The 65489-nt window shown below is 43.8% G+C and overlaps 2 protein-coding genes across 2 annotated transcripts; both read right to left on the bottom strand.

Annotated features, from left to right (window-relative positions):
- Nucleotides 1–24838: 24838 nt before the first annotated feature.
- Nucleotides 24839–57819, bottom strand: ADHFE1 (alcohol dehydrogenase iron containing 1). Its single transcript, NM_001101887.1, has 14 exons — nucleotides 57756–57819; nucleotides 55039–55076; nucleotides 53117–53163; nucleotides 51321–51374; nucleotides 50920–51074; nucleotides 50411–50607; nucleotides 48444–48521; nucleotides 47071–47176; nucleotides 43038–43190; nucleotides 40801–40899; nucleotides 37708–37786; nucleotides 37440–37536; nucleotides 34858–35015; nucleotides 24839–25372 (listed from the first exon to the last, which is right to left on the bottom strand). Exons 1-14 carry the CDS (start codon nucleotides 57809–57811, stop codon nucleotides 25289–25291), a joined length of 1401 nt encoding a protein of 466 aa, NP_001095357.1. The 5' UTR covers nucleotides 57812–57819; the 3' UTR covers nucleotides 24839–25288.
- A 1793-nt stretch (nucleotides 57820–59612) lies between these two features.
- RRS1 (ribosome biogenesis regulator 1 homolog) lies at nucleotides 59613–61378 on the bottom strand. The gene is given in 1 exon segment (NM_001075481.2): nucleotides 59613–61378. A coding segment is annotated over 1 exon segment (1098 nt). The 5' UTR covers nucleotides 61301–61378; the 3' UTR covers nucleotides 59613–60202.
- Nucleotides 61379–65489: the final 4111 nt, after the last annotated feature.

The following is a 65489-nucleotide window of genomic DNA, read 5'->3' as shown; positions in this document are numbered from 1 at the left end:
CTTTCCAGAAGAACTGGCTATTCAGTAATTTGTCATGTGTTAATTTGGCTTCCTTCAAAGTTTCTATTTTAAACAAAAGGCTGTTCTTCCAGAGCGTTCTTGCCTCATGCCAGTACATGACAAGGCTGACATTTCTAGAGAGCTGTGTGTTTTTTGCATCTCCTTGTAGAAACCTGCAAGTGCTTGCAAGGATGTGGTAACAAGCAGCATCTGACACTAGAGATACCTGACTACAGGGAGGTTATATTTCATTATCCTAAATATCCTATTGTTCTCTATATATCCTGTATATCTCATATTTTATCCTACACACACACACACACACACACACACACACACACAGGTGTATTATGTCAAACCCATTGGCTTTCATTGCTCTGTTACAGATTTATTTCTTCATACCAATAATGATGATGATGTAAAATTTTTTAAATTTATTTTATTGAAGTATAGTTGATTTCTGCTGCACAGCAAAGCGATTCAGTTATACATATATTCTGCTTCACATTCTTTTCCCTTATAGCTTATCACGGGGTTATTGAATGTCGTTCCCTGTGCTATGCAGTAGGACCTTGTTATTTATCTGTTCTATATAGAATAGTTTGCATCTGCTAATCCCAATTAATCCATTCCTCCCCCACCTCCCCTTTCCATTGGCAACTGCAGTTTGTTCTCCATGTCTATGGGTCTGTTTCATAGATAAATTCACTTGTGTCGTATTTTAGATTACACATATAATTGATATTATGTGGTATTTGTCTTCTTCTTTCTGACTTACTTCACTTTGTATGGTAATCTCTAAGTCTGCCTGTGTTGCTGCAAATGACATTATTTCATGCTTTTTTGTGGCTGAGTCATGTTCCACTGTATGTGCACCACATCTTCTTTATCCACTCATCTGCTGATGGAAATTTAGCTTGTTTCTACTTCTTGGTTATTGTGAATAGTACTGCTATGAACATAGGGGTTGCATATATCCTTCTGAATTACAGTTTTCTCCAGATATGAACCCAGGAGTGGGATTGCTGGATCATATGGCAACTTTAATTTTAGTTTTTTGAGGAGCTTCCATATTATTTTCCATAGTGGCTACACCAATTTATATTCCCACCAATAGTGTCGGAAGGTTCTCTTTTCACTACATCCTCTCCAGCATTTGTTATTTGTAGAATTTTTAGCGGTAGCTATTATAACCAGTGTGAGGTGATATCTCATGGTCATTTTGCTTAGTGTTTCTCTAATAATTAGTGATGTTGAGCATCTTCCTGTGTGCCCATTGGCCAGATGATGATGTAATATTAACAATGATAGTTGGCATTTGTTAGATGCTTGCTAAGAGCTAGGAAGCCTGCTATATAATCTCATTTAATGTCTACAACTAGTCAATGAGACTAGCTGTTATTTTTGCCATTTTATAGGTGAGGAAACTGAGGCCAAAAGAGATTGAGTAGTTTGCCCAGGATTAAAATACCTAGTTCATGGCAGAATCAGAATATATTTTAATACTTAGTGAAAGTGAAAGTCACTCAGTCATGTCCAACTCTTTGTGACCCCATGGACTATAGTCCATGGAATTCTCCAGGCCAGAATACTGGAGTGGCTAGCCTTTCCCTTGTCAAGGGGATCTTCCCAACTTGGGTCTCCCGCATTGCAGGCAGATTCTTTACCATCTGAGCCACAACTTGATTCCAAAGCCAATGTACTGAACCACTAAAATTGTAGTCCATTCTTCACCTTTAAATCCATCCCCCTACTTTGAACCTGGGTGGGGATCTGAGCTTAGGCTTGGATTTGGTGACCATTGATATTTCTGTTAAACAAAGCTGGAGTGTTTACTCATCAGGTGGTTGTCAACATTACACCTCTGTCTCTGAGGACTGCACCTGGCCACGGAGGATGGCTCTAGGAAGCCATGTTTGTTCTACCTGAATCTGTTCCCTTTGATTGAAGCAGGATGAACATATAACCCAAACTACTGCCTCCTGGAAACAGAAGTTGGGCCTTAGTCTGGGCCCAGAGGGAAGGTGCTGACTTTTAAGATCTGCAGTGTCTTTCAGGGTCAGTGGGGGTGGACTTAAGGGGAAGCCAGAGGACATAAATGGAACCGTTACTCTAAAAGGGGCCTGAGGCCTGGATGCAAAGCCCGGGTAAAGAGTTTCAGGGACTTCTCTGGTGGTCCAGTGGCTAAGATGCCACACTCCCAACTCAGGGGACCTGGGTTTGATCTTTGGTAGAGGAACTAGATTCCACATGCCACAACTAAGAGTTTGCATGCCACAACTAAAGATTCCACATGCTGCAATGAAGATTGAAGATCCTGAGTGCTGCAGCTAAGACCTGGCACAGCCAAATAAATAAATTATTTTTTTTTTAAATGTAAAGGACTTTAACTGGCGGAGGGTAGCAGGTCCTTTCACCCTGGCCTACTCTCTGTGGGTCTGTGGTTCTGTTCTGGTCTGTTTGCACTCAGTAAGGGCCAGTGGGAAGGATGAGGGTAGAGGGTGAGGGGAGTGTGAGGAGAGTGAGGGAAGGGTGTGGGGAGATTGAAAAAGACAGAGGGGAGGGAGGGAGTGTTACTCTGGCTTGACAGTTTCTCATTTCTGCCTTGTGTCTCTTCCTGTCTCGTGGTCAATAAGACACCTCCATCTCCGTTTGATAGATTCCTTTGTGCTTGAGTTTACATAGGTTTTGGTCATTCTCAGCTAAAAAGAGTAGTCTCTAAAAGATATGTCTATAGATTTTGTAACCTCCATAGTGATTAAACTTTTAGATCATATAACATTTAGAGGAGTATCTAGTATAATAAAAAGCAAGATCCCAAATTATGTAACAGACTCTTACTAGGTAATAAAAATTACAGGGTGAAACTTAACAAAACTAAATGAAAACATCTGCCTTTACATTACAAAAAATTCAATACAGAATGGTTTAGCAGCAATTTATGAAAAAGATATTCTAGATTTTTGTGAACACATTCTTAATTAGAGGTAATATTGAAAGGCAGGGGCTAAAAGATTATGAATGTAGTTTCAAGGATCAGATACTAAATTGATTTAAAAAAAAAAAAAACCCTCTGGACACTAAGAAGCAAATCAAGATTACCTGGATTTAATCTTAAGGGGTTCCTGCTTTGTTGCTGTTCAGTTGCTCATTCGTATCTGACTCTTTGAGACCCCATGGACTGCAGCACACCAGGCTTCCCAGTCCTTTACTATCTCCCAGAGTTTGCTCAGACTCATGTTCATTGAGTCGGTGATGCCATCCAACATCTCATCCTCTGTCATCCCCTTCTCCTTCTGCCTTCAATCTTTCCCAGCATTAGGTCTTTTCTAATGAGTCAGCTCTTTGCATCAGGTGGCCAAAGTATTGGAGCTTCAGCTTTATCATCAGTCCTTCCAGTGAATATTCTGGGTTGATTTCCTTTAGGATTGACTGGTTTGATCTCCTTGCTGTCCAAGGGACTCTCAGGAGTCTTCTCCAGCACAGTTCAAAGGCATCAATTCTTCAGTGGTCAGCCTTTTTTATTGTCCAGCTCTCACTATTATCTAAGAAAGCCCAAATTTAATTCAAGCATATAGTACTGTGTCTAAGACTGAGATGTGTAATGAAATGGCAACCCACTCCAGTACTCTTGCCTGGAAAATCCCATGGATGGAGGAGCCTGATAAGCTACAGTCTGTGGGGTCAAGAAGGGTCAGACACGACTGAGTGACTTCACGTTCACTTTTCACTTTCATGCATTGGAGAAGGAAATGGCAACCCACTCCAGTGTTCTTACCTGGAGAATCCTGGGGAAATAGGAGCCTGGTGGGCTGCCGTCTATGGGGCTGCACAGAGTTGGACATGACTGGAGCAATTTAGTAGCAGCAGCAGCAGTGTAACTAAATGAGCTTATGTAAGGAAACACATCCAGAAAAAAACAATTCTTAAGAAATCATTTTTACCTGTTTGAGATGTATTTTATATAATAATACCTGCTTACTATAACAAATTTAAAATTGTAGATAGGTATACAGAAGAAGTGAAATCTACTTCCTCCATTTAACTCTCACTTCCTGAAAACAATCATTGTTTACAGACTGGTGGGTGTATTTGCATATTTTTTTCATGTCTATATATATATATATATATAATTAAAATATATATAAATAGAACTATACTACACATGCATGTATGTACAGACTCATTCATGTGGGGACATATATAGTTCCCCTCCGTTAAATGTGCAGGAGACTACTGCACTGTAAGAATTTATCCACTTTTTTCTTGATAAACCCATAGCTTCTTTCCATTTTTAAAAAATTAGAAACAATGCTGCAGAGGGCATCCCCATATTTGTGTCTTTACTTGTGTCTTCTAATATTTTTGCAGGCTATAATTCTAGTTTGGGGAGTACAGGTCATAGCATATGCATATTTAAACTTCTGAGGGATTTTTGCCTTGCAAAAATTCTGCATCCATTGACACTTTCACTAATAGGCTATGAGGGGCTTATATGCTACACCCTTGGCAAAACCTGATATTATTAAATTTTTTTTGCCAAAATGATCTTGTTCGGCTTTTGTGCTCTGAGTCCACAATATTGATTGTAATTAATAGAGCCCTTCTAGCTGAGGTGGAGGGGTGGATGGCTGAGTCCTCGTTTTGGAATACAGTCTATAATCTATGTGTGATAATAAGTATATCTCACACCTCTGAGTACTGGTCGCCACCCCATCCAGGACCACGCTAACCCTAGGTTAGGCAGAGTCTGTTCTGCCCTTGGGCTTCTCTTCTCCCAGGTAGAGGGAAGTCACTGGGGAGAGTTATACACTGTTTTTTCTTTTTAAATTTCCATTGGAATAGAGTTGTTCTACAGTGTTGTATTATTTCCTGCTGTACAGCAAAGTGGATCAGTCATATGTATATATATATATCCCATCCTTTTTGGATTTCCTTCCCAATTAGGTCACCACACAGCACTGAATACAGTTCCTTTTGCTATATAGTAGGTTCTCATTAGTTATCTATTTTATACATAATACCAATAGTGTATATTTTCAATCCTAATCTCCCAATTCATCCCACACCCCCTTTTCCCACCTTGGTATCCATGAGTTTGTTCTCTACATCTGTGCCTCTATTTCTGCCAAAAGATCCGTGCACCCCAGTGTTCACAGCAGCACTGTTTACAGTAGCCAGGACACGGAAGCAGCCTAAATGTCTATCAACAGAGGAGTGGATAAAGATGTGGCACATATATACAGTGAACTATTACTCAGCCATAACAAGGAATAAAATTGTGCCACTTGCGGAGATGTGGACGGACCTAGAGTCTGTCATACAGAGTGAAGTTAAGTCAGAAAGAGGAAAACAAATATTCTACACATATATGTAGAATCTAGAAAAACGGTACAGATGAACCCATTTGCAAAGCATAAATAGACACACAGACGTAGATGCTCACATCTGTTTTCACATGTTGCTTCTGCACTGACTCAGCTGGCAATCAGTCAATGTGAGTGACTTTCTTACTTGGCTACCCTCTTCACTGGCTAATGGAAGGAGCTGAGTGGTGTTACCTCTGTATTTCTCTCTCCATCATGAGAGCTCTGGAGACCTGCCCTGGCAGAGGTGCTAGAAGATGCCCTCTCTGAGATGTTCCATTTAGGCTGGAGCTTAAGCAGTGCTTCTCAGACTTTACTGTGATGGGTTTGCCAGGGATTCTTGTTAAAATGCAGATTCTGATTCCAATGTATTGAGGATGGGGCCTGAGTGACAGGCTTTCTGAGGAGCCTCACTGGTTTTAGGGCACCCTTTGGGATTTCAGCAGAGATTTCGCTCAAGGAGAATGGATGTTCCTGACCAGGAGGCATTAGAATTAAGAGGAGCTCAGGTTTCTCTCTCCTGCCCCACCTACAACCCACAGACTGTTTAAACACGATCCTCTAGGGCCCAGACATAGGTACAATAAACACCCCCTGCTGATGAAGCTATGCAGCTGGTGTTTGGATGGAGCGAGGTGGTTCTCAAGTTGTCCCCAGACTGCAGCATCGGCATCACCCTTGTTAGACATGCAAATTCTCATGTCCATCCTGCCTGCTAAGTCAGAAACTCTGGGCTGCAGCCCAGCAGTCTGTGTTGTACAAGCTCTTCCAGGGCTTCTGGTTGTGATAAAGTGAGAACCTTTGATGAAGAGAAAAAAGAAGAGGGTTCTTGACTGAGCACTCTTCCGAGACTTGGATCCATGGTTTTAAATCCTGGCTGTTCATAACCCAGACTTGCCTAAGCAGCTTGATAAACACCTGCATGCCCGAGCTACACATCCATTCTTTCTGCTTCCAAAGGTCTGGAGAGTTGCCCGCCAGTATGTGGCTTTAAAAACACCTGAGGCTTGCAGATTTAGTGGCTGAACAGGGCAGGGGCAGCCCCTCAACATGAATGGTGGCCTGTGGCCACCTGGCTCACTCCATACAAAGTTCATTCATTCACATTTACCAAACCCCAGCATGAGCAAGACACCATGCAAATGACATCACTGTTGATCACCTCTTGTGTACCAGGCACTTATATGTTAGTCTAGTTACAGCCCGGCAAGGTGGGCCTCCTACTGTTTTATAGAAGAGAGTCGTTAACTGGGGGTCAGTCAGGACTCCAAAACCTGGGCTGTCCACTACCATGCCCAGGTCAATCTTTGCAGACTTGGGTGGGGAAGGGTATGCCAGGCTGTGGGCCTCTGAGAAACCTCTGTTTCGTCTTCAGTGGCTTATTTTGTGAAATTGGGGATATATTTGTAATTTTAGCAGGTGTAGCAATTCTCCTTTCAGTTCCTCAGAGAGAAAGAGAGGTGATTTCAATCTCTAACTTATGCAAAGTGATGCCCTTCATGCGTGAAGACTCTCCTTATCGGAGGGCACGTGTTTGCGGGTATAGGTAGTCAGATAAAACACAGGTTATCTTGTTGTTTTAATTAAAGAGAAATAACAAATAGTTTTTCTAGTATAAGTATGTCCCAAATATTGCATGGGGCATACTTATACTATTTGTTTTTACTGAAATTAAAAACTACTTCAGGGACTTCCCTGGTGATCCAGTGACTAAGACTCCATGCTCCTAGTGCAGGGGCTTGGGTTCAATCCCTCGTCAGGGAACTAGGGCCCATGTGCCGTGAATAAAAATCCCACATGCTGCAGGGAAGATCAAAGATCCCTTGTGCTGCAGCTGAGACCTGGCACAGCCAAATAGATATTTTAAAAATTATTTGAATTACTGCCTTTGTAAAAGAGACCCCTCCAGAGCTCCTTAGCCCTTTCCACCAAGGGAGGACACAAGAGGAAGGCCCCAGCTACACAGCAGGAAGGGGGCTTTCGCCAGAACATGACCATGCTGGTGCCTTGATCTCAGCCTTTCCCATCTCCAGAACTGAGAGAAGTAAAATTCTATTGTTGACAAGCTGCCTGGTATGTGGTATGTAGCAGCCTGAATGGATTAAGACACCAGCATAAGTAAAATACATACATATTAGATAGTGATAAGATTAAAAAGGAGAAAAAAATTTAATAGGAAGAATGATAGGAAGGGTTGGGTTAGAGATTTGAAATTTTAAATGAGGTGGCCAGGGACTTCCCTGGTGGTTCAGTGGCCAAGACCCATGCTCCCAATCCAGTGGGCCTGGGGTTCAATCCCTGTTCAGAGAACTAGATCCCACATGCTGCAACTAAGACCCAGTGCAGGCAAATAAATAAAGTTAAAAAAAATCGTAGGCAAGGGAACAGCAAGTGGAAACACTCTGCAGTAGGAGTTTGTCTGCTTGTTTGTAGACTATTATAGAGTCCCAGAACAGAGTGAACAAGGGGTGGGTAGATGACCATTATATCTACTACTGCGGGCAGGAATCCCTTAGAAGAAATGGAGTAGCCATCATGGTCAACAAAAGAGTCCGAAATGCAGTACTTGGATGCAATCTCAAAAACGACAGAATGATCTCTGTTCGTTTCCAAGGCAAACCATTCACTATCACAGTAATCCAAGTCTATGCCCCAACCCTTAACACTGAAGAAGCTGAAGTTGAACGGTTGTATGAAGACCTACAAGACCTTTTAGAACTAACACCCCAAAAAGATATCCTTTTCATTATAGGGGACTGGAATGCAGAAGTAGGAAGTCAAGAAACACCTGGAGTAACAGGCAAATTTGGCTTTTGAATATGGAATGAAGCAGGGCAAAGACTAATAGAGTTTTGCCAAGAAAATGCACTGGTCATAGCAAACACCCTCTTGCAACAGCACAAGAGAAGACTCTACACATGGACATCACCAGATGGTCAACACCGAAATCAGATTGATTATATTCTTTGCAGCCCTATACAGTCAACAAAAACAAGACCAGGAGCTGACTGTGGCTCAGATCATGAATTCCTTATTGCCAAATTCAGACTGAAATTGAAGATAGTAGGGAAAATCACTAGACCATTCAGGTATGACCTAAATCAAATCCCTTATGATTATACAGTGGAAGTGAGACCTAGATCTGATAGATAGAGTGCCTGATGAACTATGGTCTGAGGTTCATGACATTGTACAGGAGACAGGGATCAAGACCATTCCCATGGAAAAGAAATGCAAAAAAGCAAAATGGCTGTCTGAGGAGGTCTTACAAATAGCTGTGAAAAGAAGAGAAGCAAAAAGCAAAGGAGAAAAGGAAAGATATAAGCATCTGAATGCAGAGTTCCAAAGAATAGCAAGAAGAGATAAGAAAGCCTTCCTCAGCCATCAATGTAAAGAAATAGAGGAAAACAACAGAATGGGAAAGACTAGAGATCTCTTCAAGAAAATTAGAGATACCAAGGGAACATTTCATGGAAAGATGGGCTCGATAAAGGACAGAAATGGTATGGACCTAACAGAAGCAGAAGATATCAAGAAGAGGTGGCAAGAATACACAGAAGAACTGTACAAAAAAGAGCTTCCCGACCCAGATAATCACAATGGTGTGATCACTGACCTAGAGCCAGACATCCTGGAATGTGAAGTCAAGTGGGCCTTAGAAAGCATCACTATGAACAAAGCTAGTGGGGGTGATGGAATTCCAGTTGAGCTATTTCAAATCCTGAAAGATGATGCTGTGAAAGTGCTGCACTCAATCTGCCAGCAAATTTGGAAAACTCAGCAGTGGCCACAGGACTGGAAAAGGTCAGTTTTCATTCCAATCCCAAAGAAAGGCAATGCCAAAGAATGCTCAAACTACCGCACAATTGCACTCATCTCACACACTAGTAAAGTAATGCTCAAAATTCTCCAAGCCAGGCTTCAGCAATACGTGAACCGTGAACTTCCAGATATTCAAGCTGGTTTTAGAAAAGAACCAGAGATCAAATTGCCAACATCTGCTGGATCATGGAAAAAGCAAGAGAGTTCCAGAAAAACATCTATTTCTGCTTTATTGACTATGCCAAAGCCTTTGACTGTATGGATCACAATAAACTGTGGAAAATTCTTCAAGAGATGGGAATACCAGACCACCTGACCTGCCTCTTGAGAAACCTATATGCAGGTCAGGAAGCAACAGTTAGAACTGGACATGGAACAACAGACTGGTTCCAAATAGGAAAAGGAGTATGTCAAGGCTGTATATTGTCACCCTGCTTATTTAACTTATATGCAGAGTACATCATGAGAAACGCTGGGCTGGAAGAAGCACAAGGTGGAGTCAAGATTCCCGGGAGAAATAATAACCTCAGATATGCAGATGACACCACCCTTATGGCAGAAAGTGAAGAGGAACTAAAGAGCCTCTTGATAAAAGTGAAAGTGGAGAGTGGAAAAGTTGGCTTAAAGCTCAACATTCAGAAAATGAAGATCATGGCATCTGGTCCCATCACTTCATGGGAAATAGATGGGGAAACAGTAGAAACAGTGTTGGATTTTATTTTTGGGGGCTCCAAAATCACTACAGATGGTGACTGCAGCCATGAAATTAAAAGATGCTTACTGCTTTGAACAGAGAAGGCGATGGCACCCCACTCCAGTACTCTTGCCTGGAAAATCCCATGGATGGAGGAGCCTGGTAGGCTGCAGTCCATGGGGTCATGAAGAGTCGGATACGACTGAGTGACTTCACTTTCACTTTTCACTTTCATGCATTGGAGAAGGAAATGGCAACCTACTCCAGTGTTCTTGCCTGGAGAATCCCAGGGACAGGGGAGCCTGGTGGGCTGCCATCTATGGGGTCGCACAGAGTCAGACACGACTGAAGCGACTTAGCAGCAGCAGCAGCACTCCTTGGAAGAAATGTTACGACCAACCTAGATAACATATTCAAAAGCAGAGACATACCTTGCCAACAAAAATCCATCTAGTCAAGGCTGTGGTTTTTCCAGTGGTCATGTATGGATGTGAGAGTTGGACTGTGAAGAAAGCTGAGTGCCGAAGAATTGATGCTTTTGAACTGTGGTGTTGGAGAAGACTCTTGAGAGTCCCTTGGACTGCAAGGAGATCCAACCAGTCCATTTTAAAGGAGATCAGCCCTGTGATTTCTTTGGAAGGAATGATGCTAAAGCTGAAACTCCAGTACTTTGGCCACCTCACGAGAAGAGTTGACTCATTGGAAAAGACTCTGATGCTGGGAGGGATTGGGGGCAGGAGGAGAAGGGGAAGACAGAGGATGAGATGGCTGGATGGCATCACTGACTCGATGGACGTGAGTCTGAGTGAACCCCGGGAGTTGGTGATGGACAGGGAGGCCTGATGTGCTGCGATTCATGGGGTCACAGAGTTGGACACGACTGAGCGACTGAACTGACTGACTAAGAGGTAAGGTCCCAGGGTAGCAGGAAGCTCCTTCCTGGAGGGCCTGGTAGGTGGGTTCCATGCAATTGATGATCCAGACTAGGCTACTTTTGAAAGTGAAAAGCTGGGACACTAGGTGTAAACTAGAATTGTCCTAGGAATGCTGAGTCACAGCACGGATTTAGCCTTTACTCTGAGTGGGATGGGAAATCACCAGTGGGTTTGGAGCAGAGCTGCCCCATGCCTGACTTGAGAGCTTCATTCTGTTGAGAAGCACTGAAGGGTGGCCAGGGCAGGAGCAGGAATGGAGTCAGGAGGGCATTGAAGGACCACAGGCGAGAGATAACAGGGACTCGGATGAGGGCAGTGGTAGAAGGGGCAGTGAGAACTGGTCAAATTCTGGGTGTAATTTAAGGTAAAGCCAATAGGATTTCTTGTGGCTCAGCTGATAAAGAATCTGCCTGCAATATGGCAGACCTGGGTTTGATCTCTGGGTTGGGAAGATCCCCTGGAGAAGGGAAAGGCTACCCACTCTAGTATTCTGGCCTGGAGAATTCCATGGGCTATACAGTTCATGGGGTAGCAAAGAGTCAGACATGACTGAGAGACTTTCGCTTTCACTTTCTAATAGGATTTCTGACCAATAGGCTGTGGGTGTGAGAGAAAGAGAGGAGTTAAGGATGGCACTGGGGAAGAGTGAAAGAGGAAGATATTTGTGGGGGAGAGGGGGCCCTGTGGCAGGTCAAGTTTCCAGGAAGCTGGTTCAGCTGAAGTTTGCACGCAGTAGGCCTGCCATGGTGCATTCCATGGGATTGCAAAGAATCAGACTAAACAACACGCTGACTTTGGTGCTCACAGGATCAGCCCCTGGGGCAGAAGTGAAGGAGGTGAGACAGGGCAGGGGGAGTGCTAATCTGCCAGGTAGTCCTGATGAGGAGCTCAGCCAGCCCATGAAGCGTCCTCCAGGGTTATCCAGACTGGGGCAGGGTGTTGGCCAGGCCTCCTACTCGACTAGCACTGGATGGAGGCCGCCTGGGGAAGGGGTGTGATCTTGGGCCAGGAGGTCCTCCCCAGTGGAGGCCGTAGTGCTTGGCCTGTAGGAGGTGTTGGTTGCTGAAAAGCCACAGTAGATGTTGCCTGACAACCCAGAGGTGTTGTCTCCCTCTGGGATGTGTTCCCTTCCTGTTTGGTGGTCATGGCTGGTTTGCCTTGTTAGACGCTCGAACCATTGTGTGAGCATAATTTTTTTCCTTTTTCTTAAAAGAAAAGATAGAATTAGGCCAAAATGCTTACACTAAACAATGAAAACTTCCATATTCCCGTTATCTTGAAGTGTTTTTCTTAACCTTAACTTTTGAATGATTTAAATTATGAATGCTCTTAAACAAATATAAAAATGAAGAATATAGTATAACGAACCCTCAGGTTCCCATCACTCAGCTTTACCAATGATCAGCTCGTGGCCAGTCTTTTTTCACTTATACCTTGCCCCACTCCCCTAACCCATTTTATTTTGAAACCCATTCCAATATCATCTATTTCATTTGTAAATATTTGAATGTGCATCTGAAACTTTTTTTTTAAAACTTAGGAAAATGATTTCTGGCTTCCTTTGCTACCTCCAGTCTCTTGATGAGATCAGAATTGCAAATCAAGTCTTTAGGCTCAACCTGATGGTAAATTCTTGGATATTTAAATGGCCAGAGAGTTAATGACAAGGGCAGCTAGAGTTGCTGTTAGCTCTTGATTTATGAAGCCACATGTTCAGCCTGTGTGACAGAGGCTATTAACATCAGGCAAGGCTCTGTCTCTGCCCACCACTCTCCAGGCCTGAACGCACTCAACAGATGGGGAATTTCATGGCCACAAATGGAATTGTTTATCCTCTCATTGTTCCCGTGTCAGCAATCAAACTAAATCCATTACCCACCAATAAAAAGATCAGCTGGCTGCCAGTTCAGCCATGGAAGGAGCCAAAGCTGTGTTGAGGAGATTTAAGAGTTTTAAAGGGGATAAAAAAAAGTAATAAGAAGCCACATAAAAATTAAGACCCAAGAGAAGAGGTTGAGTCACTCATTCTAAAGCTGAGGTTTTAAGGGATTTGAAAGGGAAGGCCTAGTAACTCAATCTTTTCTTCAACATATAGGATACTCTAGAGACACCTGATTATAAATACTGTAGAGCTTTTATTGTGTGTTGATGGCTTTATTATTTCATTTAAAAAAGCACTCAAATGGAGCTTTGAAGAAGAAAGAAATGTCAGATTCATAATGGAAAAGCTGCTGACATGTTAATGGCCTTATTACCAGTAGGAAGATTTTCTTTTGTGGGGCTAAATAGTTGTCTTTTCTTGATGAAGTTGTTCCTTATCAGCTCAGCTGGAGGTTTCTCTGTGTTTTGATCTGTAAGAGGAGGCTCCTAAGTTCTGTGGACCCCCCAAATTGTTCTCCCAACATTCTCAGAAGACCAGTACTTTAAAAAGTGGGTCCTAGAACACTTTTTGCCAGGCTGTTTTTATCAGGATGTATTGGACAGAAGATGTTGGTTCCAGCACTCATTGGTTATAGCTAAGGATCTGGGGCTCATGGGCTTTGCATGAATTCACTTGAAAAGTTAGAGAATTTGGCCAATGACTATTCATTCTCTTCTTTCCATCCTACTGTGCAAATACTTACTGGAAACGTACTGCTATATAGGAACACTATTCTGCCAGGCAATAAGGATCTAGAGATGATTAAGACACGATTTTACCCTCTGTTACCAGATTAGAGGGGGAGATGGACTAGGAAATAAGTGAGCGCTGAATACGATGTTTCTGCAGCACAGTAGAGGCACATAGAGCTTCCCTGTTAGCTCAGTAAGTAAAGAATCTGCCTGCAATGCAGGAGACCAGGGTTTGCTCCCTGGGTTGGGGAAGATCTCCTAGAGAAGGAAGTGGCAACCCACTCCAGTATTTTTGCCTGGGAAATTCCATGGACAGAGGAGCCTGGTGGGCTACAGTCCATGGGCTCACAGGAGTCAGACATGACTGAGCGACTAAATCACCACTACCACCAGGGGCACACAGAGGATGTTAGGGAGTTCAGAGACCTCAGATAAGGGCTCTCTGACTCCCCAGGGAGAGGGTGTGATTGTAGGAAGAGTTCGTGGGGAGACAGGAGCATGGGTCGGGAGACAGCGGCAAGATCATGACAGTCCCAATGTCTGCCATGGGGTGTGTGCCTCCTCTTAAAGGCCAGGGAAAGCCACCGAAAGACTTTAATTAAAGGAAAGCCATGGTCATATAATTTGTGTTTTATCAAAACCATCCTGAGGGCAGGATGAAGAAGTGGTTAAGAACTGGAGCCTGGGCAGCCATTGAAGCAAGTGACTAGAGTGAACCAGGTGAGAGATGGTGGGCTTGAACCAAGGTGTGTGTGTGTGTGTGTGTGTGTGTGTGTGTTTGGGGTGAAGAGGAATATTAATAATAACTCATAAGGTTATTGAAATGTTCAGTTCAGTCCAGTCGCTCACTCGTGTCCGACTCTTTGCGACCCCATGAATTGCAGCACGCCAGGCCTCCCTGTCCATCACCAACTCCCAGAGTTCACTGAGACTCATGTCCATCGAGTCAGTGATGCCATCCAGCCATCTCATCCTCTGTCTTCCCCTTCTCCTCCTGCCCCCAATCCCTCCCAGCATCAGAGTCTTCCAATCAGTCAACTCTTTGCATGAGGTGGCCAGAGTACTGGAGTTTCAGCTTTACCATCATTCCTTCCAAAGAAATCCCAGGGCTGATCTCCTTCAGAATGGACTGGTTGGATCTCTATGCAGTCCAAGGGACTCTCAAGAGTCTTCTCCAACACCACAGTTCAAAAGCATCAATTCTTCAGCGCTCAGCTTTCTCACATCCATACATGACCACTGGAAAAACCATAGCCTTGACTAGATGGACCTTTGTTGGCAAAGTAATGTCTCTGCTTTTCAATATGCTATCTAGGTTGGTCATACATTATTAAATAAAACGCTTAGAACAGAAGTTGTTGCCCAGTCCATGCTCAATCAGTGTTAACTTGGATTTCCGTTTCTCCTCTTTGGGAATGAATAATTCCCAGTGGTCATAGAATAGCACAGAGGGAAAACAGGAAGAGGAGTATGTAAAAGAGGGAATAGTTAGGGGATGGGAGAGGAGAAAGGATAGTGTACAGAGAGGAGAGCATCCCCCACAATGTCTCTTGGAGTCTCTGCCCTGCAGGAAACCTTACCTGTAGGTGAGACTCTGTGCACAAGGAGAGGCAGGCTTGGTATTAGAGGTCTTGTGAGATGGCGGGAGTTTTGGAACAATCAGGTCAAAGTTACTTGGAAAGCAAAGCCTTCCCTGGGCTGCAGTTGTGGCTGAGTCTGGCTGTTCCATAGAGCTGGGTGGGAAGGATTTGCTTTTCTTTCTGGATGGCCAGCTCCTACTACTTTTTGGTTCTGTTCTTTCAACGATGTTTCAGTCCCTTTCTTTATATTTGATAGTTTTCAGTGTGTTGCCCAGCACAGTTATGCAAACTGACCAGGATGGGTAGAGGCAGGTAGTTTTTTGGTTTAAGGAATTCCTTCTACTTCTATAAAGTAGAAAGTATTTTCTACTAGAAAGAGTTGTGCTCAGTCGCATGCATCTCTTCTGGACGGAGCCTGCCAGGCTCCTCTGTCCATGGATTTCCCAGGCAATAATACTGGAGCAGGTTGCCCTTTCCTACTCCGGAGGATCTTCCTGACCCAGGGATCAAACTAGCATCTCTTGTGTCTCCTGCATTGGCAGGCGAATTCTTTATCACTGGGCCACCAAGTTACCTTCTACATAAAATATGATTCACATTAGATCGGCCCCCCCAAAACAGATTAATGCCTGCCTTCCTTCTTTCCTTCCTTCCTTCCCTTCCTCCCCTCCTTTCTGACCACTCAATCAATAAATGTTATTGAACTTCTCTAACACTGGTGAGATATCTCACTAACTGGGGCCATGGCTTCTTTAGGAACCAAGCTACAAAGCTGATCTGTTTCTCCTGTTCACCTGACAGCACCTTCAGGGAAGGGAGACTCTCATCCAGCTTTGTATCCCCAAAACCTGGCACAGGAGTTGGCGGTGGGTGGTTTTCAAGAGCATGATCTGTGTCTGTGTTCTTGCTGGTTGTGTGACCTTGTTCACTTATCCAACCTCTCCAAGGCTTGGTGTCATCATCTGTAAAATGGGAATGATAGTAATAACCCTTGTCAGGTTGTTTTGAGCATTAAATGGCATAATGCATGTAAAGCACTCATAGTGCCTGGCATATAAGGGTTCAACTGTATTATCAGTACTAGGTTTACAGTAAAGTTATTGAACTAATGCTATTAGGACCTAGTCAGACCCTACTAATTTGCATGTAAATTGGGCAAGTCAATTTACCTCTTGGAGTGTCTGATTTTAAAAAGCTTACGTGGGACTTCCCTGGTGACTCAGGCAGTAAAGAATCTGCCTGCAGTGCAGGAGAGCCAGGTTTGGTCCCTGGGTTGGGATATCCCCTGGAGAAGGGAATGGCAACCCACTCCAGTATTCTTGCCTGGAGAATCCCATGGACGGAGGAGCCTGATGGGCTGCAGTCCATGAGTTTGCAAAGAGGACTGAGACACAACTGAGGACTGACTTTCACTTTCACTTCCCTGGCGGCGCAGTGGATGGGAATTCACCTGGCAATGTAGGGAACACGGGGTCGACGCTTGGTCCAGGAAGCTTCCACATGCCACTGGGCAGCTAAGCCCGTGTGCCACAACTACTGAAGCTGTGCACCTAGAGCCTGGGCTCTGCAACAAGAGAAGCCATTGCAATGAAAAGCCCAGGCGCCTCGAGTGCACCTCAGCTAGAGCGTAGCCCCCTCTCCCTGCAACTAGAGAAGGACTGCTTGTAGGAGTGAAGACCCAGTACAGCCAAAAATAAATAAATAAATAAAATTATATGAACATTTATTTGATAAATGAAAATTATAATATCTGCATGGATAATTATAATAAAATTATAATACCTTAATAGGATTGTAATGGAAATAGAGAAGATTGCTTTGTCCTTTGATTACAAAAATAACCCATCTCCAATAGATTATCTAAGCATAAACATCAGGACGTAAGAAAAGCTACTGTGTTATTATAATGTTTTTAAAAAAGATGACAGATTCTTTAACTTGATAAAAGGCATCTGCAAAAGCTCTACAGCTAACATCACAGTTAATATGGAAGAGTGAATGCTGTCTCCATAGGTTCAGGATCAAGACATGCATGTCTGCTCTCTCTTCTCTTATTTAATATAGTACTGGAAGTTCTAGCAATGCAATCAGGCAAGGAGATAAAAGGCATACATATTGGAAATGAAGAAATAAAACTGTCCCTATTTGCAGATGACATAATTGTCAACGTAGAAAATCCCAAGGAATCCACAGTAAACTTAAAGAATTAATAAGTGAGTTCAGCAAGTTTGCAGTGTTAGGTTTAGGATAAAATCTTACCGATCTTGGGCTAGTCAGAGTTCTTAGACGTCACATGAAAAGCATGATGCGTAGAAGGAAAATGTGATAAATTGAATCTCATTAAATTAAAAATTTCTGCAGTATCTTGTAAAAATTACAGGGTATAACCTAAAAATTGTGAATCACTATATTGTACACCTATAGCATATATACGGAGAAGGCAATAGCACCCCACTCCAGTGTTCTTGCCTGGAGAATCCCATGGACGGAGGAACCTGGTGGGCTGCCGTCTATGGGGTCGCACAGAGTCGGACACGACTGAAGCGACTTAGCAGCAGCAGCAGCAGCATAGCATATATAATATTGTATATCACCTATGCTGCTAAGTCGCTTTAGTCGTGTCCGACTCTGTGCGACCCCATAGACGACAGCCTACCAGGCTCCCCCGTCCCTGGGATTCTCCAGGCAAGAACACTGGAGTGGGTTGCCATTTCCTTCTCCAATGCACGAAAGTGAAAAGTAGAAGTGAAGTCGATCAATCGTTGTCTGACTCTTTGCGACCCCTTGGACTGCAGCCTACCAGGCTCCTCCGTCCATGGGATTTTCCAGGCAAGAGTACTGGAGTGGGGTGCCATTGCCTTCTCCGATATCACCTATACTTCAATTTAAAAAATATTAAAAACTTTTGCTCTGTGAAAAACCCTGTAAGAAGATGAAAAGGCAAGCAATCGACTGGGAGAAAAATATTTGCCAACCACATATCTGACAAAAGACTTATAACTAGACTATATGAACATTTTTTCAAAACTCAACAGTAAAAAAATAATCCAATTTGAAAATAGGCAAAAGACATGACCAGACATTTCACTAAAGAGGATACCAAATCCTCTTGCACAGATGGCAAATCAGTGCATGAAAACATGTTCAACATCATTAGCCATTAGAAAAATGCAAATTAAAATCACAATGAGACCTACCAAAGTGGCTAAAATAAAAAAAAAAAATGTGGTAACACCAAGTGATGATGAGGATGCAGAGAAACTCACACACTTCTGATGGGAATGTAAAATTATGCAATTCCCTACCAGTGGCTTTTAGCCCTTTCTGATGTAAATCCTTCAAGTCTACCCCTCATTTGCTAGCAAACCCTTTTCATTTTTTTGCTTGGTTTTAAATTTTTTATTTTATATTGGAGTGTAGCCAATTAACAATGTTGTTATAGTTTCAGGTGGACGACAAAAGGACTCAGCCATACAGGTACATATACATGTATCCATTCTCCCCCAATCCCTCCTCCCATCCAGGCTCCCACATAACACTGAGCAGAGTTCTGTGTGTTAAACAGTGGGTCCTGGTTGGTTATCCATTTTAAATATAGCAGTGTGTACATGTCAGTCCCAAACTCACTATCTATTTACCCCAGTCTTCCTCCAACTGCAAGCTTGTTCTCTCAGTCTGAGTCTATTTCTGTTTTGTGAATAAGCTCATTTGTATCATTTCTTTTTAGATTTTGCATAAAGGGGATGTCATATGATATTTCTTCTTTTCTATATGACTTATTTCACTCAGGATGACGATCTCTAGGTCCCTCCATTTTGCTGCAAATGGCATTATTTTGTTCTTTTTAATGGCTGAGTAATTTTCCATTGTATAGATGTACCACATCCTCTTTATCCGTTCCTCTGTCTATGGACATTTAGTGAAAGAAAGTAAAAGTGTTCATCAGTCATGCCTGACTCTTTGCGACATCATGGACTGTAGCCTGCCAGATTCCCCTGTCCATGAAATTCTCCAGGCAAGAATACTGATATTCCCTAAGTTTGTATGGGAGGGGGTCAGAGAGGGAACAGTTCTCAAATTTTCCCTGAATGCCCACTAAGCGCCCCCTGCCTCCGGCAATGTGATGGGAACTGGCTGCATAAGACACCCCGCCTCCCCTCTCAAGGGCCCAAGTAGTCACCTGAGAGCAGAAACACCATAAGTGGGGGAGCACACTTAGTCTCTCCCCATCCTGGCCCCTACAAGAAACTTTGGCTTCGCTGGCTTGGCCTCCAGCCTTCTTAGGGGGGAAATGGGATACCCAGTGTGAAGGACAGAACTGAGTTTCCCCAAAATTGTGTGCTGAAGCCCCAACCTCCAGTACCTCACATGTGACTGCATTTGGAGACAGGGCATGTAAAGAGGTATAAGGTTAATCAAATGAGCGGGCCCTAATCTAATCTGTCTGGTGTCCTTAGAAGAAGAGGAAATTTGGACACAAAAGAAACACCAGAGATGCACACAGGAAGGACCATGCTGCTGCTGCTGCTGCTAAGTCGCTTCAGTCGTGTCCGACTCTGCCATTGCCATGGAAGGATGCAATAAGACCATGCAAGAAGGCGCCGCCTGCAGGCCAAGGAGAGAGATGTCAGGACAAATCAAACCTGTCAATGCCTTGTGGTAAAGAACTTGCCTGCCAGTGCAGGAGATGTAAGAGACGCAGGTTCAATCCCTGGGTCAGGAAGATCCCCTGGAGGAGGGCATGGCAACCCACTCCAGTATTCTTGCCTGGAGAATCCCATGGACAGAAGAGCCCGGTGGGCTATAGTCTATGGGGTCTAGCAAAGAGTCGGACACAACTGAAGTGACTTACCACTCGTAAAAAGGAGAATTTTTGTTTTCTTTTTTACAAACAGAGGTAAGACAGAGTGATCTTACTAGTCTGTTAACCCCATAGCTGGGAGATCTTTTATTCTTTATACCAATTTTACAAAAATGAAACTCAATGCCCTGGTACTTACTGCAGTTTTTAATAGTCACATCCTGATTGCAGCCAATACCGTGGTCTTCCTCAATGCTGCAGTCACTAGTGAGTGTCTCCTTTCTGTCTGGGCTTTGATGGAAGAACCTCTCCATACCCTGAAAAGGCTTCAGTCTGAAAAGCAGGTGGAAACGAAGGAGGAAGGGGCTTCATGGTGAGGCCGGCACAGTGGGAAAGAGGCAGGGTGGTGCCTGGGGTTGGGGTCTCCCACTCTGGGGGAGACGATGTCCTGTGGTCATGTCCTGGTCCTGTCCTGACCCTCATCATGGACTCATGGTCCTGCTCTGCGCTGGGTGGGACTAATTCCAGCTGGAATCTCCTGAATTTGAAATATGAGAAAATTGCAATCCATGGGTTCAGTGGTTCTTAACATGTGGTCTCAGACTAGCAGCATCACCTGGGAACTAGTTCAGAATGCACCTACTAAATTAGAAACCCTGGGGCTGGGACCCAGAAACCCATGTTTTTCCAAACTCTCCAGAAGTTTCTGTGCATGTTGAAGGTTGAGACTGCAGCTTTGTTTTTCTCACCGCCTATGCAGAGAAGCTGCCAAACAGGTCCCAGAGCAGCCTCATTTTCCTAAATGAAACTTACCCAACAACAGATCCCTGAGTTCAAACCCAGGCTGACAAGATCTGAATTTCTGGGGGATGGAAGAAAGGCCTGGTGATCTCTATCTTTCTAAACTAGTGCCCCAGGTCATTCTTGTCCTGGGGTAAGTTTAGAGGCTCTTGGTACCCAGCTGACATCATGTAGGGGTGTTCGGGAAGGGAAGAGAACTCACAAGTGCTGAGTATAGACTGTAGGTCAGGCACTTCCTGCAGACATTTATAACAACCCTGTAAAGTGAGGTTTCTTTAGTTGCTCAGTCATGTCCAGCTCTTTTCAATCTCATGGACTGTAACCCGCCAGGCTCCTCTGTCCATGGGTTTCCCACACAAGAATACTGGAGTGGGTTGACACTTCCTCCTCCAGGGGATCTTCCTGACCTAGGGATGGAAACTGCATCTCCTGCATGTCCTGCATTGGCAGGCAGGTTCTTTACCACTGAGCCACCAGGGAAGTTCAAAATGGCCATACTTTAACGTAAAAATTCTATTTGGGGATTCATTAATCTAAGAAGTTAATTTAGAATATGAGACAAGCCACATGTACCTTCTCATTTATTCACTGTGATGGTAGTGGTAGGAGTAAAAATTTGGAAGCACTTTTGGTGCCCTGTAATATGAATAAATGATTAAATTCCTATTCAGTAAACTGTTATGTACCTTCTAAAATAATGGTCCTGAAGATTATATGGCAACACAGAAAATACTTAAAATGTCATGGCTTAAGGGAAAAGAGCTAGAAACGACACCATCAAATTAAAAAGATGGAAAGAAAATATAGCCAATGATCACAGCTGTGTTTGGGTAATGATATGATGGTAGTTTTTCTTTATTTCTTTCCGCTCATGATTATTTTAATCAGTTTCCAATTTTATAAGTTAGAAAACCAATTAAAAGCACTCAAAGAAAAAAGTCAATTTTAAAGCCAGAAGAAATGAGATGGAGTTACTTTGAAGTTGGCTGTCCCACATGTAGTTTCATGAGGGATTTCACATGGGACAAAATTACAGTTAGAGCAGTTTGGGGGGGTGGGGAGATATGCATTAATTCTGAGAGTTATTGGGGTGGCTGGAAAGAATAATAGCATGAGAAACTAGACCCTCCTACCCCCAGCTGCCAGTAATTCAACCTAAGGCTTTAAGAACCAATTTCTTCCCATTCAAAGTGTGGTTTATCCCTGGGGACCACCTTCCACAGGCCATTGTGATGGTGATGGAGCAGGCTGTGGCCTGGCCTCCTCACCAACTCCCAGAGGACCCAGCATTCAATGGAGGAGCCTGGGCAGCTGTCTCCGCTAGGGGTTGCTGGTCATCAGAGGCCCTGCAGCCTGTGCAATGTTGACCTGGAGGTGAACAACCCCCTTTCTCATACCCACTCCCCAGGGGCGACAGTCCCTCATTAAAGTACAGTTTCTAATCTAAACAACCATTAATCTTTCTCAGGGTTAAAAGGCCAGAAAAGCCGTTTTTTCTCTCTATTTTGATACTGTACTTGTCTCTGTTTTACAAGAGCAGACTCACCTCATTGACCACTGGAAAACACCCCCCAGCTGTGTCCACAGACATACTCATAAGGACAATCCCAGTACAGCCCTCCTCTGGGCATGGGAAAGGGACAGAAGTGCAACACACCAGCAGTTTATTGTGGCTTGTGGCAAAAATTAAGAAACAGGACCTGTGTGAAACAAATTGGTGATTTTGTATCAAGAAATAAATTAGGGATGATGTATTTTAAGTGAAAATGCCACCATATGTGATAATTTTATGAAAGTAATATTATATAAACTTTTGAATAGGATTCCTTTAATTTTCCTTTCCTTAACAACTAGATTAATCCATGTAAATGGAGCTGTGACCCCTAGGAACAGTTTGATCATTTAAGGAAATCAATCGATAAGTAGAATCCAACTTGAAAAAATGTATGTAATTGTTGTTTCAGATACACAAATATGTTTGGTTTACAGAAATTGACATGATCTCTTGTGTCATACTCTTAAGTCAAGAAATACATCTCTTCTGTATTCTCAAATTGTGAGGACTGAAATGATGGGATTAAAAACACGAGGCTTCCTAAATCTGTTTCTTCATGTTTGACCTTTAAATCCTTCCTCTAAGAGTCATCTCAGCATGAATACCAAGCACCCCTCCTGGTGAGTCACAGTGAGACATCTGTGTATTGGTGGAAATGGCATGGAACATTTCAGAGAGATAACGAATGCATTTTCATATCTCAAATGATTTTAAATTTCCCAAACTCAAAATCTCACATTAAGGACAGGGTAGTACCTGAAATCCAGTCAGGGCATTTTCAAGCTTGCAGAGGACTTGGTTGAATAAAAAGTAAGACTCAGATAGAGCGAGGGGCTGGAAATGGAATCCAGGGTTCTAATGATGCCAAATCATCTTACAAAATACATTACAAGAGGCCCCAAATTTTCCTGGACGTTCTTGGTGGGGGCCATATATATTTTTGCTATGCCAAATGTACTTTTTTTCTTTCTTTTAATTAAAAAAAATTTATTTTTAATTAGAGGATCATTGCTTTACAGAATTGTATTGGTTTCTGCCAAATATCCACATGAATCAGCCATAGGTATACCTAAGTCCCCTCCCTCTTGAACCACCCTCCCACCTTCCTCCCTGACAAATGTATTTTGAAATATTTATTAAACATTTATTTGTTTATTAAAGTTTCCTAAAGGACTCAGATGGTGACTGCAGCCATGAAATTAAAAGACACTTACTCCTTGGAAGGAAAGTTATGTCCAACCTAGATAGCATATTCAAAAGCAGAGAGATTACTTTGCCAACAAAGGTCTGTCTAGTCAAGGCTATGGTTTTTCCTGTGGTCATGTATGGATTTGAGAGTTGGACTGTGAAGAAGGCTGAGCGCCGAAGAATTGATGCTTTTGAACTGTGGTGTTGGAGAAGACTCTTGAGAGTCCCTTGGACTGCAAGGAAATCCAACCAGTCCATTCTGAAGGAGATCAGCCCTGGGATTTCTTTGGAAGGAATGATGCTAAAGCTGAAACTCCAGTACTTTGGCCACCTCATGCATAGAGTTGACTCATTGGAAAAGACTCTGATGCTGGGAGGGATTGGGGGCAGGAGGAGAAGGGGACACCAGAGGATGAGATGGCTGGATGGCATCACTGACTCGATGGACGTGAGTCTGAGTGAACTCTGGGAGTTGGTGATGGACAGGGAGGCCTGGCGTGCTGAGATTCATGGGGTCGCAAAGAGTTGGACACGACTGAGCGACTGAACTGAACTGAACTGAAAGGATCTCAGATTGACAGAGAGTTTCACTGTTCTCTACCTTATTTACAAAGCTTCTGCTCTCAGAATCCACGATTCCCCTAAAAAGCTGGAGGGAATTTTAGCTAGATATAGTCTGCAAGGTAGAGCTGAAATTCTATTGAAACTCTCTTGTGCTTGCCTTTTGGGCACTTGGCATAAAGAATTTGAACATTCATTCTATAGGAACTAAAATTACACCTCAGTGATTCTAAGTTTAAAAAAATATAAATACATATGTATACATATAATTATCTATAACTATATATGTGCACAAATTATAGGGAGAACATATATTTTAAATTTTTGTTATTTTTTAGTGGTGATTATCTTCTGGATGGCACATTGTGAACAAATGTTTTCTTCTGTGTTTCTTTGTGTTACCAGGTTTTGGTACTGAACATGTTTTATGTGTGTAATTAGAGAAGACCACCTGCCCAATAAACAATATTTAAATGTTATTTTTAAAATCCCAAGTAAACAAAGATGTTTAAAGAGATAAACCTGCCCCAGGCAGGTTGAATGGCACAGTAATGCCCTTCTCATCTGTTTTTTAAAAAATCTTGATGTAATTATGTACTTCACTTGATTAAAACTTTAATCCAATTTAAAATACAGATAAATATGCAGGTACACTGAAACCTAGAGCTTTCCAGGTGGTGCTAGTGGTAAAGAACCTGCCTGCCAATGCAGGAGATGCAGATGCAGGAGAATCGGGTGTGATCCCTGGGGTTGGTCAGATTTCCTGGAGGAGGAAATGGCAACCAGCTCCAGTATTCTTGCCCAGGAAATCCCACGGACAGAGGGGTGGGCTACAGTCTATGGGGTCGAAAAGAGTTGGACACGACTGAACAACTGAGCACACATGATGTATTTATCTATACACTATTAATGAATACTTAAGTTCTTTCAAATATTTTATTATTAGAAAATGTGCTGCCAGAAACACTCTTGCCATATTTCTTTACACACTTGTGCTAGAATTTTATAGAATACATTTCTAGATGTGGGGTTGATTACTGGGCAAAGAGTACATGCATTAACATTTTTGGTAGATATTGAGTATTTGCCCTTTTGATCCATGGAGCAAGGGCAGTCTGCAGGGTTTGGGGTAAGAACATGGATCCCTGAAGTCTGTCTGAGGGTCCATCATGGTGGGCGTTTGTCCAGGCTGCCCTATGGAAGTAGCTGGATTTGGAGCATCAGAGAATCTTCTACAGGATAAATTTATATCACATTCAAGCTGGTAACGAGGGAGTTATATGTGGAGGTGAAAAGACAAAATTCTTGCTAGATCAACTTCTGTTATCAGAACTATGATGGCCAAGGGTAGTTCTTTCAGTGAAAATGAAAATTAATACAGTTTCATTGATGCTTCAAACAGAGCAGATAGATCCTCTTCTGACTGAGGGCGTGGTGCAAGCTTGGTGACTCTTTCCTGAAACAGTAAACAAAAATAGTTACCCAGGGCTTTGCAAAGACAGTTTGTAAAAGCTACTTGTATGTAAATTAACTCAGTCATGAGAAACAGTGACTTGATAGTAGTCATAGTTTTGAAAGTCATATTTCTTATTGGCTTCGTACTCGCTGATTCCCAACTCAGAATTTATCAAGTGAGACCTCTTTCCCACAAAGCTTTCAAAAGCCATTACTGTTGCCTGAGGGCCTTCTACCCAAATATTCAGAAGCTCTTCAGCTTCGGGAAAAACACCACCTACAGTGACCAAGCTATGTGGATCAGGCACCCCTGCCAGGCTCTCCCTGTGCAGAGGGCACGGCCCCAAGCCCTGCATGTGCTGCCAAGGAAAACAGAACAGGGTCATCCTTGACTTCAAAGACTTTGCAACTTGGACTTAAGGTATACTAAGAAGGACTTCACCAGGACATTAACTTTCAGGCTGCGGGCAACAAGTGACTTAAAAAAAAAAAAATTAACTAAGATTTTATCTCTACCTCCTCAAACAAATTCCATGATTCCCTTAATTTCTCCAGTGATCATTGAGCCGAGTCAGCAAAGACACCAGCCCCTCCTACTGCTATGGTCAGTCCTGTCAGTGGCTCCTTACCCCCAGATTTCCAGGCCTAAATGAAATTAAGAAACATGCCAGTGTTTGGTTGGGTTTTTGTGGGTCTCTGGGTCTGTTTTCTGTGATGAGCACTGGTGTGGGGGCACACCTGGTAGAAGGGGGAAGGTCCAGGGGGCAGGGCTGCGGCCAGCACCCCACACAGCAAACAGGTGCTCAACAGTTACTGGATGAATAAAGATAGCAGGAGGGGACACTGGCATCTCAAGGTTCACATGTACAATATAGGACCTGACTCCACCTTCCACTTTTCCTTAGGCAAAAACCTAGAGTCATCCCTTTAAAAAAAAAAAAAAACTATTTGGCTGCTCCAGGGCTTAGTTGTAGCACGAAGGATATTTAGTTGCAACATGTGGGACCTAGTTCACTGACCAGGGATCGAACCCAGGCCCCCTGCATTGGGAACATGAAGTCTTAGCCACTGGACCACCAGTGAAGTCCCTAGGAGTCATCTTTGATTGCCCTTTCTGTTCTCTGCAAGTTCAGGCCATCAGCAAGTCTGTCAGATTTACCTGCCAAATAAATCCCCAATCAGACCACTTCTCACCTCTCCGTCCATCACAGCCTGTCTTACTCACTGCATGCTCCTGTCCTACTGAAAATCCTCTAAGAGCTACTTCCACTTTTGCTCCACTCTCATCCTCTTCAGGTCATTCTCCCCCATGGCAGCCAGAGTGATGGTCCCGCATTACAAGTCTGATCACACCATTTCCTTACTTAACGCCCTCCAATGCAATTAGAAGAACAAAACCATATCCCCTAACCCCAGCCAGACCTGGCCCTGCTTCTCACCCCAGCTCTGATTCTTCTCACACTCACTCAACTCACGTGGACCCAGCATCCCTTTTCAGTCCCATGAAAATGCTGTCTTCACCGTATCTCAGGGTCTTTCCCCTCTGCCTGAAATGCTTCTCTCAGCTCTTCACCCAGCTGCCTCAGCCTCCAATCAGAGGCCTTCTCTGACCACATCCGCTGGAGTTCCCGCCACACTGTCCCATGTGAAATCACTATCTCATCACCCAGGACTCCTTCAGACTGCTCATCATTATGTGAAGTGATTTCATTCATATCTTATTTATAGATTTGATCAGATGTCTATTGTCTGTCTTCCTCACTAGAATGTAAGATCCATGAGGGATGGAAGGGACTTTTATTTTCTTAGCTGTATCCCATACAATTCATGATATATATTAAGATGCCAATAAGTATTTGTCAGGTAAAAGTAAGAATGAAAAGAACGAAGGATGCATTAAAAAAAATTAACTTTAAAGCATCTAAATATAAAGACCTAAATGTAAGAGCTAAAACCTTAAAACTCTTAGAAGAAAATGGGAAAATGTTAATGACTGGGTTTGGCAGTGATTTCTTGGATATGACATCAGCAAACAGGCAACAAAAGAAAAAAGAGATAAACTGGACTACATCAAAATTTAAAACTTTTATGCCTCAAGGGACACTATATCAAGAGTGAAAAGACAACTTTACAGAATGGGAGAAAATATTTTCAAATCATATGTATATCTAATAAGGGGTTAGTATCCAAAATAGATACATAATTGCTACAACTAAATAGCTAAAAACTCCAAACAACTCAACTCAAAAATAGACAAGGGACTTGAATAGATGTTTCTTCAAAGAAGATATGTAGCTAACCAGCAGATGAAATGATGCTCAATGTCATTAGGAAAATACAAGTGAAAACCGTGAGTTACCATTCATACCTATTGGGATGGCTATCCAAAAAATGGAAAATAATGGTGAAGCTGCAGAGAAACTGGAACCCTCGTGCATTGTTGGTGAGAATGTAAATGGTACAGCCATTATGGCAGCTTGTCAGTTAAACACAACACGTCTATTCCTTGGATATATACCCAGGTGAACTGAAAGCAAGGACTAAAACAGATACTTGTACACTGATGTTCATACTTGCACTATTCACAATAGCTGAACAGTGGGAACAACCCAAGTGCCCAACTGCAGTTGAACAGATAAACAAAATGTGGCCTATCCACATGACGAAATGTTATTCAGCCATAAGAAGGAATGGCATTCTGACACACTGAAGGCATTATGCTAAGTGAAGACATGATGCAGACACAAAAGGACAAATACTGTATGATTCCACTTACATGAAGTACCTAGGATAGGCAAATTCAGAGTGCTAGAAAGAATAGAGGCTGCCCCAGGCGGGGACTCTTCCTCTGAGTGTGGGGAGTTACTGTTTACCATTCAGCGATAGAGAAGAGCTGCTATCTGGCCTGACTTAAAAATTCTGGGGGCTTCCCTGGTGGTTAAGAATCCGCCTTGCAGTGCGCAGACACCGGTTTGATCCCTGATCTGGGGCACGCCCACGAGCATGCAATGACTGAGTCCACGTGCTACAACCACCGCAGCAGTGCACCCCAGAGCTGGTGCTCCACAACAAGAGAGACCACTGAAACGAGAAACCCGTGCACTGCGGTTAGAGAGTAACCCCTGCTTGCCGCAACCAGAGGAAACCTGCATGCAGCAAGGACAATCCAACGCAGCCAAAAAATTCTGAAAATGAAAAAATAAAAGTCCTGGAAATGGATAGTGCTGATGGTTGCATACCACTTACGTGTACTTAATGGCATTGAGTTGTATACTTAAAAATGATTAAAATAGTAAATTTTATGTCAGGTATGTTTTACCACAATAGAAAAAAAAAGGAATGGATGGACAGATAGAAGAAGGCTCAGGGACATTGCTGAAGAGCATGGGTGAAGCCAAGGTAAAGCTCTTATCCCAACACATCTTGTACAGATGCTAAAGAATTTTGAAAATCCACAGCAAGGCAGAGACTTGTTCATGGTGACTTATGTACATGCTTGTTTGTGGCAGGTCCGGGACTGAAGTTGGGTATTTGCTGTGGCTGAAAATGGCCACATTCTGTTCATAACAGCAGAGTCTTATCTGATGAGCTCAAGGGCCCTTGTGCGTGAGTGCTCAGTCGCTTCAGTCGTGTCCAACTGTTTGCAACCGTAAGGACTGTAGCCTGCCAGGCTCCTCCATCCATGGAATTCTCCAGGCAAGAATACTGGAGTGGGTTGCTACACCCTCCCCCAGGGAATCTTCTTGACCCAGGGACAAACCCGAATCTCCTGCATTGCAGGCTGAGCCACAGGGGAAGATTCAAGGGCCCTTAAAACAACCCTGTTCATCTTGGGTGACATAGTTCAGGACTCTTAGCTCAGGCCAAGCTGAGCTCAGTTTCTTTTTCACATTTCTGACTCCCAAAAATTGGTTCCAGGCTTCCCTGGTTGCTCAGTGGTAAAGAACCTGCCTGCCAATGCAGGAGACATAAGAGACACAGGTTCGATCCCTGGGTTGGGAAGAACCTCTGGAGAAGGAAATGGCAGCCCACTCCACTGTTCTTGCCTGAGAAATCCCATGGACAGAGAAGCCTGGCGGGCTACAGTCCAAGGGGTCACAAAACAGACATGACTTCACTGCTAAACAACAACAACAAACAACTGGTTCCATGGGGGTAAGGTCTGTGATATTTCCTTGCACAGATCAGCCGTGCCCTGTAAAAGCTAATATCTGAGAAATCAGACATGCTCCGTACCATGCTCTTATTTATAGACACACAAGACTGAAGGACAAGTGAGTAACGCAGACACCGAAATAAATTCAGACTACCACTTTTAGCTCATTCATAAAGCAACATTTCAATGGGCCTGTCTGCCAGGGAGTGGAAGTGCTCACTTTGGTCCCCAGCTCTTCTCAGTAATGAGATGTTTTGATTTGAGATGTAAATGTTACTTTCCAGAGGTTTCAGAAATCCAGCCCGGAAGATTCATGTATTTTTGCCTGCCCCCGAGCAGCCAAGCCATGGTGACTGGACACCTCTATCCTCCGGGCTCCTGTGTGTTGCCATCAGTAGGGGCTGTGGTGTTTGGTCAGGAATGACTGGCCTGGTTGTTCCTTCCAGCGAAGACTGATTCCCCTTTGCTGAACGTAAAAGAAGCCTTATCGAGTATCAACTACACAAAACATCCTTTCTGGTGATGTTCTCTGCAGCAACCAGTGTATCCCTCCCACCACCTTAAGTCCTGTAGACACTAACAAGTGAAGATGAGTCTGTTGAGTGTGTACCATTCTGAAACTGCCATAGCATTCCTGCAAAATATTCATGGCAAACCTCCCCCCGACAAAATCCAAAAACTAAACAAAAATCCAACAGTAATTCAACTGCAAAATAGACAAGCTTATTCCTAAGATTCCTTTTAAAGTCCTATGACTATCCCTCCTTCCCCTTATACACATATAAATCTCTCATGTTGACTTCAAAATTGAACGAGCGCCAGTGAATTCAAACGAACTGTGTTTCTCCTAATCGTGAAAACATGATCAAAGGGAAAAAAGGCAGCATCCGGTTGGGGGCTGCTTTATGAACACAGCTGAAGGAAATCCTGGCTTCCTACTTTACAGACATGACTTGTATTCAAAAGATTCAATTTACCTCGCATCCTTTGTGAAACTAAGAAATTAGTCTGCTATCTGTCATTTCCCGGTATGGCATGTGCACTGAGGCTTTCAGAATGATACCTAATTAACTTGCTATTTTAGCGGATGGTCTTGGGTGTTAGTCTGGACCTGTTGCCATTTGGAACAGCTTTTGCAAGTGGAAGCCTGGGTAGAGTAGAATTAAAACTGTCCACACCTGCTGGTGTGTGCTGATGGCTAGAAGATGCATGGTCACTAGCAATTAAATGGCTGAGACTATCACCCAGTTTTGGGCTTCCCTGGTAGCTCAGCTGGTAAAGAATCTACCTGCAATGCAGGAGATCCTGGTTCTATTCCTGGGTAGGGGAGATCCCCTGGAGAAGGGATAGGCTACCCACTCCAGTATTCTTGCCTGGAGAATCCCCATGGACAGAGGAACCTGGCAGGATACAGTTCGTGGGGTTGCAAAGAGTCGGACATGACTGAGTGACTAAGCACAGCACAGCACATCATCCAGTTTCATCTGAAAATGATGGATACTATTCTTAGATAGGGAAACAGTGGAAACCAGGGTCAGACTTTATTTTTCTGGGCTCCAAAATCACTACAGATGGTGACTGCAGCCATGAAATTAAAAGACGCTTACTCCTTGGAAGGAAAGTTATGACCAACCTAGATAGCATATTCAAAAGCAGAGACATTACTTTGCCAACAAAGGTCTGTCTAGTCAAGGCTATGGTTTTTCCTGTGGTCATGTATGGAGGTGAGAGTTGGACTGTGAAGAAGGCTGAGCGCCGAAGAATTGATGCTTTTGAACTGTGGTGTTGGAGAAGACTCTTGAGAGTCCCTTGGACTGCAAGGAGATCCAACCAGTCCATTCTGAAGGAGATCAGCCCTGGGATTTCTTTGGAAGGAATGATGCTAAAGCTGAAACTCCAGTACTTTTGGCCACCTTATGCGAAGAGTTGACTCATTGGAAAAGACTCTGATGCTGGGAGGGATTGGGGGCAAGAGGAGAAGGGGACACCAGAGGATGAGATGGCTGGATGGCATCACTGACTCGATGGACGTGAGTCTGAGTGAACTCCGGGAGTCGGTGATGGACAGGGAGGCCTGGCGTGCTGCGATTCATGGGGTCGCAAAGAGTCGGACACGACTGAGCAACTGATCTGATTCTTGGAGGCTAATGAACAACATGTATTCCTGGACACTTTCCTGGGATAAATAAGCACAGCTTTTCAGAGGACCTCCTGAAGAGTGGATACTATTGTTGTGACCATGCTATAGGAACTATAAGAGCCAGTCATCAAAATCACAGTGACCACTTGATCTCTGATGTCACTGAATGGGCTTTCATGGATCTTTGTCATTGGCTGAGTCCTATTAAGTCTAAGGAAATTGCTCAAAAAGTGTCCACCATTCAGTCATTAAGCTCATATGGACAGGAGAGGGCTGCCCCTTTAAGATGTTTGTGAGCTCATGTCAGGTGCTGTAGAAGATGAATGAACAAAACAGGGTCCTAACTTCATGGAACTTTAGTAGGTTTGGATAAAACAATTGTGATGGTTTTTTTTTTTTTTTTTTTTTTAAATTTAGTCCCTTGGACTTACAGGTTAGGACAATGGTTTAGAACCAGGGTCTCTTAGAGATTCCTCTTTTTCTCATTCATTTACATTTTTGGTTGCAACTGAGCCTACTCTGGGCCTGACCCTAAATCAGGAAAACTGGTGCCCATGGGCCATGTTTTGTTTGTACACTGGGAAATCAGGGAATTCAATACAAACATCCCAACTGCTGACTTCTCTTAAAAATTGCAATTTCTGCCATCACTGGGACCTGAATTTATGTTTGGTGATAATAAATTGTAGCTGAAAAGCTGCTCACCCAATGAAATGGATTGTGTACTTTCCAGTTCACCAAAGTCCCCACCATTCCCTAGTGAACAAAAAGTACTTTGTTCACTGCTATTATTTACCTGGCTCCTACGGACAGGTAAGTCTGTGAACCCAATCCATACAAACATGATATTATGGTATTATGGGAGGTCTTTGACATTCTCAGTACTTGCTAAGTGGAGAAGAAGCAAGTCTGAGACCTTTGCTTAACTGAAATGGGCTGAGGGAAAAGCATTGCCACTGTGGTCAGCAGGATGCTGTGTGAGTGGAGAGTCTAGCTGTTCACTCTGTTGCAATGTCAGTGATGGAGAAGGAAATGGCAACCCACTTCAATATTCTTGCCTGGAAAATCCTATGGACAGAGGAGCCTGGAAGGCTATACAGTCCATGGAGTCGCAAGAGTCAGACATGACTTAGTGACTAAACAACAATGTCAAGGATTGATACATGAATGTCATGACTTTGGGGAGAACTGCCTTATCCTCACAGTGTTTTTTTAAATAGGAGTATATTTGATTTATAATATTGTGTTAGTCTCAGGTGTATAGCAAAGTATATATGTATATATATACGTATATATATATATATCTGAATATATATATATATAACTGAATATACATACGTACACACATGGGGCTTCCCAGGTGGCTCAGAGGTAAAGAATCTGCCTGCCAATGCAGGAGACATGGATTTAATCCCTGGGTTGGAAAGATCCCCTGGAAGAGAGCATGGCAACCCACTCCAGTATTCTTGCCTAGAGAATTCCATGGACAGAGGAGCCTGGTGGGCTATAGTCCGTGGGGTCACCAAGAGTCAGACATGACTGAAGCAACATAGCATGCATGCATATATATAAACACAGATAACTTTCCCATAGACTATTATAAGATAATAAATATAGTTTGCTGTGCTATACAATAAATCCTTATTGCTTATCTATTTTATATATAGTAGTTTGTATCTGTTTGGAGAAGGCAATGGCACCCCACTCCAATACTCTTGCCTGGAAAATCCCAAGGATGGAGGAGCCTGGTAGGCTGCAGTCCATGGGGTCACTAAGAGTTGGACATGACTGAGCGACTTCTCTTTCACTTTTCACTTTCGTTCACTGGAGAAGGAAAAGGCAACCCACTCCAGTGTTCTTGCCTGGAGAATCCCAAGGATGGGGGAGCCTGGTGGGCTGCCGTCTATGGAGTCTCACAGAGTCGGACACAACTGAAGCGACTTAGCAGCAGTTTGTATCTGTTAATCCCGTATGTCTAATTTATCCCTTCCTCTTTCCCTTTCCCCTTCGGTAACTATAACTTTGTTTTCTATGTCTGTGAGTCTATATCTGTTCTGTATATAGATTCATTTGTATTGTTTTTTTATATTCCCACATATAAATGATATCATATATTTGTCTTTCTCTGTCTGACTTACTTCACTTAGTACGATATTCTCTAGGTCATCCATGTTGCTGCAAATGACAATATTTCATTCTTTTACAACTGAGTAATATTCCATTTTATATATGTACCACATCTTCTTAAGCCAGTACATCTGTTGATGGGCACTTAGGTTTTTTTCCGTGTCTTGGCTACTGTGAATAGTGCTGCTATGAACATTGGGGTGCATTTATCTTTTTGAATTAGAGTTTTTATCTTTTCTGTGTATCCTTACAGTGTTTAAGTGATCCTTGCTTTTCCCATCTTGGATAGGAGGACTTAGTGAGTGCTCTGGACCTGGTAAGCATGGTGGCATCTCATGGCTCTGAGCTCTCTATTTTATGGTAAATTACAATGAACAGGGTCTTGGGCTATTAGGTTCTGGTGCTCTACCACCTGGGTATCTGATCTTAAATGGAAACATCCAAAGGGGAATAAACTCTCTTCATAAGAGCCTTGAGAGGGGAAACTTTACATCTGTTATGGTTCTACCACGTAAAGGACAGCTGCTAGGTTTAAATTCTTCAGGAACATAAAAATAAGACCCAAAGTGACACAGATATGTATACATATGTATATGTATAGAATCTACAAGATCTAAAATAAGTTAAAAAGTGATTTCGTCATCATCTTCATTTAAAGGCCATGTCTGTTCTTCACAAAGTAGTAGAATTTGTAACTCTATACTGGCAAAGAACATTAGTGATCCTTTTAACTTCATATAGTTTCATAGGGGACTCTTGAAAGAGCAGAAATGGAGAAAAGGGAAATAAATTCTGCTATACTCGAAATAAGCTTGGTTGTTTTTGTCTTAAATTTTTGTAAAGGATCCCTTCGTTACATCATCAAAGCTTCACACAAGCCACAGTTTATGGAAGAAGAAGGGTGAGGGGGCCTTGACCCCTTTCAGTGGGGAAATGGGGAGCTGTTGCCTGGTGTGGGTAGATCTGGGTTTCCATCTCCCCCTCTAAGATGTCCCAGATGGACCCCGTCTCTCCTGCAGCTCGGTGCTTCTCAGACAGGAGTGAAGATGGCTGTGTCTCTTACCTGGGGCAGCGTTCCTTTCACCAGCTCGGGGATGTCGGCCTTGGAGTAGCCAATGGCAGCCAGGCCGTCATCCACATCCAGATCGAATAAGAATTTCCGCAGCGTGTCTGCCAAGACAGGCCCAGCATCTGGCCTCCTGGCAGTGCGGGTGTCAGCTCCTGGAAGACACAAAGCACTGACTGTAGCGAGAGGGGGAAGCCAGCCCTGGGTGTGATTCAGCCCCAGGCTCGCTGAATACATAACCTGCTGCCGGCTCCCTCACCCCAGGACAAGGGCGCCGCTGTGCCTCCCCGTGGAGGACCGGCCCAGCGGCCAGCCCCGCCAGAGATGGGCCAGCCTGGGAGCCCCTCCAGAGAGGAGCCGGGGTGCGGGCTGCGGGCTCACTTGGCTCTCACATCTCCAATGGGCAGCTGGCCCGCTGTGTGGTGGGAAGAAGAGGAACAGAGCCAAGAAAAGAGGCACAGGAAGGAGACCAAGAAAGAAGGCTGGCGTTTGGCTGAGGAGGATTGAGAAAATCTGTAGGAGAAAACAGTTTATGTAACTTTCAGGACTTGGAATCTGCTGACATCTAGAGGTCTATGCTTTCAGTGTCCCTTCTCACAGTCACAGCTGAAGAAAAGACAAGCCCTGTGCAAACACCTTGTGAGACAAGACAGAAGTTCAAAAAACTCTGCCACTGACTGCCAGAAAGGAGGAAAATGAGATGACAAATGGATTCAGTATGGCCAGAGAAGGAATATATCTCCTGTCTATGGCTAGAGAATTGTTTTGGGCTCTGTTGCCAAAGGGCAAGTTCCTTTAAATATCTTTTACAGAACCTTTCGGGCAAATTTAAGAACAAGGAGTCTTTTAGAAAGCAGTATTTAATATGTAGGAATGGCAACCCACTCCAGTGTTCTTACCTAGGGAAATCCCATGAACAGAGGAGCCAGGTGGGCAACAGTCCATGGGGTCACCAGGAGTTGGGCATGACTGAGCAGTGAACTTCAATCATATCAGTGAATAAGGAAGGAGGCTGCCAAGGGTTGGAGATTTGCAAGGGCAGAAGATGGTTGGATGGTATCATTGACTCAATGGACATGAATCTGAGCAAACTCTGGGAGACGGTGATGGACGGGGAAACCTGGCGTGCTGCAGTTCATGGGGTCGCGAAGAGTTAGATACGACTGAGCGAGTGAACAACAATTTGGACATGATTACTAATTAATGCACACAATCATAGAGATGTCAGTCTGGAAGGGCCAGGGGGTTCTGCCCTCAGCCAGGGTGGCAGTGACAGTTCTCAGATGAAGAGAACCAATCCCAAACCCTTAGCACCCTTGTCCCTCATCTATTCCAGCTGGACACGTTCACTGCCAGGAAGGGAAGCAATCTGCGAACAGATTGTAGCACTATTTATTATCCAAAATGCCCCATGCTATAGTCCAAGTCCACTTTCTCTGTATTGGTCAAAAAGAGACTAGTATGTATGGTGTGCCTCCATGTAGATTAGGTTTAGCCTCTCTGTTCTCTGACAGAGAGAGCTGTTTAAGAAATCCAGGAAAAGGTATAAATAGAACGAGATACAGAGCTAGTTGGGAGAGCAGCTGGACAGAAAGTAGAGCTTGCCTGACAAGACCAGTCTGTATTACATAGAGGTAGCTCAAATGTGGATTAAGTGGAGGGTGACACACGAAATGGGGTTTATGAGGTTTTTATGTTCTCAAGATTGCTGCCATAAAACACACCATCCAAACCTCCAGGTTTTCATAAGAAGTGTTTTAGAAAAAAAGAGAAGGTAGGAAAGAGAACAGATGGGTATAAAGTTAAAATGATCTAAGATACATTATTGATTTTGATTACAGGGAATCAAAGTATATAATGGCTAATTTCCCAGGTGGCTCAGTGATAAAGAATCCGCCTGCCAATGCAAGAGGGGACGGTTTGATCTCTGGGTCGGGAAGATCCCCTGGAGGAGGAAATGACAACCCACTCTGGTATTCTTACCTGGGAAATTCCAAGGACAGAGGAACCTGGTGGGCTACAGTCCATGGGGTCACAAAGAGTCAGACATGACTGAGCGACTGAGCACACACAAAGTGATCATAAATGTATTTCTTGTAAGATTCAAAAGGCACTGTGGGTATCTTATTATAGACATGATTTATCAACAGAATAGCAAACAGATTCTTCTCTGGGGAACTTTTTATGAAGTTTCTAGTTGTTTAGGTTCTCTATAATTGGGAATTTACTGTTACTTCCTGATTTAGACTCACTTTATTTCCTATTAAAACAAGAATCACTAGTAACATGAATAGTATACAGAATTTAACTTTCCTTGGAGATAAAAACAGTGGAAATATTATTACTATAAACTTAAAGTAAGAAATACCTAGTTCCATTTCATTGCTAATAGACTCTTAGAAACACAAAATTACAGAATTGTAGTGCTAGATAGGAATCTGGGAAGGTCGCTGGCATTTTATTATTAGATTATCTCAAATCAGTATTTTTGGTATTAGTCTTTATGGCTTATCTTCAGAAACAATCTTAGGAAACGCTCCATAGATGTGGGTCACAGAGTTATGATGAACGGTTCATACCCAATATTTCTGCCACTTCCAAGTGCCGCTCAGGAAACATCTGTGATGTAAATGTGAACACTGCTGGGGAGGTGAGCACCACAGAAAGGCCATGAGGCTGGGGAGAAAGGAAACATGGTGACTGCTGGGGCAAGGCTGGTCTTCAGCCTAATATTCTAGATATTAAATTACTTTATCCTGTATTCCAAACAATCAAGAATTGACAAAAAACACTGATGGCAATTGACAGGAATCTAAGATTAAATTAAGGCATTTATTATGATTTTACCACCAGGGGATGATCCACATTGTAATCCTTTGCTTTATAAGTCTTCACTAAGCCAGAAATTGGGTAAGACATTCCATGGCTAGAAAAAAAATAAAGTCCTTATATTGATATATATCTAACAGTAATTTAAGTTAACAATACAAAGATACTCTTATGGAAGAGCCCCTCACAGTCTCTTGACAGTATCATTAACCCACAAGGTTAGATGTTCTGTTTTCTTTGATTCCTATAAGGATATATTATTATGCAATTGATATTTGGCATATTCATTGACAAAACTACTGAAATGTTCAAAATCAAATGTTGATAGAACTACACGCCATTAAAAAGTACTGACATAGAAGTTGCTCCTTGAGCACATTGGTTAACCTTATGATCTTGAAGAAATCAAGAATTCACTTTGAAGTGTTTTTTTTTAAAACAATCTTCAGGGTATGCATTTTCTATCTTGCTCGGCACAGCCTTGGCAATGTGCTCCTTCACAAACTGAATATGTTGGTGGGAGTTTTATGAACCAAGATGTACTGTGCTAGACGTGCAAGCTTGTTCCGCCAGCGATCCATCTTGCCAGTGATTAATACGTTCTTTTAAATGCTACGTACTAATGGGAACTGAGTCATACATGATTATTTCAGTCTGTAAGGCTATCGAGAAAAGGCACCATGGTTTTCATTTGTGGGGATTTTTTCTGTTTGTTTTAATGGGAAAACTCTCAAATTCTTAGTGAACAAATAGGACAATATAATAGTTTATAAGATGACCCAGGAGATAAACACTGTGAGAAGTTAATATCTTTACAATTGATATTTTGAAAATGAAATGCTTTACAATAGTAAAAGGGTCTGTTAGTCTGTTAATGTGGGTTTTATTGGATTACTTTGTTCTTAGTAAAAAATTTATATTTCATAGAAAGATGAAGTGTTTTGGTGAATTGTATGGTTATCCAAAAAAAAGATGCCCCATGCCTGTCATCACTCATAAAGCAGATCAGAAGGTATAAGCTCTCTGAGTTGTTGGATAGGAACGTGCTTTACCATTTTCAGGCTCCATAGTATTCAGGAAATTATGGCTTGGTGTTCTTCCACTATATGAAAGGATTCATGTAGCTTTTAAAGTACCTTTCTAACAGTATCCAATATTTTAGTTTGATTTCTCTTAACCATTATATATATATATTTGTTGTAAAAAATAAAAATGATCCATAATCCTATTTCTTCAAGATAACCATTATAGAATATTCCCTTCTAGTCTTCTTACACATATCTTTAATTTATGATTGCATTGTGCATTCAGTTTTAAACACTGCTGTTGACTTAGGGCTTCCCAGGTGGCGCTGGAGGTAAAGAACCTGCCTGCCAATGTAGGAGATGTAAGAGACACAGGTTCGATCTCTGGGTTGAGAAGATCCCCTGGAGGAGGGCATGGCAACCCACTCCAGTATTCTTGCCTGGAGAATCTCCATGGACAGAGGAGCTGGTGGGCTACAGTCCATGGGGTCACAGAAAGTCGAACATGATTGAAGCAACTTAGCATGCATGCATATAGTTACTTATTATTCTTTAAAAATACTTTCCCATATAATTTTTACTCTTTTAAAACATTACTTTTGATGGTTTATTCTTTGAATACTGAAATTTAGTTAACCATTCCCAAACTGTTGGGAATTTACGTTATTCTTAAAATTTTCAATTATAAATAACTTTTTAGATGAATATCCTCATAAGGAAAGTCTTTGATCATATCATGAGTATTTCTTTCAGCTACATTCCTAAAAGTAGAATTCATGGGGCAAAGGGTAGAGACATTTTCCAAGCTCTGGGTAGATTTTGCTCATTTGCTTCTTAGAAAGTTGGTGCCAATCTGTGCTCCTCTCAGCAGCCGAGTTTGAGGGTGACCATTTCATTGCACTTCCCTAGCAAAGGCCAATTCTTTTAAAAAACTTTTTATTTTGTATTGGGATATTGCCAATGAACAATGTTGTGATAGTTTCAGGTAAACAGCAAAGGGATGCAACGATACACATACATGTATCCATTCTCTTCCAGACTCCCCTCCCATACAGGGCAAGGGACAATTCTTAATTTTCCATGTTCACTGGTTTTCAATTTTAAAGCAACATACCAATACATTTCTGATCAAACAGATTAATTCTGGGCTATCAACAAATATTCTAATTCCTTTCTTTTTGAGAGAGATCAGAAGAAGAAAATCCTACGTTTGGTGTTTGAAAAATCCATAACAGGTGCCAAAGATGTGGAGAAATCATAACCCCCATCCACTGCTGGTGGGAATGCAAAACAGTACAGCCTCTTTGGAAAACAGCCTGGCAGTGCCTCAGAATGTAAACACAGAGTTACCACGTGACCCAGCAATTTCACTCCTAGGTATATACCCCATAGATGTGAAATGTATGTCCACAGGAAAACTTATACATGATTATTTATAACAGCACTATTAATAATAGCCAAAAAGTGGAAACAACCCAAATGTCCATCGTCTGATGAGTAAATAAAATGTGGTATATCCATGCAATAGAACATTACTTGGCAAGAAAAAGGAAAGAGGTACTGATAATGTGTATGGGATGAACCATGGAAACATGATGCTAAATTTAAAAAGCCAGACAGAAAAGACCACATATCATTTGCTTCCATTCTATAAAATGTCTGGAAAAGGCAAATCTATAGAGACAAAGTAGATTAGTAGTTGTTTAAGACTGGGGGTATAGGAGGATTGGTGGGTGACAGTTAAGATATATGGGATTTCTTTCAAAGGTGACAAAATGTTCTAAATTGATTATTGTAATGGTAGCACAACTTGTGAATATACTAAAACCCACTGAATTATAAATTTTTAATGGGCAAATTTTATAGGGTATGAATAATATGTCAATAAGGCTGTTACCAAAAAGAAAAAATAATCTATGACCCAATAAACTGCATTTGAGCTAAGAAAATATTATGGGACCCTAAGTTAAATTTCTTTTTTCTGTAGCATGTTTAAAATCTTACAACACATCCCAAATGATAGACACTAAAATAAAATTTTAGAGCAATAGCTTAGGTGAAGAAATAAAATCTCAGATTTGCTCACCATAGATGAACACCAGCATTTCCAAAGCCAATGCCAGCAAAAGCACTTGCCAAGTGCATATTAGACCTTGCTTCAAGATCATCAGGATTTCTGATAGCCCTGTGGATGATATAAATACATAACAATAACATATCAACATTGGCATTTCCTACTGAAATATAGAGCCACCTTAGAGAAAGATCTGGGGGAGGAAAAAAAAAACACTACTCAAACTGAAGAAAAATTAGGCAAGTTATTCAAATGACACCTTGTCTTCTAGATGAAAATTGAAGGGAAATGTATTTTCTCATCAGTGGCTGGAGCAAAGGCATATATTATGCCGTCAGGCTGCTCATGTGATAAGAGTACCAAGGGAAGAAAGCACTGACCCTTAAACTGCAAAAGCTGCTCTAGAAAAGTGCCCTGAGACTCATTCTTCTTCTTCACTTGTCAATGACCTTGACTGTGGTTGTGAGTGGACCTAGAGTAAACACATGCTCAGGATGCATGGGTCTAGGCTAGTTAGATGAAGTGAGTCCCTGTCGCCTGGGGGTACCCACAGGCCTGACTAGCTGCCCAGACATCATGCTTTCTGTGGCACCACCCAAACTGGACCCACTGGAGACCTCTTTTGGTATCTGCAAACCGCATGTTATTTTTATACTTTTTACTGTGGAAGTGGCATGTTATTGTAGGGCGAGCCTTCGCTCACTCTATCCCTCCCCAGTGCCATATGGGAAAGGCAAATTCTCAAAGGCCGCTTTCAGATGTAGTTGAGCCTTCCTGCTTCCAGGACCCTGCCCCAGGGCGGAATGCCTGAGACAGCCAAAGGAACCACTTCCCACTTGCTTTTCTGTGATTCTGCCTGGAATAAGGGTTCCTGCTCTGAAATAAAAATGCCACAGCCTTTCTCCTTCTTTTATCTGGAATAGTCAGGCAACTGTCTCTTTCCAAAATCCAGGGTCAGTTCCTTATTCCCAAATAGCAAGATGAAGTAGTGGATGGTGGAGTTGTGGCCTCTCCTCTGTCCGTTTTGCCCCCTCACCTCCCACTGCTGCTCTGCCGAGCCTGTGTCCCTTCCATACATGGTGACCGGCCATAATCTGTATCCGCTTCTATGCAGACAGATGTTCCCTGATGCCCCCGCGAGTCCACGATAGTTCGTGATCCTCTCCCAGATCTGTTGCAAAATGTGGTCCTAGACCCCACCCCTCCAGCCAGAGGAGGCCCTGTAGTTACATCTAGACCAAACCTGCCCTCTTCTTTCCCTCCGTTGTGTATAAATACAAAGATGAGTTTGACTTTGCCTAAGTCTCAATGTCTTAGGGATCACTTTTCATCTCTAAGTGTATCTTTGCTCTCTCATGAGCCTATTAGGGCTGTTTCATGCATAAATCTTTCAAAATCTTGTGGGAATCTTTTCAGGAAGACTTTTCTGTCTACACATTTTTTTCTTTTTTCTTTTTGGTGTGCCATACAACATGTGGAATCTTAGTCCCTTGACCAGGGATCAAACCTGCACCCTCTGCAGAGGAAGTGCCGAGTCTTAACCACTGGACCACCAGGGAAGACCTGACATTTATTTCTTAAACTGAGGTTCATGTGCATTTGCTTATGGGTCGACCTTGTGTGCTCCTGGACAAGGCCTGATGGGGCAGGACCAACATCTGTCTCGTGGTTCTCATTTCTGCCCTTGGTGACCAAATCTCAAAGGACCTCCCTCAGCTTTGGTTTTGAGGTTTTGATGAACAAACCTTCTGCATGTGCTGTGCTAAGTTCCTTCAGTCGTGTCTGACTCTGTGACCCCATGGACTGTAGCCCGCCAGGCTCCTCTGTCCATGGGATTCTCTAGGCAAGAATACTGGAGTGGGTTGCCATACCCTCCTCCAGGGGATCTTCCCAACCCAGGGTTCAAACCTGTGTCTCTAATGTCTCCTGCATTGGCAGGTGAGTTCTTTACCACTAGCGCTACCTGGGAAGCCCCGTAAAAAACCTTCTAGCTGCATCCTTTATAAATCAGGCTCCCATGTTGTCCCCATCCTGGGCTTTGCCTTTCTAGATCGAGGGATCTGGTTTTCATCTGTCCCCTTGGGGCTCCCTCCAGAGGTTGCTGGTCTCTGGTACTTCTGTATGCACCGTGACTGCTTTTTTGGGTGAACAGGCTTGCTCAGGACATTTCAGGATCTAGCGAGCCACATTTCATGAAGGTGGAAACTGGTTTTTTTTTGCCCTGTTTCTGTCCCTTCTGGACAACATACCTCTTCAGATACTTGGCAACGATCCGCAGTGCGTGGACTGCCCAGATGTCACTGATGGGGTTGCTGCCCTGGTAGGCTGGCCGAGTGATAGGGCTTGAAGGGCAGGGGCTCCGCATGTGATATGGGAGGGCAGTGTAGGACTCCAGGGCGTGGCTAGCAGGGAATAGTCAAAATACACAGTTGAAAGCATCCTCTTTTTCCTTCCCTTCATTCAGATCACAAACTGCCTCGGAATGCTTGGTTCTCACTCCCCCGTGGATATGCCTTTGTAGTGCTGATAATCACAAGGCCTCTCACTAATCTGTCTCTTGTCCATGACAGTCATCACTTATTATAGAAATTAACACAGTGACAGAGGATGAGATGGTTGGATGCTATCATCAGCTCAGTGGACATGGGTCTGAGCAAACTCTAGGAGACGGTGAAAGACAGGAAGTCTGGCATGCTGCAGTCCATGGGGGTAACAAAGGGTCAGGCACAACTGAGTGACTGAAGAACAATGCAGTGAAGTTGACATTAACAGCACTACTGTGTTTTTGACCAGAATGTGTTAAGATTACATATGGTTCCTTTCTAGTACCAATATATCTTTATAATGTTGAATTTTTAAACATTTAAGTTGTGTTAAGAAAAGCATTAAATCTGAAAAATGACTTCCTTCTAAAGTATATTTACCATTTTAAATCCTCCCTTTATCAGATCCCATATTACTTATCCAAGGAGGGTCATAATAGTTATACTAGCCTCCAATAAGAGTGTAGTGCAGTGGGTCAGCTCCCAGGTGTGAATTCTGGCACCAGGCTTTCCCACTGTGGGCCTGGGACCAGCAGAGTCACCATCCACCTCGTGATTCTAAGATGAGGATAGCTCATAGTATGTCTTTCTTCATGGTGCTGATGTGAAAATTGACACATGTAAATTACTTAGCATATCGTAGCAGCACTTTGTAAAGTTTATCATTCACCATTATTATTAATGCTTGGCCTGAAAAAAAATCTACTTCTTTTTCCTATAGGCCCTAAATTCAGGGTTGGCTATTTTAAGAACAAAGTATCAGAGTTTTCTTTACCTACCAGCCTGCCATGAATTCTAGCTAATCAAGTGCAGAAGATGGGAATAAACATAATCATCCAGATCAGTGACTCATCGGGAACACAGTGTAACATGAACTGTGTGTGTGAGTAACATTCTCAGTCTTAGAATGGAGAGTTTACTCTCCTCTACATGTGAGAGGCAGATAACATCTTTTGAAACAAAGTATTAGAACTTCAAAAAGAATTAGTTGGTAGACAAAAGCTATGGGTTTGTGGTTCTAAATAGGAAATGTGGGCAAAGCAGTAAGGAGGTGTCCACGTGGGGGGTGGAGGGGTGGTAACAAGCCTGCCAAGGTGGAGAGTTGAACCTCTGCCCATTGTGTATCTGGATTCTGGGCCCAAGACTGATCTGTCTTTCAGGGGTAGATTCACTGAACTGAGCTCACAGAAGTGTTAGTCGCTCAGTTGTGTCCAACTCTTTGCGACCCCATGGACTGTAGCGTGCCAGACTCCTCCATCCATGGGATTTTTCAGACATGAATACTGGAGTAGGTTGCCATTTCCTTCTTCAGGGGATCTTCCCGACCCAGGGATCAAACCCAGGTCTCCCGCATGCAGGCAGACTCTTTACCACCTGAGCTACCAGGGAAACTGTGTAAAACTTGGAAGTCTGATTACTGATTTCCAACAAGAAATAGAACCTCTGTCCATGACTGTCCAGTGCTGTGGGTGGAACCCACTAGGTGTCCACTGTGGTCAGCATGGTAAAAAAAGTCATTTCCTTGGTGGAGAGTATTCCTATTAGCCTCTTTACACTGGAGACGGTATTTTTGCTATGACATATCTGCTCATTTTTTTATAACCTGTCAGGGCTTACTTTCTCTCTGGAAAGAAACTGCTTCACTTTAAATTCCATATGCCATTAATAAAATGTATTTTGAAAGAAAAAAAAAAGAGAAAATAGAACCTCTGAGGGGGGCAGACATCTGAGTCTTCTAGATGACATCTATTCTCCCTGTTGTCAAAGCTGTGGATGCTAATTTATGATCACAAGGCCCATGGAGCCCTAACCAGGGTCACTGCTTCTAAGGTTGAATATATGGGTATGTCCATCTTCAGTACAGGCCACTGGGCCTCGGGGGCAGACTTCTCCTTGGACCACGTGTGCTCTCCAGTGGTCAGTCCTTGGAAGGGCCGCTGCCATCACTGTCTTTTGTTCTGAACTCACTCCCCTCCCCTCTGATTGACAGCAAAATCTTTGGGTCTGTGGGTCATTCACTTACACGTGACTGCTTTGGTCTGTTATATTAATATATTTATTATGCAGTTCCCAGCTAGGGAGGGTAATCTCATTTCCCTTATTTCCAAGTTATTAGAGGACAACTCTCCAAAGCACTGACAACATCGACCAGGATGGAGTTGGACACAGTTTTCTCCCATTTCTTGGCAGGCAGCGTAATGCAGTGAGAAAAGCAGACCATGGACTGGGATAGACCTGGACATGAACCCGAACTCTGCTGCCCCCTGCTCGTGTGAATTTTACTCAGCAGGTGTTAACTGAGTACCTATGACGTGACAGCCCCTTTGCTAAGGGACAGGGATGCAGAAATCTGTAAGATGGTCCTGTCCTCGCCAAGCTCACGGAACGGTGAGAGAGACAGCATGCAGAGAGGGGCATCTCCAAAGCAAGGCACAGCCCCCCAGTGGGGAGGAGCAAAGCAGAGTGGTTCTTGAGGAGGCGGGGCAGTCAGCAAAGGCTCCATCAAGGGCAGGATGCCCCAGTGGAAATGAAGGATGACTTCTCCAAGCAGATAAAGAGCTGAGCTGAGCACTGGGGACAGTCCAGGGCCAAAGAAACTTGGCTTTAGACAGGAGGTGTGGAAATGCAATGAGAGACTGATAAGGTAGAGGGGCATGTGTGTGTATGTGTGCAGTGGTCATATTGCATTCTGGAAGCTTCTTGAGGCCAGTATGGAGGACAGATGGAAGGAGTATGGGATGTGAGCAGAAAAACTGATGAGGAGGCTGCTGCACTGGATCCAGGCTTGAACTGAGGTGGGACCATAAAGCTTGAGAGCAGGGAGCAGATGGGAGAGATTCAAGCAGATGAGGGTGAGCTCTGTGGCTAGGTGTAGGCACGAGACAAGGGATAAGCTCATACTATGTCCTGCTGCTCACTAGGGTGAGGAACCCAGGAGGAGAAGCTGTGAGGGGTAAGGGGGTGGTGGTGAGAGAATGGTCAGATTTCATCAACTCCAAGATGCCATGCATTATAAGATGCACCATTTTTAAAAAGTACCACTGAAGAAGAAAACCATACTGCATGCCGCAGATATACAGATATGCCCTGATTTCAGAGATGTTAAAATGGGGGAAGAAATATACATGTGTAAATGGATGGTAGTCTTTTGGGGCCGGCTGAATGTGAAGTGCCCGTGGGTCCCTGTGATGCCACTGGAACAGAGTGCCCAGAACTTGAGCAGAAACACGGATGTGGGAGCCATCAGCACATGGCAGCTAAAGCCAGGAGAACACAGGCTGTGGCTCTGGGCGAGTTGCTAAACGTCTCCAGTTCAGTTTTCTTTTCCGCCTGGCACAGAGATGTGGGGAAGTGATGATGTGTAAGTGCCGACAGTGAGCCTGTCCAGCTCAGGAAGTGGACACTCCTGTCCCTGCTCTCTTCCTCTGGCTGCAGCCCGGGGGCCCTGGGTTGATGCAGCAGAGGCGGTGCTGTGGGCTTGAGATGCTGCATACCTGTCTCTCTGATCCCATGGTTGCAGCTGTGGCTGGCCCGGTCCAGCAGCTTTGTGACTCACCCAGGACCTCACCTCCTCTCTACAGTTTCAGCCTTGTCATCCAGGCAAGGAGATAATGACAGCCAAAGCCAGGGTGGTTGTGGAGCACAATCACTGAGAGCTTAGTAAGTGCTTTCAGCAGTCAAGTGCTGTGCATTGACCCGAGTCCCCGAAAGAGCCCCTGCAGGGGGCCTGGGTACCTACCAGAGCACATCGAAGCCACTGTTGGCGACCACCCGCTCAGGCATGTGCAGGGTGTGTAGAGGATCAATCAGGCCGAGTGTGGGTTTGATGGCTCGCGAAGCAATGCCTAAGACAGGGATTTGCAACACAGGCCACAGGTATGGACACAATTTTTTAAAAAATCTAATAACTTTAGGGTAACAAATTATCCTAAAAAAATCAAAATATGAGATAAGATTCGGTCTTATTTCTGCTTCCAAGGAGCAGCGGAAAGAGATCTGGAGTCAGAAACCTGGGAATTTCAGGGCAGCTGAAGCTCCCTGCAGTTTACAAAAGCCACTATCCCATCTGGTCCCAGCTCCAGGTTGTAACTATAGTGGAGTATTTATACCACGCAAACACTACAACTCAGGGCTTATTTATTCATAAAACTCCAGAGAACTGGTTTACCAGCACACTGCTGGTTTGGGTCCTGGCTCTGTGACTTACTGCGTGACACTGGTACATGTCTGTGCCTTTCTGAGTTCTCTCTCTGAGATTCTCTGAGTTCTCTGTAAGAACAGACTCTGGTGACACAGGGCCTCCATCCCTCCCAGAGATGTTGTAAGGACCACATTAGATAACATGATGGGGAAGTCTTTAAAAAAAAAATGTAAGGGAGAATTTAAGTGTTGCTTACTATTATTAGTATCTTTAACAAGGTCACAGGATAATATAATTTAATTTAAAAAGAGAAGTTACCATAAATGTGCAGTTCATTGCCAGTTTGTTCTGCTACAAAGCCCTGGAAGAAGGATGCTGAACCATCTCAAGGAGAGGGACATTTCTCCCAGATCAGCTGAGAGTTGGAGAAGATGATAGGAAACAGATGACAAAGAAGGCAGACGGCAGAAGAGTGGGTACTTGGGAATGGAGCTGGAGACATTAACTGGGAAGAAGCATGAGGGAACTTTCTGGAGCAGTGGGAATATCTATATTTTGATTAGGGTGGTGGGTACATGTGTGTATATATATTTGTCAAAACTCATCAAACCAGATTCTTAAAATTATACATTTTATTATTAAAAATCACATCTCAAAGAAAATGAGTTAGAATGTAAAAAAGCTGGGAAAGGGAATAACCATTTGTCATTGATATACAGTCACTAACTTGGGCAGAAAAATGGCCCTGGTTCATCGCATTTCAATCTGCTTTTGTAGGTAATTCTCAAAAACAAGATTATTAGACTGCTTCATACTCTTATATGTATCTGGGAAAAGAAAGAACATGTGTCTATGTGCATACTCTTTCTTTAATTCTGTAACTCTTTGAATTTTAAATATTAGGATTAAAGAAAAGGGTGTGGAATTGAAAGCTAAGAGAACTAAAAAACATTTATAGAGGAAGTTCTTACCAGTTTTTACTTTCAAGTGTTCGTAGTCAAAAATGGCAACTCCGGTAGTTTCGCTCCCAGTGCCTGAGGTAGTTGGAACTTGAACAACAAAAAAATTAATTTTAATAGCGCATCTAAATAAAGGTCAGTGGAGATATTTAATTCAGCCTCAGAAGATAAGGAGCAAAGTTAGAGAAGAAAGCTTTGTTGCTCTTGTCTACTCGCTTGATGTGTATCTGTGTTAACATGTATGTATGCTTAATGTGGATGGCTTCCCGGGTGGTGCTAGTGGTAAAGAATCCACCTGCCAATGCAGGAGACATGGATTTGATCCCTGGGTCGGGAAGATCCCCTGGAGGAAGACACGGCAACCCACTCCCAACCCATGGCAACCCAAGTATTCTTGCCTGGAGAATCCCATGGACAGAGGAGCCTGGCGGGCTATGGACCTTAGGGTCACAGAGTCAGACACCACTGAAGCAACTTAGCACACACATGCTTGATGTGTATGACTGTGTCTGCATTAACATGTGAGGAATAGCTCTGATACCTGTGCTGGCATTGGCTTTCTGGCATCTGTCTTTAATGTGTGTGTGCTGGCATTAATACTCAGTATATGTGAGGTACATGCCTACATTAACATGCATGTAAACCTAATGCATGTATACTTGATGTGTATGCATGATGCTTGTATCTGTGTCAGCATGTATGTCTGATGTCCATATGGTGCTAACATGTATGTATGCTCAGCATGTATGTACCACATCCACGTTTGTATTATGCACATGTGTGTTTAATGTGTTCATGTGGTATCTGTTTCTGTATTAACAGGGAGGCACTCTGGGAGCCCTGGTCTCCCTCAGGGCTAGAGTTTAAGCAGCTGCAGCTTGGAATTCAAAAGCAGACCTCTTTCCATCTCTGGGAAGAAAGCTCATATTTGCCATCTCTAAAAGACATCTTTATTCCCCCTTGGCAGCAAGCACAGTGACACCCTGCCTTTGCTGGGCTCTGCGGTTTTGCAGTTCAGTCAAGTTTCTAAACTTTACTAATCACCCCTCTGTGTGATACTGACACAGTTTCACCACAGGGCTCCAATCTCCAGACATCAATTATGCTGCGCCCCACTGATCCCTTGTTCACGTCAAAGCCGTTCATCTGCTGTCAACTCACTCCTGTCCCAGCACAATGGGGCTAGGGGAGGAGTGGGGAAGATAGAAGACAAGACTTTATGCTGATATTTTCCAGTTAGGGCATTTGAGCTGTAAGGCTTTAAACAGTGATGTGCCGACAGCAATAAAATGGAGGAAAGAAAAGACCAAAAGATCCCCAGGTCTGTGTGGATCAGACGAGGGAGCATGATTTGGGTTTGCGTGTCTGTGTCCTGTGTTGCCACCGAGCAGATGTCGTCCAGCGTGACAAGGCTATGCTGGCCACATGTCCCGGGGCAGACAAAGCCCCAGGTCAGCTGAGGAGCCATCATGTGGAAGAAAGGGTTGAGTCAACACCAGAGAAATGACAGCAAACATTCCCCTTAAACTCCCAGATGCCAAAGTGGGACAAAACAGAGAAGGGCTCAGAAGACAGGCCTGCCCAGAGAGGGGTCTGAGCATCTATAAACACTGACCTTCCTTATCCTCCAAAAAGTGACTTCATAGCTGAGCTCTGCAGACCCCTACCATTGACCCAAACTGCCTCTGTCTGTGCAGTAATGAAGACCAGAGACTTCCCAGGTGGCTCAATGGTAAAGAAATCTGCCTGCCAATGCAGGAGATGCGAGTTTGATCACTGGATTGGGAAGATCCCCTGGAGAAGGAAATGACAACCCACTCCAGTATTCTTGCCTGGGAGAATCCCATGGACAGAGGTGTCTGGAGGAGTATGGTACATGGGGTCGCAAAAGAGGAGGACACAATTCAGCACCTAAACACCACAACCAACATTTTTCCTAAGGCCTCTTGTCAATTGCAAAATAAACAGACAGTGTTTACCTGCGATCAGAGGTTTCAGAGGCACAGTCACAGGCTTTCCCTTCCCAATGGGGGCATTGACGTAGTCTAGGAAGTCAGAGTCAGGGCTGGATGAATACAGATTAGCGGCTTTACAGGTGTCTATGGTGGAACCGCCACCCACGGCCAGGAAGGCATCGAAAGCTCCCTTTTTGGCAAATTCAATGGCTTCCATGAAGCTTGGAGAAGGGAAAATGAATGCCATTATGTCAGGACTTCCAGAAATAAATTGCCATGCCATTAAATAGGGCTTCTCTGATGGCTCAGACAGAGGAGAATGCACCTGCAATGCAGGAGATATGGATCCGATCCCTGGGTCGGGAAGATCCCCTGGAGAAGGAAATGGCAACCCACTCCAGTATTCATGCCTGGAGAATTCCATGGACAGAGGAGCCTGGAGGGCTATACAGTCAGGCCTGGGGCAAGTTTCAATCAGCACTGATATGTATTGGCTTCCGCTTAAAGTAAATTTAACAACAATAAAAGAATACCTTGTATCAGTTGGTTCCACTCTCACATGATCATAAACCTTAAAGTTTATGCCATTCTTCACTAGGGAATCCATCACTGTCTGTACAGGAGGGAGTTGGGAGAGGTTCTTGTCTGTCATCAAACAAACATTTTTAGCACCCATGCTTTGTAGGTCCTACAATAAGAAAAATAACGTATAAGTTAAGTTTGATTGCACAAGAAATGTAATAGACACTTCTCACAAAATTAACATTAAGTCCAAAATAAAGGACTCCCATCCAAGGACCAACCAGGCCTGACCCTGCTTAGCTTCTGAGATCAGATGAGATTAAAACAAAGGATCAACAGTTGTTAATCTGTGCTTGTTGTAAAATATATCTAACATTTACAGTAGAAGACTGTAGAAATCTTAAATACTTGCCATGCCCACTTCCTTTGTAACTCCTGCTCCATATCTAATAGTTGAAACAGCCATCTGAGGAAAAATAAAAGATTTAGGTGACAGGTGTTTGGAGAGTTGATTATTTCATTTCTAAAACCCTGAAACACTTCCTCATTGTCTAGATAATAAAGTATATATGCCCCAGCATGGCCTTCTAAGTCACCCCAACTGGCCTCACACACATCACACTTCTTTAAGCAAACATTCCTTCCAGATACACTAGAATTATGTATTTTCCCCCAAACATTTCATAATCCTCATTTGTTTCCTCAGCTTGACATGCCTGTCTCTTCTTGCCTCCACACCTAAATTAATTCTTCAGTATCTTATTTTCCAATGTTAATGTTGTCTTTGTGTATTTTTCATGCCTTCATCCACTCATCCAACCATTCATCTCTCCAACCCCTATTGCATGCATTTATCTGTCCCTCCATCCATCCATCCATTCATCCAACCAACACTGCTGAGTGTCTGCTATGTTCCAGGCTTGTGCTAGGCTCTGGTAATACAGCTATGAAGAAGACAAACATGGCTTCATAGTTTACAGCCGAGAGAAGAGCTTTTATACTGATGGATGATGGGTTACTTTTGGCCTGGAGACATGCTTTGTTTGAACCATATTATGTTTAGATTTCTTTTTTTGGTTTGGATAGTAACTCTCATTATCCAATTAAAGGAAAAAAACAAAACAAAACAATATGACCATCTGGATTTCTCTCTCTCTTGAATAATCAGGCAGCGTGTATGCATGCTAAGGTGCTTCAGTCATGTTCGACTCTTTGCAACCCCATAGACTGTAGTGCACCAGGCTCCTCTGACCATAGCATTCTCTAGGCAAGAATACTAGAGTGGGTTGACATGCCTGCCTCCAGGGGATCTTCCCTACCCAGGGATCGAACCTATGTCTTTGATGTCGCCTGTACTGTCAAGTGGGTTCTTTACCACTAGCACCACCTGGGAAGACCTCAATCAGGCAGTACTGGCTGCATTCCAGTGTGGCAGCAACCAAGTGGGGCTAAGGGCAGATTGCACCCTTCAGATGGGCCTATACTCTCAGCCAGCTCAGCCCCATCGTCCCAGTCTGCGCCTGGAATGATTAACTGTCAGGCCTCTGGTCACATTTTAATTTATGATCCCTAAACTAGGAGGAGACAGAGATTTAACATATAATTATGTAATCACAGTGTGATAAAAAAATTCATCAGAATTAATTGTTCTTTTATTCCTGCTTCAAAGATTACTTGAACCTCTTTGGGGGGCTGTTATAGTTACAAAACTAAAGAAGATTCATCATACAACATATATGATGGAGTCTGTAGAACCGGGAATCTGTCCTGTTTTAATGGCTGTACAGAAGACAGTATTCTAGGCATTACTCATGTTACCAGAATATTTATATTCCATTATCCTGACAAAATACTTTGCTAAATAGGTGCTGATCAAACAATAAGGTTAGGGAACATCAATTAATAACAGACTTCAAATGAGATAGTAATGCATTAGGGAAATACTCTGGTTGTATTTTTTCAGGTCATTCATAAAAGAATGAATGAATAGGGACTTCCCTGGTGGTCCAGTGTCTAAGACTCTGCTCTCCCAATGCAGTAGGCCTGGGTTCAATCCCTGGTCAGGGAACTAGATCCCACATGTCAAAACTAAGAGTTTGCATGCTACGACTAAAAAAAGATCCCACTTGCTGCAACAAAAATCTGGCAGCCAAATATTATACATACAGAAATAAATATTTTTTAAAAAGAATGAATAATTAGATCTACCTCGAAGGCATAATCTGTTGTTTTCCCAGAAGGTGAAAGTCCAGGAGCTAGAAGTACAAAAGTTAGCATCAGAGTAGGCCTTAGAAACAGAGCAAAGATATTGCTATTTGATAGTAAGTTGGGATTTCAGCAATTGAATGTAAATATCTCCTTTGAAGCCTTACTTAAAATACATTTCTCAGTTTCATTGTTGCCTATTCAATTCAAATTAAACTCTGCATTTTAAGACAATGTAATGCTAACTTGATGCAGACTGTGAAAATAAACTTATTTAAAATCTTTTCTCCACTGAAATTAAAATATACTTTTAAAAACATAATGAGTAAAAATCTGCTAGAAAAAAATCCTCTAGATGCTATGGAGTTTGATTATTATTAGAGAACAACTATTAGTACATTCATTCATTAGAGTCCTGCTTACACTTCTTTAATAACTGTGATTATTTAAATAAAACTTCTCTCTATGGAGGGTGCTTATCACACTAAGATATTTTTCAAGCTTATGCCTATGAACTATTGAGTTTTCTCTGGGAAATTTAATAAACATTTTTATAAATGGATATTTCTTTGCAAGGTGCCAGGTTTAGCTGTGGCAAAAAAATTTTTTTTTGTCTTATTGGAACAACAAGAAGTCTCTAATTAGTGGATTTTATCTTTGTTTTCATCTACTTATTGTTATCAGTCTTGACCAGTCATAAGATTGGAAAAAAGTCTATGGAACAATTTTCACTACCATTTTTTTTTAACAAGACAAAGAAAGGAGACCACAACTGGATAACAGTCTACCTTTGGTAGAGGGCAAGGGTATCCTTAATCGTATTTCAAATTTCTTTGATACTGACAGGCTTTAAAGAAATTGTCTATTACTCCAGTAACTAAAATTTAGGAAAAGACATAAACTGGATCTTAGAAAACACTGAGATTATCTTTCTCTAAGTTACTAATTTTATTGCCCCAAATAGGAAACATTACTGATTTGTTGTTGAAACTAAGTTAAGAATTGCAGAAAAGCAGCTGAAGACAAAATTCTGCATGTGTCCATGAGGGCTGAAAAGGCATAGCATGCTTCTGCTTGGTAGTTGGCTGTTAAAGACTGGGGTGGTCCCTTGGCTGGTCCTAAAGAATGAGTCACTCTCATGGCAGGAAATAGTCCTTGGTTAGTTACTCTATCTGTTCTACTCCCAATCAGCTTCTTGGTGAATTTCTGCTTAGGCTCCTTTTTCATCCCTTACAACTGTTAGGATGTGACCTTTTCTCCTAAGAGGTGAAATCAGTTTTTGTGGCACTATAATTCATGTGACATTCTGGGGACATGTTGAACTTACAGTGAGCTCCTGCTGTTCACTGTGGACAATGGACTTGGTAAGGATTAAGATGTCTGTAGGAACCGAAAACTTTTTGTCATTTTTAATTATTAAGAAATAGTGTTATTTTAAACATCAATACAATTATTTTTTTCCTTCTGGGAACCACACTGTTCTTTAGACTCTTTTTTGCAATGTATTAGAATCTTTCGAAGATTTCAACTTAATTCTATTTGATGAACTCAGACCATCCTAATATCCTATTTGCGTTACCATTTTTAGCTTTGGCACATAATTTTATTTCAAAAAGAAAGACATTATAAATAGCATTCAGCTGACATAATTAGAACTGCGGTTGTTCAGTTGCTCAGTCATGTCCAGCTCTTTTGCGACCCCAGGGACTGCTGCCCACCAGGCTCCTCTGTCCATGGGATTCTTCAGGCAAGAACACTGGAGTGGGCTGCCGATCCTTCTCCAGATAATTAGAACTACATGTTACCAGTTTCAAGAGCAAAGCAACCATCTGCATCAGTCTTCCTCTCACATGCTTTGACTTTGTCCAAATGCATTGCCAAATGTGGAAACTGAAACTGCGGCTAGACACAAAATGTATTATTACCTTGGGAATAAGTATGAGAATGACTCGGGCACTGGCATCTAGGGAATCAGAAAAAGAAAAAAGAGAGTGAAACCAGAAAATCTGAAGCTAGGAAGTTTTAAAGTAACATACATTGCATTCTAGTTTTAAGATGCTTTCAAAGTAGCGGCTATTGACAAACACTGCACAATAGAAAAAGCCAGAAATCACTATGGACAAAAAGCCAACTCAGGGTCTTTCCAGCATTGTAGTTATTCTTCTGCGAATTATTCAGCAGCAGTTAATGACGTGGGGAACTGAGATGAGTGCTCCTGGGCTACAATAAAGTTTAAGATGAGGTCTCACTTCTTACTAGGTTAGGAGCCTTGGCCAAATTGACCCAGTGTTAAGGACTCGCACCTCAGACCCTACTTCTCTCCTCCTGAACTTTCCTTGTATTTTCCCATTGTCTTCAGGGTGTTCAAACAGGCTCTGGGCTGCTTCCTCTGGAAGCCCTCAGTGGCCGGTAGGCCCCCTCTGGTCACCACGTGGCGCCTCCGGCCTTTCTCGGCTCCAGGATTTCCTGCTCTCCGTGTCCCCCTAAACCGAGATCACACCTGTCACCTTCTTCTCCCCAATCCCTCACCTCAGTCCGCTCCTCTACAGATATCCCATGTGTTCCTCTTTCTAGAGGTTCCCTCCCTTGACTTCCACATCTTGGTCGCCTCCTAGTCCTTGGTCAGTCCCATCTCTGGCTTCCTCTTCTGTTTACCACCATCCGATTGAGCCTCGCAAAAGGATTTGTGTTTCTATTGCCCACGGGACCCTGTCTTGGTGGGTCCCGCAGGTAAGCGCGTGCATACCCCCCACCCCACCAACCCTGACCCCCGCCTGCAAACTTGGACTGAAAACCTCTGAGAAGGGAGAGGGCAGAAGGGAAAGGGGAAGGAAGGAAAAGCGTTAAACTCAATGATGGTCAAGATCTCAAAAACTCAATTAAGTGAACACAGGCATGGTCGGGTGTGAGTCGCCAGCGTGAGTCAAGGTTGCCATCTGGTGGGCGCGGCGGAAAGCGCCACGTGTAAGGGTTTCTTCTGGAGCATCCCGGAGGGCCTGAGCCATCTGCAGGCTCCCGCGGAGAAAACCGAATAATGCAGGGTCCCAGAGTTGTCCTTCACTTGGCATTACCTTCTAGGTCCTTCGCTGCTTTATGCCCCTCCAGGACAAGAAGAGGGGCTCAAAGGGAAGGAAAATTCGACACTGTGGGAGGACACTCCGCTTCTCTTTTTGTTATATAATTTCCAAGCTCTCAGGCTATCTCAATTCATCATTTCTACTCCTCAGTTGTAGTCTGAATTCCACCCCCTCTTGCCTTCTTTGGACCTCCATCTGTCCCCTATGTCCCATCCTTCCCCTTACTTGATCCTTGTCATCATAATTAAGAGTTTCATGCTTAAAACTCTCACCCTCCTCTCCCCTCTGGCTTGCTCACCCTCTGGTTTCTCTCTTCCTCACCCACATCCTGTTGACTTCATTTCCTTGGCCTCCTGAACTCTGCAAAGTTACAGCCAGGCTCTCATCTACACACCTTCTGGGTCTGGCACAATAATTTTGACTTCCTTCCTGGTATCACTGATAAACTGACCATATCTTAGCAAAGGCCAACCTCTCCCCTGCACACTAAATCTCAGCTCTGCTCAGCTTCTCAAAACATCACTACCAACAGTTCTTCCTTTGCTCTCCTGCATCATCAACCCCCTCACCCACTACCCCCTCCCCCCACCCCAACCCAGTTTGGGATTGACATGTACACACTGCTGTATTTAAAAATGATAACCAACAAGGACTTAACGTATAGCAAGTACATAGAACTCTGCTCAATGTTATGTGGCAACCTGGATGGAAGGGGAGTTTGGGGGAGAATGTATGCATGTATATGTGTGGCTGAGTCCCTTGCGGTTCACCTCTGTCTTCACATCCCTCCCTCTCTCCTGCACCCTCTGTCCTCTGCGTTCTGCACAGACCCCTTTCACCCGTGCATGTGCTCAGTGGCTAAGTCATGTCCGACTCTTCGTGACTCCATGGACTGGTCCTTGGGATGTTTCCAAGCAAAAATACTGCAGCAGGTTGCCATTTCCTTCTTCAGGGGATCTTCCCCACCCAGGGATCAAACCCGGCTCTCTTGTGTCAGCATTGGCAGAGATTTCTTTACCACTGTGCCACCTGGGAAGCCCCAACATAAGGACATTGCATTGGCCAGGAATCAGAACCCAGACCTCCCACGTGGAAGGGAAGAATGCTACCACTGAACCAATACCTAACTTCACTGCTATCCCCTCATGCAAGTCTCTGCTAACTTTAAACTGATCCAAAGCCTCTTGTCCTTGTATCCCCAGCACCTAGAATAGTTTCTGATGCATTACCATACACTCAGTATGTGCTGGTTGGATACATGCATTTGTCTTGGTCACTGTGCCAAGCTGTCCTCTGTCTGCCTCGACTGGGACCTGGAGCTCTCCTCTCTCGACCTTAGTTTCAACGGTAGATCAGACGAAGTACAAGCGGCTGCTTTTGGCTCCTTGGCTACTTGGCACACTGACAGCGGAGTCCAGGCCGCCGCGCTCTGCGGTACCGCGTCCCGGAAAAAGATCCGAGGAAGAACGCGCGGGCCCGGGCGGGTCGCTCCCCGGGGGCTGCGTGGGCTCGGCCGCACCCTCGGGTCCCCTGCCTGCCCGCCGCCCGTCCGGCCCCGCACTCACGCTGCGCGTTGCAGAAGCCTCAGCAAGTGCACTACCCGAGAGCGAGCGGCGGCCATGGCTGAGCCGAGTCTTCCTCCCCCCCGGCGACGCCCCCTCCGCCGCCGGCCAATCTCGGCCTCCGCTTCTCCTCCGCCCTCCCCAGCCACAGCGCTTGGCGGCCGAACATTTTCCCACTAGTTGAAGCTACGGCTGCCCCAGCTGCAGTGTCTCATCGTCCACCTTTGAAATTGCCATACAGGTAACTGCTCTGTAGGGTTTTGATCTGCTCTCCTGTCTCTAGATAAAACGCTCTATTTCACAAGGCAAGGACGTGGGGGAGGGAGAAACAAGGGCAGCGCCCCCTCACCCCCTCCCTAAATCCTTTAAAATGCTCTTTTGCCTTAAGTGTATTTTCAGAATAAACTAACACAACTGCATTTAAATTTAACGGTAAATAAGAACTTTGCAAACAGCTCCCCCCCCTCCCCCGACTTTTTTTTTTAAACAAGACTAGTTAGAGAAGGAAATGGCAACCCACTCCAGTGTTCTTGCCTGGAGAATCCCAGGGATGGGGGAGCCTGGGCTGCCATCTATGGGGTCTCACAGAATCAGACATGACTGAAGCGACTTAGCAGCTAGATCAAGTCACAAAACAAAAGCCAGAAAAATTCCCAAACAAAACAAACAACAAAAAATCCCAGACAGCTGAGAAGAATTTAAAAGGTGTTAAATGCTCTATTAACGGTTTGGTTTGGAAGAAGCTGTTCAGGATACCATTATGCTTTCTTTTTTTAATCAATGGTTAAAACTTGCCATGGTTACATGAGAAGGGAGGGCTTACAGCACCAAGTGCTCCAGGCCCCAGTGGAAACGATGATCAGTGATGGCACAGTTCAGCTTTGTCAGAAGGTATGAGACAGTAAGTTGAACATGTGTTTTTAGTAACCTATTATGAAATTGGAATTAATCTCATCTTCATAGCAATTTCTAGAAGTAACATATAAAAATTGGACAATGGAAAAATGAAACAAACTCTCAATTTCCTATCAGGTGTCAGACCAAAAAGCAAGAGTAGGGTGGCTCCCCAGAGCTATAACAACAGCAGAAAAGCCCCCCCATTCTAGATCTGTATACTGTGAATCCTTTTCAGGAGGTATTTAGTTTTACAAAGACGAGTTACTGAAATCTGTTAGGGAAAGACATCCAGGATAACTGTAAATGTTTCACCTCCTAATTAGATCAGCTTAAGGCAATGGCACCCCACTCCAGTACTCTTGCCTGGAAAATCCCATGGACAGAGGAGCCTGGTGGGCTGCAGTCCATGCGGTCTCTAAGAGTCGGGGACGACTGAGCGACTTCACTTTCATTTTTTCCTTTCATGCATTGGAGAAGGAAATGGCAATCCACTCCAGTGTTCTTGCCTGGAGAATCCCAGGGACGGGGGAGCCTGGTGGGCTGCCATCTATGGGGTCACACAGAGTCGGACACGACTGAAGTGACTTAGCAGCAGCAGGTCAATTTGACAAATGAATCAAAAGATAGTAGTAATATTTCAAGTAAGGATTTTGTAGGTTTCTTTCTCTCTTCCCCAAACAGATCCCACTTGAAGCTTTAAAAAAAAAAACCTGCGATATAAATACTGATAAAGATTTAAGTATAAAATTAGGATTAGGACTTCCCTGGTGGTCCAGTGGCCAGGATTCCACACTCCCAATACAGGGGGCCTGGGTTTGATCCCTAGTCTGGGAACTAGATCCCACATACTGCAACTAAGACCCAGCACAGCCAAATAAACAAACATTAAAAAAAAAAATTACGATTGAGGATTATTACCATTATTTAGTGAAGCCCAAATTTATCATTTACAGCAAATTAATGTTTTCAGTGTTGAAAAGCATCAAATTTTATTTTTGAAGGAGACACACTTTCAGTATTATATCTGACACCAAAAGCAGGATGAGTTTTTCTAATAAAAGTTGTCTTGCTGAAATCATAATTTAGCTGCTATGTTTTCTAGAAAGTAAATGAAAATAATCTGTACCAGGTATCCAGGTCATTGGTTTTACTTAAAATGTAACCTTTCTGTTCCCACATGCTTTAGTAAATACACAAACTTGTCATCAAAATGATGCAAAAACCAGCTATTAAGTCTCTCCCTTAAACCCCATCCAAAGTTTAAAGAGAGAAAAAAAGGCTGTTTAAAACTCATTCCTAGTTTTCACAGATTCTTTCCCTAATTCAGATGTCCTTAAATACAACCTTTAATCTCCAGCCAGAGTTTTGGTTTTGGGAAATACATTAATGTGTCCAGTCCAATATTTACATATCATCTTCAGAGGAGGGTAATCCTGGCCCTTTAACCTCAAGCTCAATGAAGGCAGTGGCCAAATCTTGTGCATCTGGGTACTGTATCTAGAACTTAGCATTAAGTACAGTTCTTGGTTTAGGAGAAGGTCCAAGGATGAAATTTACTTCCTCCTCTTTCCTCCTTGGTGTTGCCCCCCTTTTCTCTTGCCACTCAGGCCGGGAGGCCCGGAATTCATCTTGCCTCCCAGACCCCCTTTCCTCTTCCCTCCTTGGCTGGGAGTGCCCCCTTTCCTCTTACTCCCGGGACCCTGTCGGCCCCCCTTTCTCTTGCCCTTCTGACTCATTTTCCTCCGCTTAGCCGCCTCCTCCTGGTCCTCCTCTCTCATCTGCTTATTGGTGGCCCTCGTAATGTCCATCTGAGGCTTTTTGCTGTTCATCACTCGCAGCATCTCCAACTGGCTCTTTCTCTCGGCCGCAAAGTCCCCGAAAAGAGGCTGAAACTTCCTCTTCTTGCCAGAGCCCCTGGGCGCCTTCTCCTTGGGCAGACGCTCCTGGAAGCGCCCCACAGAGGCAGTGGAGACCTTGGCCACTTGCATGGCGCGGCCCAGCTCCTCCTTACTCTGGTGTCCAGTAGGGTGCATGCCGGCCGCGCTGGGCAGCTGCATCTTGTGCGCGCGGGCCAGGTTACGCAGCCGGTTCAGTTCGTTTTTGGCCACCCGTTCCTTCTTAGCCTGAATCCGCTTGGCGAACTGGTCCTCCATGGGGTCGGCATTGCCCGGCACCTCGATCAGCCACTCCTTGGTGTCGTCGCGGGCGCGCTGGTAGCCCCAGCGGCGGCGCCACTGGCCGCTCACTTCGTCCCACACCAGATTGGTCTTCTTCTTGGGACGGATACCCTTGAGGCGCGCAAACTGCTGCCAGCGAGTAAGCGGCCGCGGCCTGGGCACCGGCTTCTCGCGCGGCAGACGAGTGCTGGGTTCCGGCAGCCTTGCCACCAGCGCCTCCTCCACGCGCTCGGTAGGCAGCTGCCACAGCTGGTTGATGAGCAGCTGCGTGTTGTCCCGCGCCAGGGCCCTCAGCTCGGCCTCCTGTGTGGGTCCCGCGTGCCGCAGCCCGGTCGGGGGGTTCCGGTCAGAGGCCAGCAAATTACCCAGGTCGAACTCCAGCTCCAATTCCTTCAGCACCGTGATGCGCTGCAACTTCTCTGCCTCGTCCCGCTCCGCCTTTGCCAGCAGCTCTTCCACGCTCTGGCCCTCCATGGCTCTGGTTCGGATCGCTGCCTCTGGGAGACAGTTCCAGTCACGTCTCCTCCCACACGGGTTAAAGCCGCGCACCACAAACACGTGCGACTTCCCGGACGCTCGACCCGGAAGAGAAAGTTCCGCTTCCGGGGCACCCGGAAGGGGCTCAAGGAGCCAGCTACCCGAGGAACGGCCGGCAGAGGGTGGTGTTAGAGAGCAGATGAGATTAGAGGCGGCCTTTGGGGTGGAGGCCGGAGGTAGGCGGAGCCGAATCTACGAATTCCGACGCCTGATTGGGACCTTGGCTCCCAGGATGCACCTGCGGGAGGGAGTGGTCCTGTGCGAGCTGGGCAAGTTTGGGGGCCGCGGATTAAGGGGGTCCCGGAGCGACTGTTAGTTTTAGTGTGTGTAGAAAGTCAGTTCTCAAGATGTTTAGCCAGTCATTTTCACCAGAGCCCTGACATCTGTTCATGGTGTGCCCCTGGGTGTGGGCACTTCACCCGGGGATGTACAGAAAGCTAAGTGGAGAGGGAGACTTGGTTTTCTTTGGGAGCGAGCGGGCCTGGAGGCTAGTCCGCCCTGAAGGGGCGCGGCTGTGCCCCCATCCCGGCGATCTGGTCCCCGGAATCCGGGGCCACTTCCTCTCCTGGCTGATGGCAGAAGAGCGCGGGGCTCAGCTGTTAAACCGCCTGGGTTCCGACCTTGACCGCTCTGGTGTTGTGACCTTCGGCTGTGTAACTTGTTTGTGCCTATTTTTAAACCTGTAAGATGGGATTGCAAATATTCCCTCCCAGGTCTGCCGTGAAGATAAATGAGTTAATATGCTCCCAGGGGAGCTTACACTGGGGTCTTGAACATATGAGTGCTCAATAAATGTGAGCTAAATACGAATTATTATTTAATTCTCATCATGGCTCTGGGAACTCTGCTGAAAAGGCAGTCTTATACAGTGATTAAATACCAGGTTCTTGAATCAAGCTACCTAGAATAAGATCTGGGTTTCTTGTACCCACATTGGTCAGGTTGTTTAACTTAAGTCCTATTCATAAGTTGATGAACATGAAGCATTAGTTCCTGGTACATTGTAAGCATTCAGTAAGTGTTGGCTATTGTTATTCACTATATTCCACTGATGACAGAAGCAGGCTTAGAGAAGTAAAATGACTTGTCTAAGGTTATACAGCCAGGAAGTGTGGGAGCAGGAGAGATCTAAACTCTGGCTCTAAGACTACATACATATTCTCTGCAATGTGTTCCAGATTCTTGATACTCGAAAAGTGTGATCTGTTGACCAGCAGTACAGTATCATCTGGGAGCTTGTTAGAAATGAAGAATCTCTGGCCTTAGCCTAGATGTTATGACTCAGAACCTTCATTTTAACAAAATATCTTAGTGATGAATGGAAATGAAAGTGGTTAGTTGCTCAGTGATCTCCAACTCTTTGCGACTCCATGGACCTCTGTCCATGGAATTCTCCAGGCAAGAATACTGGAGTGGGTTGCCATTCCCTTCTCCAGGGGATCTTCCCAACCCAGGGATCGAACTAGGGCCTGGGTTTGCACAGCAGGCAGCTTCTTTACCATCTGAGCCTCCGGGGAAGCCATGAAAGTCAAAGTGTTAGTCGCTCAGTTGAATCCAATTCTTTGAGACCCCATGGACTGTAGCCTGCTGGGCTTCTCTGTTCATAGAATTCTCCAAGGAAGAATACTGGAGTGGGTTGCCATTTCCTTCTCCAGGGGAACTTCTCGACCTAGGGATTGAACCCAGGTCTCCTGCATTACAGGCACCTTCTTTACCATCTGAGCCACCAGGGAAGCCATAGGTGTAGTCAATTGTGGGAGGCACTGCTGATTGTGTGGTTGACAGGTTTTGTTTTCCTTTAATGGGAAGTTGGGAGTAGGTTAGGTTGGGAAGATCCCCTGGAGAAGGGAAAGTCCAGTATTCTGGCCTAAAGAATTCCACAGACTGTATAGTCCCTGGGGTTGCAAAGAGTTGGACACGACTGAGTGACTTTCACTTCACTGGGAGTAGTGAAGAAGGGGTTAGCTGAAGAATTAACCCATAGAAATGGACATTATAGCCATTAGGAAATAGATTCACTTGAGTGTCTGCTAAAGAGGGCTTTAGACACATACCTGTCACACTTGCTCCCTAAGATTGGGCTCTTCTTGAGCTGATTGACTTATCTCAGTTCTGCTCTGTTCATTCACTCAGCAAACATTTTGTGACCGCAATTTATGCCTCAGGAATTTGGCTCTAATATTCTTTCTTCCTCTTTTTTAAAAGCATTTTAGGATTTGCTGGGGGATTTTCTGAATGTTTGCCTTAACACTCAACACTAAGTCCTTAATACCAATCATCCCATGGGGCTGAGGCCAGGTCATAGGTCTTATTAGGTAACCTTCTTGGACCTTAAAGCTCTTGGGGTTTGCCGTAGGAGAGCGTTGAGGACACTGATATAACTATTCTGGGCTTGGCTTAGATTCATTCATTCATTTAACAAACATTTGAATGACTACCATGTTTGAGACACTAGATGCAAAGATTAATGAGACCTTATGGAACAGTGGAGAAGAAAGAAAGGTTAAGAGAAATTTACAATATGGCATGATTAAGCCTTTAACAGGAAGTACAGCTATGTAGAATTGAGCTCTTTTGTCAGTCTTTTGAGTTAGGGAAAAAAGAGCAGGTGTAGATAGACGTTGAATGGTATGAATTCTCACTGGATGAAATGCTATTTGGTTTGAATCATATAGGTCAACTCTTCATTGAACTTGAATTGTTTAATGTTTATAATCCAAGTAAATTTTAATTTCCTTGATGACTGGAAACTGATTTTTACTTTCACTTTGCTGAGCCTAGCACTGGATATATAACAGGTGTCCAATGCACACTTGTTTGAAAGAATAAGTCTAGTTTCTAAATTAAAAAGGGATTAATGTTGGCTGTTCTAGTCAAGGTAAGCAAAACTAGTAAGACCAGGATTTGGAGCTTTAAGGAATATTAATCTTATTGAGGCAGCTTGCATTTGGATCATGTTTATGCTGGGCAAGACTGTGCAGTGTTAAGAAAGAGAGAGCCTACCAGGGATGTGCAGATATACATGAATATGCTATAATAGTATGGCAAAGGGTTGTACATATTGTCTTTTCCTCTTACTGGTTTTCCCCTTTGTCTTTGCTTCTTTATCCCATAATGCAGCTAGATCCCAAGTTCAGTCCTCAGACCCCTCTTCTTTTCTCTATATACCGACTCTCAGTGCCATTTCATCCACTTTCATTGTGTCAGCCGCTACCGCTGTGCAGATGATTCTTAGAGGTACATCTTTTCCTCTTTCCTTCTCAGAGCTCTAGACTCTAATCTCTGATCACCTGCTGGGCCCTTCCACCATAGTCTGAATTCAGTATGTCTAAGACTACATAACCCATCATCTTCCTGAAAATGTGCTTCCATCTTCCATCCAACTACCTTTTTTCCCCTCTCCAACAAATGTTTATAGAAGGCTTTTATGGCCAAAACACTGTTCTGAGCTTTGGAAATGCAACGATGAGTAAAACCAGGCTCACTAATGTAATCATCTGCTCTGGTCTAGTAAGGCTTGACACTACGATATCATCCTTGGCCTCTCTCTTCCCATCTCTAAATTCAGCCAGTCTGTTGGGCTTCCCTGGTGGTCCAGTGGTTAAGAATCTGCCTTGCAATTCAAGGGACACAGATTCGATCCTCGGTCAGGGAAGATCCCACATGTGGCAGAGGAACTAAGCCCCTGTGCCGCAACTACTGAGCCCAAGCTCTAGAGCCTGTGAGCTGCAACTGGAGCCCGTGCTCTGCAACAAGAGAAGCCACTCTAATGAGAAACTCGAGGACCACAAAGAAAAGCAGCCCTCACTCTGCAGTGGAAGAAGCCCGAGCACAGCAGTGAAGACCCACCACAGCCAAAAAAAATAAAATAAAATAAATCCAGTCAGTCTATTAAAATTTGTCTCTGTATTATTCCTTTGTCATCCTCACGACCATGACCTTACCCTAGACTGGAACTCTTCCATTTCTCCAGGTACTTTCTCCACTTTGCTCTCTGCTCTGGCTTCCACATATGACCAGCAGGAGGCAGTGACAGATCAGAAGTGAAGAGAGAAGGATGAAGGCATGTTTGTCCCTTGCATGCTCAGTCCTGTCCGAATCTTTGAGACCTCATGGACTATGTATA

This window comes from Bos taurus, chromosome 14 (genome assembly GCF_002263795.3).
Source record: "Bos taurus isolate L1 Dominette 01449 registration number 42190680 breed Hereford chromosome 14, ARS-UCD2.0, whole genome shotgun sequence".
In the NCBI taxonomy this organism is placed as follows: domain Eukaryota; kingdom Metazoa; phylum Chordata; class Mammalia; order Artiodactyla; family Bovidae; genus Bos; species Bos taurus.
This window is presented reverse-complemented; position numbering and strand designations above follow the sequence as displayed.

Excerpts from the sequence above, each read along its gene's own strand:
- ADHFE1 (NM_001101887.1), bottom strand. The coding sequence starts at position 57,811 with ATGGCCGCCGCTCGCTCTCGGGTAGTGCACTTGCTGAGGCTTCTGCAA. Across the intron at positions 55,077-57,755 it reads AGGCTTCTGCAACGCGCAGC|ATGCCAGTGCCCGAGTCATT; the intron begins GTGAGTGCGGGG and ends CTGATTCCCTAG. Across the intron at positions 40,900-43,037 it reads GTTGCCAAGTATCTGAAGAG|GGCTATCAGAAATCCTGATG; the intron begins GTATGTTGTCCA and ends TATCATCCACAG.